The 72,089-nt window shown below is 38.5% G+C and overlaps 1 protein-coding gene and 1 non-coding gene across 2 annotated transcripts; one reads left to right on the forward strand and one right to left on the reverse strand.

The window, feature by feature from the left end:
• The first annotated feature begins 5,543 nt into the window (after positions 1-5,543).
• Positions 5,544-32,305, forward strand: OPN5 (opsin 5). Its single transcript, XM_025418040.2, has 6 exons — positions 5,544-5,673; positions 9,561-9,680; positions 13,510-13,680; positions 17,017-17,351; positions 28,862-29,103; positions 32,242-32,305. The coding sequence occupies exons 1-6, from the start codon at positions 5,544-5,546 to the stop codon at positions 32,303-32,305; spliced, it is 1,062 nt and encodes a 353-aa protein (XP_025273825.1).
• LOC112641882 (U6 spliceosomal RNA) lies at positions 27,643-27,749 on the reverse strand. The gene has a single exon (XR_003124871.1). It is a non-coding gene; the product is annotated as a U6 spliceosomal RNA (small nuclear RNA).
• Positions 32,306-72,089: the final 39,784 nt, after the last annotated feature.

Here is a 72,089-nt window from a genome sequence, read left to right on the forward strand (position 1 = left end):
ATATTTCATGACCTTCATGCTCTTTCAAGGTACCCATGGATTAATCGTTTCCAGCTCCTTTCTCTGTGCCATAATTAATAATAGCCATATCACAGCTAATTTCAGCTCCATTGGCTGCTGCAAGGTATCAAGTGACTAATTTCATAAACTCCTTCATGTTAAAGTTTTCATGGGGGTTGATAGAGTAAAATCTTTTATTCTCAGATAACATATACCTGGCAATAAATTTCTGGCAAAATTCTTTAAGGCAAAAAAGTGGTAAAAGTCTCAGAGGCCAGAGGAGGCCGAAAGCACATGGGGAAGCTTGTTTTGAGCAGAACACTCTCAGACGTCTTGCATAAATAGCCATCTGCATGCCCAAGCCTTTTGTTAATTCCTGCTTGACACCAGTGACAATTTAGCAGATCAAAGGGAAGATTTCTTGCCTAACTTTTTTTTTTTTTTTTTTTAAGATTTTACTTATTCATGAGAGACACACAGAGAGAGGCAGAGACACAAGCAGAGGGAGAAGCAGGCTCTCTGTAGGGAGCCCGATACAGGACTCTCTCAGGACCCCAGGATCACAACTTGAGTCGAAGGCAGACGCTCAACCACTGAGCCATCCAGATGCCCCTTGCCTAAACATGTTTTGCAGTTAATTTTAATACTGAATAAAGTGAACAGAATTGTGCTACCATCCTTGATAGTCATTGTTTTTATTTCCTCTTCAGAGGTGCTCCTTTGTCATTCTCTTTTCCATAGCTGCTAAATAGCTGTTTTTGTAAGTGTGTTCAGTTTAGACATGAGGATTTGGGTCTGGCTATGCTTCAAGTTACCTTTCAGTTTTTATTGTGGAATCATAAAGGATTTTTTTTCAGGTTTATTTTAGTAAAACAAAATATTTAAAATTTTTATGAGTGATGAGAGTGAGGATGTTTTCAGATTTTTCTGTAATAAGCTATTATGAGAGCAGTCTTGATAGTATAATTCATGGTCAAAAGGACCATTAATTAGCAAATGTGAGGGCAGTAGAGTATATTTTATTGCTTAAAGGCTTATGCTGATGTGAGTAATGTGAATAATCACATATAATTTACTCCAAAAGGTTACTTTATATCTTTGCAGAGAATCATAAATTCAGCAGCGATCTTGAGAGGTCATTTATTTTTTTTTTTCTCCACTGTTAGACAAGATGCTTCTCTTGCAACCTTCTCACACCTTCCCTGAAATATTAGACTCTTCAAATAAGTTCTTCTGGTGTTATGCAATCTTTCCATAGAGCCAAACACTTCTATATTTCAACTTAAGGCTACCTTTCTCTACATGCCATATACTTTTAGAAACTCTAGTCACAAATATGTTATTTTAATTCTTGATTTTTAATGCAATTTATTAAAGCAGCATTTCCCCGGGTATGCTGTCTCTCTGAGCACTAGTAACAGGAGATACTGTGACAGAAAAGAAAGTTTCCATGGTTACAAAATTTGGTAGGCTCTGAATACTATTGGACTCTCTTGGAAATGATCTTTCTGTAGCTCTCACACAGTCTCTGGAAGTTGTCCCTAGACCACAGTGTCTAGAAAACAACTAGAACACAACCAATAGCTAACATTAAAACAAGAGCAAAAATAAGTGTGCAGGTGATTCAGATGTGTAGCTGGTTGAGAACCACTGGTTTTGATTGCAGAATGTTATCCCAGGGAACGGGAAATATGGTGGTGAGGGTTCTGAGCTCATAGGAAGACGGAATGGGAAGCTATGTGCCATAGGCAGTCTTCAAATACAGGGATAAAACAGGAAAGCAAATAACCAAATAGTCTTGTGGTACTTACACAGTGAAGTAACTCAGGCCCATTCAGTACCAGAAAAAGAATTCCCTAAGATGGATCTCTGAACAAGTAGAATCATGACTTCTTTTAGCTTACTCCAGTGATGAAACAACATACCCACAGAGTAATGAGAATGATACCATTGCCAGTGATTGATTGATTTCTTTCTTTCTTCCTTCCTTTCTTTCTCTTCTTTTTTCTTTCTGCCTGTCTTTCTGTCTATCTGTCCATCTTTCAGATTTTATCTATTTATTTGAGAGGGAGGGAGAGCATGCGCGAGAGAGAGCATGAGCAGGGTAAGGGGCAGAGGGAGAAGCAGACTCCCCAATGAGCAGGGAGCCCAATTCAGGGCTTGATCCTGGGACTCCAGGATCATGACCTGAGCTGAAGGCAGATAAATGCTTAATCCACGAGCCACCCAGGTGCCCAGGATGCTCTGTTTCTATGCATTGATACCTCTGCCTTTTCCCTGTAGGACCAAGAGCTATTTTACACATGGGTAGGTAAACAAGAAGAATTAAGTAATTTAAGCATGATGAAGTACCACTCAGGAAATGTTAAGGAGTGAAGAGAAGAGAGGCTCTTTTCTCAAGTAGATATTGAAGGAGCCAGATTCACCTTCTGAAGGATATGGACTATGGATGGGGGCCTGAAGGTCAAGTGGAATAAGACTAGGAAGAAAGGGAATAGATGCTACATGTAGTGGGAACCCCAGGTGCAAAGTGTGGAGTTGAAAATGAGCTTGCAGTGTATGAGGAAGAGTCTCCAAATAACCAATACATTTAGGGTTTCCTACCTCCTTCTCTTACTCTGCTTTAGGAAACTACCTAAGTTGTATTTTTGAAAAGAATTGGAAACAGCTCCCCTTAAAGGATTTATTGCCAAACTTGAATAATATAAATTCTGATCAGTGGATCCAGAAAAGAATAAGCCCACATATGATATGTCAAAAGCAACTTCTCTGCCAGGCCCTCCAGAACAAGACCCCATTTCACCAAGCCAAGATGGCTTTCACTTCTCACCATCATGGGCCCTATTCCAGTGAAGCAGATGTCTTCCATTCCTTACATGCTTTACACTAATTTTTGCCTCCAAATACTTGCTTATGTCATCCCCCCACTGAAAATACCTGCCATTGTTCTTATTGTCCAATAAAGCTCCCTGTCTAGTAAATTTCTCATATTATTATTTTCTGATCATTAATTGTGGTTTTTTTTTCCTGTCCAAAATGATAATTATACTCCTTAAGTCTAAGCAAGTCTATGACACATACATCTTATCCTACCTTATCTTGGTTAATAGTAGATGCTCAGTAAGTACTTCAGTTGTTACTCAAGGATACATTTATTTGGCATGGAACCCCGAGGAAATTCGTCATTTAATAGTTGCATTCTCATGGATGGGCAAGTTTGGGAAAAGTGTGTCCCAGCATGTAATAACCAGACAGTACTTCCTATTTGCAATGTGCGTTCACATCCAATGTTGTATTGTTTCTACAAGAAGCCTGAGTGGTGGGTAAGAATGACATAACTCATTTTATGAATGAAATGACTGGGGTTCAGAGAATTGAAATAATAGAGGATGTATATCACAGTAGGACTCAAATCCTCATCTTATGATTTTAAATCTAAAGTGGAGGACAGGACTGGTCAGGTAGTAGGAATGGGGAATCTGTGGTGAGGAGAGAATTTACCAGAATACCAGAAGGAGATGCAATTAAAAGGAAATCAGGAGTTCTAAAGATAAATTTGGACTCAGGGCAAGACTTGAGATTTTGGGGGGTGTCTAGGATAGTGAGGTTGGGGTGGGGGGGGAGGTTGGCAGCCAGAGGTTTCTCCTTATGGCAGCTCCACTTCTTACAGCTTGTAGGAAGAAGGATTTTGAATGAACATTAACCACATGACTGTCCTAAAACTGTGTGTGGAAGGTGACAGTAGATTCAGCCACTAGGCACTAAGAGGGTCATGGATGGGTTGAGAATTCCTATGAAGCTATAAGTTGGAAGTTAGAAAAAGATTTAATCTGTGTCTTTTGGGGGTTGAATGGCTTCCTTAGACATCCACTCATTAGTCTTGTCACCAATTGTGGGGCATAGGACTCTAAGTTCTACGGGAAGGCTAATGGGTTCTGTCCTCCAAGGCTTCCTAGAGGGCTGAACAGTGACATCTATTGGTTCAATTGAAATAACAAGCTCAAAAGTGGTAGAAACATTCATGAGTCATATTTCTCTCTTGCAAAACAAACAATAATAATCATTCCAGAGGAAGTTATGACATCAGCAGTATGTTTTATCTCCAAAATAACAGCAGTCAACTTTCAGTATTAGGGGTAGTATGTGACTTTTTTTTTTTTTTTTTTTTTTTTTTAGGGATCATCAAAGACTTCTGAAAGGCTTTTATAAAATCAAAATTCAATAGAAACACTTCAAAGGCCTGTGTGTTTTGGGAGTTTCTTATCGCTCAGCTCAAGATTTCATCCTGGAACAGGGCTGAGCAAATTTAGGGAATGGATTTGAAGGGTGGTGGTGGGAAATAATGAAATTGCTTTCTGCTTTAGGAAACTATAACCCAAATCATCCTGTGCATGAGCCTTGTGAATTACAGACAAGATTGAATTCATTTCTAAAAATTTCAATATATCCTTTAAAATCTCTAGTTTTTAACTTCACTTAGTGAAGATTCTATGTTCCTTTGCATTCAATGTTCTAGTAACTGATGACTCTATTTTTTCTTTTGGAAAGCTTCTAAAGCTCATTGAACATATAACCAATAGAGATGCTCTTCTAGGCAATTTGGATAATGAAAAATATATTCATACTCTGGTAAATTAAAAAACATTTTATATATTTATATTTTAATTATTGATGGAATGTTTTCCCTCGCTCCCCTTTTACATATAGATATAGAGATCTATATAGACATATAGATATAAGTACACTCTCTATAAATCTCTTAGCTCAGACTTTTATAAAACTTGCTAAGAAACAGTAAAATGGATACGATTTGGCCTTCAGTGTTTTATTCACCTAAGGGAGAGGTGAAGTGACACAAGAGAGTAGCATGATAAAGAAATGACATAATGTAGGCTTGGATACTCTATCTGCACACTGAATAGTTAATTAAATACTGATATATTTGGGTCATTGAAGAAAAGTGTTAAGATACTCACTGTTTATTAATTAGGTAATCAATCATGATCCTAGAAACTCATTTTTATTTTAAAATAGGAGTATAAGGGTACCTGGGTGGCTCAGTTTTTTAAGCATCTGCCTTCAGCTCAGGTCATGATCCCAGAGTCCTGGGATAGAGCCCCACATTGGGCTCCTTGCTCAGCAGGGAGTCTACTTCTCCCTGCACACACCCCCCCCCCCACTCTTGCTTTCTATCTCTCTCTCTCAGGTAAATAAATAAAACCTTTTATTTTATTTTTTATTTTTTTTTTAAAGATTTAATTTATTTATTCATGAGAGACACAGAGAGAGAGGCAGAGACACAGACAGAGGGAGAAGCAGGCTCCATGCAGAGAGCCCAATGTGGGACTTGATCCCAGGACTCTAGGATCACACCCTGGGCCAAAGGCAGGCGCTCAACTGCTGAGCCACCCAGTGTCCCAAATAAAACCTTTTGAAAAGATAAAGTAGAGGGCATGGTTATGAGATGGTTCAAGTCGGCTTATTCGGGTCTGTTGCCATCTCTACTGGTTTGCCTTCCAGACTCCTGGTCGCTTGAGCACAGCATGGCGCTAAACCACACTGCCCGGCCCCAGGATGAGCGCCTGCCACACTACCTTCGAGAAGGGGACCCCTTTGCTTCCAAACTTTCCTGGGAAGCGGATCTAGTGGCTGGCTTTTACTTAACAATAATTGGTAAGCTTCCTTAATTTTTCTGTGCAAAGCCTGCATCTAGAAAATTCACAGGGTAATATGTTGATTTTGCACAAAGATAGATATTTTGACTGGAGGTGGAGAGTGGGAGAAAGGTAGAAGTTGGTGTGGCATTGCGGGGTTCAGTGAATGTTTCATGCAAATGACTATTATCTTTATAATTAGTGATGGATATCCCTCGATAATCAAAGAAGTTTTACAGCAAAATCATTTATCCTGAGACTATTTTGGTTGCCTTACAAGTAGGTTTGTCTTTTGAATAACAAAATTAATGATAATGAGATCTTATTTAAATAGAGTGCTTTTACTTTAAAAAAAAAAATGCTGTTGGTATAATTGTAAGAGGATAGGCTCAGAACGGACCTTAGAAATCACCAGATCAAATTCCTCTTATCACAACTGAGGAAACCGTCCCCAGGCTGTGGTCACAATGGACATACTAAGTTTATTGCATTTAAAGTAGAGTTGCACCATGATGGCATCACTAAGTGATTTTGGTGAGAGTTGAAAAAAATGTATTGGTAATAAGATGGGAGTCAGCCCAGGGTCAAAAAGTTTTGTACATCATCCAAAACATGGTGCACCTGTTTCCAGACTATGCTATCCAATGTGGTGGCCACTTGTGGCTGCTGAGTACTTGAATGGTGACTTGTCCAAAAGATGTGCTGTAGTGTGGATATATGTGAGACATTGAAGACTTAGCACTAGCGAAAATAATGTAAAACAGTTCATGAATAATTAAAAAAATTGACTACATGTCAAACCCATAACATTTTGTCTGTACTAGGCTAGCTATATTATTAAAATTAATTTAGTGGTATTTTTACTTTGTTTAATGTGGCTATCAGAAAAAAATTGAAATACATATATGGCTCACTTTTCTGCTTTACATTGTATTTCTATTGGACAGCACTAGTCTAGGCCATTAGAATTAGACCACAATACTTCTTAAATTTAAAACTGTTGTTTTAAATTTGGGTAACCAGTGCACAGGTGGGTTATGTCTTTAGGTGTGTCTGCCTTTAATCTTTTCAGATTTGGGTCAAGCTCTCTCTCTCTTCCTCTCTTACTTCCTCCTTCTCTCTCTCCCTCCTTCCTCCTTTCTCATCTATTTATTACGGGCTAAGAATTTCATTTAACCTCCTGAAATTAGCAAAACTCATTAGAAAAGTCTGGAGACACCTCTATGGTCAGTGCTTGAGGCAAAAGAAATCAATGAGATTGAATCAGAAATTCCACTGTAACGGGGTTCCCTGGGTCCTTGGCTTTATGATTAGCTATTATCACACTGATTTAAATTCTATTTCTTATAAATGGACCCTCATGTCCTTTCAAACACAAGTATATATTGACTGCTCATTCTTTGCCACCGTTTAAGTTTCTGGGAATATAGCAGTGAACAAAATGGGCAAATTCTCTTTGTGCACAGGGACTATCTGGTAGTAAAATCTACATTGCATTTTCATTAAACATAAGTACTTTCAATTATCAGAAAAAGCAGAAAAATTGACATCTTATAAATTGAATTTGTCTCAATCAATTGCAAGAATGGACTTAAAACATAGCACTCCAGAAAGCACAAAAGAGGGAGGGATCGCAGTCCATTCCCCGCCTTGGTATGGAGGAGCTCAGGAAGAGAGGCAACCAGGAGGGGTGGGTGGGGGTGTCAGGAAAATTTGTCACTTGTATGTGGGGATGGAAGGAAAATCCACAGTCAGATTCAAATGAGCATGCTCAGGTGGAGCTAGAAAAATGGGTCCAGTAAGAGTCCCCAAACAAAGGGAACATTAGGTGACTCAGGGAGCTAGGGGTGGAGCCAAAAATATGTTCCAGAACAGTCATTCAGAGTGAGACCAGGGTCATTTGCAGGGATTTGGACTCCTCTAGACTCAGTCTTGGATTCAGTGCTATGTCTGGTTTTCACCCCTCCTAGGATAGGTATGGAGATATGCCCCGATTCTTTTTTTAAGGGACCAGAGTGGAATGACCTTCTTGGTGAGTTTTGTTAAATACAGGAAGTCTTAGGGAAAACTGGAAGATGAGAAGAGAAATCTGAGTTTGGAATAGAGGAGAAATAAATTCGAGACCCATTTCCATCAACTCTTTTACTATAGATACTTGATTTATTAACAGTTTATATATGAGATTTCATCATTTTGTATTCCTAGGAAGATTCAGGATATTGATAATCATAAAATGTCCCTCCCCACTTCCACTCCTGCCTTTAGCCTTTAGCTTTTTTAATCTTGTTTTCCTTTAACTATCATCAAATATGTTTGCATTCTTTTGATAATCCCCTACAGATAAGGTTGCCTCTGGGAATAATCTACATGCAGCTCATAGTTGACTATTTTTTGATAATGCTTTGGGCACTGGGTAAAGCCTTATGAAACACTAGTAAAGATAATTTAAAAAAGGACAAGTAAGAAAATCAATATTCTCAAAGGAGAAGTAGCAGGACAAAGAGTGTTCAGAGGAGCTTTGTGTATCAAATGCATGCTTATTTTTTAATCTTCTTGGATACAAAGTAGAAGGCATTTGTTTAAAAGTCTTCAAGCCATGTTTTCACATTTTAATTTCCCAGTGTGCCTTGCTAGCTGGTTTCCTTTAATGAGATGCAAGTTTCATTTTAGTTGGTTTGCTTGAGAACTCCATAATCTCTTCTATTTTTTCCTCTTCTCTCTTAAGAAAGCTAAAGAGGTTTTAACAGACCATTAGGCAGCACTGACTCCAGGGATTCATAATTTCCTGAGAGCACAATGCAGTCTGTTCCTGGTGGTTTCATACCATCGGTGGAAACACACATTTCTTTCCTTGCCCCCAAAATGAATTGTGGTGGAGAAGTAGAAATTAAAATAGAAAAATCTGGGTTTCTCCTGTTAATGCTCTCCTTATTCCTTACTACTAAAGGCAGCTGTACCAGATTCTCATTTATACACAGCTACACTATGAAGCAAGAATTCCTGAAGAAATCTACTCTACATGTTAAGCTATGGAAGTAGGTGTATTCTTTTCTTAAATAAAGTCAGTAGGGATTGGGTCTTTTTGGATTTAAACTGGGTTTGTAAGAACTTTTGAACAGTATCATTGTAATGCCAAAGCCAAGTAGTCATTAATAAAAGGATATAAAAAAGTGGGAACACATTTATACCATTATTGGTAGGTTGGTGGGTTGAGGGTCACTTTCTCTCCCTTTGGCGGGAGGGGGAGAGCCCATATTATCCACTGTCACCTACTTCCCCTTCATACCTAGTCCAGTCGCAGCTGCAGACACCCAGCGTCCATGTGTCCTCAGGAGGCAAAAAGTCCTGGGATGTGTCTCCAGGAGAGACTCTCCTTGCGGGGGGTTACGCCAGCCCAACCTGGCCTCTGCCTCTCCTGAATGCTGGGGCTCCCTCAGGCGCCCACAGTGGTAGTGAGAGCACCTTGTCTGGTTGGGGTCACTTCAACTTCAGAATTTATCAAGAGCCTAGGGGCTAACCCTACTTCTTAGAGGGAGGGAGTTCTATAAAGCCGATACTTGGTAAAAAATGGCTGAGGAAATACTCCATCCTGGGGGCCAGTACAAGAACTGACCATGGGGATTCCCACACCCTCCTGAGCTTCACTGGGAAGTTAGCATTTCCTTTTTCTGGGTAAGTTCAGTCTTATAATCCCTGACTCCTCTCCCTTTGGAGGCAACCCATCCCTCACCTGTCACTTGCAACTCATGCTTTTTACTTCATCTTCTTAATTTAGATTTTTATTTAGAGTCCTCTCACTACCCTCCTAAGTCTATGGTGTCCATTTTTGAAGTTGAGAAGTGTTTCATATCTGAGTGAACTCCAAATCCTAGTGTTAACGGTGGGAATTTATATTTTTCCTTGTAGGGATTCTGTCCACATTTGGAAACGGGTATGTCCTTTATATGTCTTCTAGACGAAAGAAGAAGCTGAGACCTGCGGAAATAATGACTATCAATTTAGCAATCTGTGATCTGGGGATTTCAGGTAACACAACCGTTTCTTCTTTGGGGGTTTGAGCTCTGCCCCATTCTAAAGTCCTCAGTGGCTCAGAGGTCACCCCTCCCCCATCTCCTTTTGCTCCTCCCTTCACAAATCATCTTTACTGAGTTTGTGGTAAGTCAACTGAGTGAGTGTCATCAGGCCAAAGACATCATCCATTTAACATTTCTGTGTGCCCAGCACGTTAGATGCTAAGACTACAATTTGGAATAATGCATGATACCTTGTAATGCTACACCTCAAAGTGAACCTGCTAAATGATTTAGAAGACAGAATCTTACAGATCCCTGTGTTGAGCTCCTTCACACCTCTGCCATCCTTATGGGACACAGTTAAAATAAACATCAAGGGGCTAGGTCTTGAAGCTTAAATGATGGGTGAAGACAGTCTGAGAGGTGAGTGTAGGAAGACAGGAGAGCTGCCCCACTGGTACATTCAAATGTGGCTTTCGGACTGATTGCAAGTATAGGAAGCCTCTGGTTCAGTCGTTTCTGGAGTTGGATGCACAAAAAAGTCACATGGGGAACTTAAAAAACAAAACAGAACAACAGAAAAGAAAAAAAAACTTCATGGCTGGGTTTTATACCCAGAAATTTTTATTTGATTTGCTGAGAATGTTACCTGGGCATCAGGATATTTAAAATTAGTATTATCAGGTAAGTTAATGTGGGGCCAAAATTGGAAATCACTGGTTTATTTCTTGCTTCTTTGGCTTCTCTGATAACCCAGCCAAGGAGGAATTGGAAAACAATTTCTCTTTAACTGTAATTCATTTTTATAACTATAAATGATTTTAGATAAGTAGCCTCCCTTTGTTTTCAGTCCCAGGGTTGGCTAGATACACTCAAACCTGACTTTGGAGCCTAAATTCTGCTAAATTGGGGAAATTTGGGTATGAACAGCACACAACTCCTCTTTCTACTGGAAACTTTTTTTTTTAGCAGTTTCCCACCAAAAAGGTCCCTTTTAAAATGTTTTCTGATATTTGTTTCTCCCTTCATAAGAGGATTTTTTTCTGTCACTGCCAATCTCCAAAAACAAGGCTCAATAATAAGCCTCTACCTATCAAGCCAGTATTTATCACTAGCAGATGTGATGCTCTTTAGAGTCTTCATTACTTGGGAAAGTTTACTCAGTATGGACAGGCGTAAATATCATGAGCTCTTATCAGAAATGCTCATGCACAGAAGCATATTATGTCAGGCCTCCTCCGTGAAAATAGCTGAAATGAACCCTAGGCAATATGCGAGGCTGCAGAATGGTTGCTATTCTAGTAATGGCCACACGATGGCAGTGTCGCAACATGAATGATGGCTCTCCCGGTCCTCTCCCTGCTGAGCCCCGACAGCTCTCTCCCTGGTACTGAACGTAAAATGCTCGAATGAAACCTGCCATTTCATCCACATCCTTCACTGGCGAATAATACCAGGTTCATGTTTAGGCTGAATTAGACGAAGCTTGAATAAAAATGGCCTTAATTGGTCTGATACATTGAAATTGCTTTCCACCAAGCAAATCTGCTCTAGAGTTGCACAAATCACCTCATTACTCTGCATGTGTCTTCAGAGTAATTCAACAAGAAAGCATTTTCTTCCATGTGATAGCTTTTGCTGATGAACCTAGATCATTTTTCAACGTTGAGTATCTCTAATACATTTCCCATTCCAATAAATCTTAAACATTTCTGTTTTATTTTTTTTCTTGGTCAACTATATATATTCCATTATAAACACCTTGAAGTACATAGAAGAGACCGGGTGTTCATCTATATAACTAGTATTTGTTGTTTATATCCTGGTGGCTCACAAGTGTTTAAGTGTATTAGGATCACTGGAGAGCTAAAAAGAAAAAACAGTATATTGAAATATACTGATGCCTGAGCTTGCTCCCAATAAATTAAATCAGACTTTCTAGAGGTTAGGCTCCTGGAAATTGATATTTAAAGTAAGATAAAGCCAAGCCAAGCAAAGCAGAACAAAACAAAACAACTCCTCCAGTGATTTTAGTGTGCAGCCGGGCTCAGAACTATTAAGTGAAGAAGAGGGAGGCAATCTAGATGACATTCCAAAGGTTTACCAAAGGCTCCACTCCAGAAGGAAGCTTAAAATAGTCCCAGGCACAACAGATACTAATTTCACTGCATCCGAGTCACTTTCACTTGTCTTTTGCTGTCTTTAGCACCCACCCAGCTGACACCTAGCTCAAGCTTTGCATTCGTGTCTCCTCTGCCTACAATATTTCCCCTCTAGACATTTGCCTGAGATCTCTACCAGTGATTTAGACATCTCCCTAAATGTCACACTCTCAGAGAGGTCTTTCCTGATCCCCTTACATAAAATAACAGTTTCTATCTCCTTTGGCTTCATTTTTTTTCCCTCACAGCACTAATCACTATCATTCCATCATATCATATCTTATATTTAAAATTATGTATTTCTTTTATCTGCCCTCCTTACTATAAAATATGTTTGTTGATCTCGACCTCCACGTTGTCCTCTTTCACCTTGCTCTGTGGTTGTTACATAAGAGGCACTGAATAATGGCCTTATCCTTGCTGGATAAGGAACAGTTTTAACACTTGGTTTCCTCACTGACAATGGGGCTAGACAATGGGGCTAGACCTCTGGGATCAGGAAGTTCTAATATGGGGGTGCACAGTCCAGCAAGATGGAATGCGACACTAGCTATCCAGACAACCAGAGGAGGTGTTGCTTCTGACCTACAGAAGCACTCAAGAAATATTTTCTGACCTATAGAAGGCACTCAAGAAATATGTGTTCACTGACTACACTAACAGGAACTTGAGTGTACCTCTGCTATGGAAGAAGGGACACACCTTGGAGGGATGCGGCAGGACTGGCTCTTGTGAATATGTTTTCCTCAGGTGATACGTTTCGGGAACCTTATGATACATAGATCACAAAGAGCAAATAGAGGTCATGGAGAGCTTCCTCAGCACATTCCCTTCTGGAAGGGTGAAGATTGAATATAATAGCTGAATATGAAGGGCACGGGGTGTGAATTAAAGTAGAAAAATGCTTTCTAGAAAGCAAAACACTAATGGAAGCTGAGGAATAGTTTATTTTTAATTATTTTGAAATTTTTGCAATTTAATTTTCTTAAAATTTAAAGTCAATTAATTAACATATAATGAATTATTCATTTTGGAGGTAGAGGTCAGTGATTCATTAATCTTATGTAAGACCCAGTGCTCATTATATCCCATGCCCTCCTTTCTGTTTTTTTTTTTTTTTTTCCTGAAGATTTTATTTATTTATTTGAGAGAGAGAAAGAGAGCCTATGCAGGCACAACCCAGGGGCTGGGGGGGGGCAGAGGAGAAGCAAGCTCCTTCTGAAGCGGGGCTCAATCACAGGACCCTGGATCATGACCTGAGGAGAAGGAAGATGCTTAACCGAATGAGCCACCCAGACACCCCCTTCACATGCCCTCCTTTTTATTTTTTATTATTTATTTATTTTAATATTTTATTTAAATTCAATTTGCCAACATATAGTATGACACCCAGGGCTCATCTCATCATGTGCCCTCCTTAGTGCCTGTCACTCAGTTACCCCATGCCTCCACACCCCTCCCGGTTCCAAGAGCTCAGTTTGTTTCCTAGGATTAGCAGTCTCTTATGGTTTGTCTCTGTCTCTAATTTTGTTTTTGGGTCTGGTTGTAAACAAATTGAACCTTAAGTTGACTAAAATAGCTGTCTCTTGCCTGAGTAGATTATAACTCAACAGTGAGTTGAGGCAGGTGGGTAATTTTAACTGGAGGGAACTTCCCTTGACAAATTGCTTGGCGCTCTAGTTGTAGGCAAACCGTTCACGATCATCTCTTGCTTCTGTCACCGCTGGGTGTTTGGCTGGATTGGCTGCCGCTGGTATGGATGGGCTGGATTTTTCTTTGGCTGTGGAAGTCTTATCACCATGACGGCTGTCAGCCTGGATCGATATCTGAAAATCTGCTATTTATCTTATGGTAAGTACGAAGGTTTCTCATTCCCTGATAGTCAAAACTAGTGGATTGTCAGACTGTAAATACTGTACTGATAGGTGATGAACAAAGATTACTAATAACCTAGGACACCAAGAGTATCTCCATTTCTAGCCTATTTTGTTCTAACATAAGTTTAAAGCTTTAAACCTGTGCTGATGTAGATTTCTTTTAATACTACGTTTATAGGAATGTCTGATGTTTGACTACAATGCTTTTGGCAAGTATCATTTCCTTGTATGACGTGTATAAGCTTCTACCATATTTTGTCATGCAAACAGAGAGATAAGACGCATTGAAAGGATGTTAGGTCTGAGATGTTCTAGCTGGTTCCCCATATGGTAAGTGTAATTAGAAGAAAGATGCTTCTGATCCTCCTTTCAGACTCATGTTCCCTGTGATTTCAGAGATGAGGAATTCCAAAATGTCCAGCTCCAAGTTAGAGAGCCGTGCAGCTGTGCCGGCAAGAAAGGACACACACAGAAATATCGCTCAACATTCTTTTTGTGGGATTGTAGGTAGAAAGATGAGTGACTATAAGAATTGGTGAGGGGAGAGCCAGCTATAAAAAAGTTTTCAGAGGCTCAAGATTTTTAAAAAAATAATGTTAAAATAAATTTTTATTGTTTTTTCTTCTTGGGGTTCTGGGAACTTATTGAATCCAAAAGAGAAGCATTTGGACTCTTAAGTTTAATACTGAGAACCAGGTACAACTGGGGAATAGTATTAGCTCCTTCTGGAAAAAGCTTCTCTGTTTGTTAATCTGTCAATCAGAACAGTTGTGACCATGGAGATGGAGGATGGCCTGGAGCCTGAGATGGGAAAGATCAAGTTGACTTGACACTCTCAATGTGGTAGAATTTTCCTTTATATTTTAAAAGTTTATAGTCCCAGACTCTAAGGAAACCATGCAGGGGAGGGTAAGGTCATGGACCAACATCTTCACGAACTAGCACTAATTTTTTTTTAAATCTGCATCTCTTTTTCTAAAAAGCATAACACTTCCAATAGAAATAACTTAAATCAGAGTTTCCAATAATACAAAAAATATTCAGTTATGTATATTCTGGATGACTTCAGAGTCATATACTTTCTATAAAATTGTTTTTGGTCATATAAGTAGATTTTAAATATACTTAATAGATTTTACAAATGAGAAGTCAGAATTTCAACTTCCTGGGGATATTTGAGGAATACTATACCTTGATGTCTCTGCTTTTAAAATATTTTCTTGAATTTAGGCTTGGTGTCCATTAAAGAGGTGAGACTGCCCACTCCCCAGAATCACTGCAGGGCATCACTCCATATGGGAACTGTATATTTTTTTCCAGCTTCTTTTAAGATTGAACCTCAATAGAATGGTTTCACCATTTGATTTGACTCATGATTAAACCCTCTACACAGTGTCTTAAAATGTTGGAATTAGAAGACCGCTTGGGAACATGGAGACCTTTCTCCCATTAATGTGCTAAACTGTTTTAAGGCATCCCTGACAGACAGCCACTTGGCCTCTTCTTGAATAATTCCAGTGACCAGTGACGGGGAGCTTACTACTGCATAAGGCAGCCCATTCTCTGATTGGTCTGCTCTCATTGTTACAATGTTATTCCTTATATTGAGACAAAACTGCCTCCCAGTAATCTCCACCCATTGGTCCTAGTTCTGACTTCTGGAGCAACACAGAACCAATCTACTAATCTACTCCCTCCTGTACTTGACAGCCTTTCACCATACTCGAATGTAAGTATACAACACCTCACCAAGTAACCCTAACCATAAATGCTTATACGTATGCGTATGCACATTCCCCTAAATATATGTGGTTATCTGTGCCAATGTTTAATCCATTATAATGGATAATCAGGAGCTGACATATATTGTGGTTACATAATTGTTACCTCCCTCTGGTTGGGCTTGAGAAATTTGAATTTTATAATACAAAATGCCATATATTTTTTAAAAAAGAGGCAATAGAGTATAGACACAATCCATTATATTTCTTGTTAGTGCTGAGACAAACACAGGAGTAAAAATTCATGTTAATATAGTCCTTCATAGTATGCAAATCAGGCCTTGTATTATTTGAGTGAACCCTTAACAAAACCTGTAAGCAATGCATTCTTATTTCCTCCATCTTACTGCTAAGAACATGGGCATCTAGAAAGGGTACATGAAGAGGGTCAAATGCTAGAAATGAGAAGAATTAGGCCCTACTGACTTCCCCAACAGCATATGGCTCTAAGCGGAAGCAGGCCTTGTGTCTATGTTGAAGGGGTCATTTGGCTTTTGTTGTCTGTGTTCTGATATTTTTTTCTGTGCTACTCCAAACCCAAGGTAGTGAGGATTCACTACTCTGACCCTTTCTCTTTGAGGTGATACATGGGGGGATGGAGATAATTTTCTTAGTGGGCCACAGCAGTATATCAGGCTGCCCCATTTTGGTGGTTATGTCAAACTTTGGAAGATGATCACTAGTGTTCTACAGCTTTTCTTAGATGACTACATTATTTCTTCTTCTTGGAATGCTCTTTTGGTTGATGGAAACTAGTTCTGAAAAACCTGGAGCTCATTTTTTGTTTTTCTGAAAGTATTTTCACAGAATTACTTTTGCAGAACTTGGTAAAATCTACCTAGATTCTCTACCTCTCTTGCTATGGCCATGTGAGCATGACTGCTGTGTTAGTCATGTTTGAAGATTCAAAATTTGGTCCTGTAATGCAGGGTCGGCCAATTTAATGTCACTGCACACAGTCATGGTCGTGGCCCACCAACCCCCAACAACAAGTACTTAGGAGGATGCATGAGATGAGAGACATGAAAGCCTTTAGGGAGAAGGGTATCTAAAGGCACAAACAATGTGTTATTATTTGTCAGCCTCCCCAAAGGAGTCTACCTTGGATGAACCATTAATAAATGCTTTTGGGGGCTTGGTCCTTCTATTCTACCAGTTGGCCCCGTATTGGATAGGATCTCAAGGTCATTCTGGATGCTTTCTTAAGATCCTTCCTTCATTGTCTTTGGCATCTTCTTATCTCTCTACTGTCCCCTTTCTTCAGCTTTTGTCACTTACCCGTCCTAAGGCTCCTGCGTGCCTATGGAAACCTTCCCTGTGAAAGCACTTCTGATTTTATTCTCTTGGAAAAAGGCCCATGCTCTGGAACTTTTCTCCCTTCATTCCACTCTCCCTCAGAATTCAGTTACCTGACCACTTCTCCCAGAATCCAATGGAATAACTCTTTGGATGTGGAATTGACATATCGAGGGGAGGTATTTGGGTGTAGGGCAGATTACATCCCGGTAATGCTTTTCTTCTACCTCCAGGGGTTTGGCTGAAAAGAAAGCACGCCTACATCTGCCTGGCAGTCATCTGGGCCTATGCTTCTTTCTGGACCACCATGCCCTTGGTAGGTCTGGGGGACTACGCACCTGAGCCCTTCGGAACCTCATGCACGCTGGACTGGTGGCTGGCCCAGGCCTCCCTGGGTGGCCAGATTTTCATCCTGAACATCCTCTTCTTCTGCCTCTTGCTCCCAACGGCTGTGATCGTATTCTCCTATGTGAAGATCATTGCCAAGGTTAAGTCCTCCTCCAAAGAAGTAGCTCATTTCGACAGTCGGATACATAGCAGCCATGTGCTGGAAATGAAACTAACCAAGGTAACTACAGGAATAATTTACAGAGGGGTTTTCTGATTGATTAAAACTTCATAGGGCAAAAAGGTTAGGGAATGTTGGGGACTGAGAGAACTTAGAACCTCTATTCTTTATGGACTTCTGAACTTTGCTATTATTTACCTAAACCTTTCTAGTATTTCTTTTCCCTGTTTCTGTCTCTCTCTCATTTACACACACACACACACACACACACAGAGCATCACACATTTCTAATATCTACTAAATTTGGATCTACTGGGAGCTTTTTCTCTCTATTGAATAAGACATTCTTGGTTCTCAAAAATTATTTAAGTCATAATAATAATAACTTAATAATATTATTAAGTCATAACAATAATAACTTCTATGCATCATAAAATGCCTAATAGTACTTACTATTTTGTATGGACTTTGGTGGGTGTGATTAGGGACATCCTGCCACCCCATATTATTTAGCATAAGAGCTTACCACATCTACTATCCTATGGGAGCTTAACATAAGAGCACTTTCTTTCTTTTTTTTTAATTTTTATTTATTTATGATAGTCACAGAGAGAGAAAGAGAGAGAGAGAGAGAGAGGCAGAGACACAGGCAGAGGGAGAAGCAGGCTCCATGCACCGGGAGCCTGACGTGGGATTCGATCCCGGGTCTCCAGGATTGCGCCCTGGGCCAAAGGCAGGTGCCAAACCGCTGCGCCACCCAGGGATCCCATAAGAGCAATTTCTGCAGAGCTTCAGAGTCAACAGTTCCTTGGATATTGTAATGTAATGAAAGGAACACAGAATTTGGGAACAGATTAGGGTTCTCATTCCATCACCAATACTTGCCAGGTTTGTGACCCAGAGCTAGATACTAAACTTTAAATCTATTTTCTCACTTGTGTGACAAGAATTGTAACATCTATGTCATTGGATTATGGTGGAGATTCAATGAGATAAATCATGTTGTTCTGTCATTTGGGGCCTAGAAGGTGTTAAAGAAACTGTAGTTCCTTCATTCTCTTGCAACTTTCAGGAATTCTGGGGAAGTATAAGGTAGGGGTCCTCCCACTTTCATCCTGTCTTACTCTTTTTAAAAAAATTTTATTTATTTATTCATGAGAGACACAGAGAGAGGGAGAGAGAGGCAGAGACACAGCAGAGGGAGAAGCAGGCTCCATGCAAGGAGCCCGATGTGGGACTCAATCCTGGGATTCCAGGATCACACCCTGAGCCAAAGGCAGACGCTTTAACTGCTGAGCCACCCAGTCATCCTCTGTCTTACTCTTATAGTGAAAGAGATATTTTCCCAGCAGGTATCTCAATATAAATGACATGCAGCTAATACCATCAAACTGTATATTTAACATTAGTATGCCCTAATTTCTATTTTACTTTTAAAGATAAAAAAATTAAATGTAGATTGAAGTTCTAACCATTCCCTCTGGTATCCCAATCAGTCATATTATTGACATCCCAACTTCACGTGTCCTCACAGCCTACTTTGGAGACCACTTGTCTCAGGACCTATAGTAACAATTTCCTCCAGACCTGAGATCACTTCTAGTAAGTCAGGGCCTTCATTTTAGTAATATTCCTCTCTTTGAATTGCAGATGTTTTGAGATGGTACAAGGATCTTTTGGGTGCACAACGTGAGCTAGAGATTTTTGTTGGTTCCAGTTGACCTTTACTTCCTCAACTCCATGTGCTGAGTAACAGCTCCAGAAAGTTTTCAATACTTTAAATCTATACTCATAATCTCATAATAGAGAAGTCTTACCTGGACAAAAACACAGGATCAGGAATCATTATCTGCGTTTTACCTTATAACTGGCTATAAAATAGAAAAAAACTATTTCCATAAAATCCAAGGTCATGAACTAAGTTCTTCATTTCTAGGTCTCCTTTTAGGTCTTACCTATAACTTAAAAAAAATTAACCCAAATAAATGAATCCAAGATAAATTTGCATTACGTTTAATCCAAACCCTACTCGGAATCAACTACTGTTCTAGGAACAGGGTGAATGCAACAATAATAAAAATTTTCCTTTTTAATACTTTATGGAAGTATGTTCAGGAAAATGATGTGATATCCATCACATTAGTAAGTGGATTTGATTTTACCTTGTAGTCCTGCAGTTTGGCATACCAGAAAGCTGCTGAGATGTCATAGACTCTCTCTCTTCTTGCCACCTTCCAGTGGTGTTGGACTCAAGACATTTTGATGGTTTTGATTAGCGAGCCTGGATCCTTATTTCCATGAGGTCCTTCTCCAGTTTTTCTGAGTCTGTTGTTCATCATCTGTTCTCCTGTTAGTTAAATTGCCTAATTCCACCCACAGTTAGCTTTTATAAATACCCTAGCATCTGGTTCTTTGAGTATTCTGGACGGTGGGCAATTTGCTTAGTGAGGGATTCTGAAGCTCATTATACATATGAGGTGAAACTTGGCACACACCATTTAATTTGGTTTGTGGTTATTAGGCTCCTTGACCTGGAATGGACTATATAGATCCAATAGCCAGACTCACCCAGACCAGATTAACCAAAGAGATGTTAAATGAAAAGTGTAGGGCAGCCCGGGTGGCTCAGAGGTTTAGCGCCTGCCTTCAGGCCAGGGCATGGTCCTGGAATCCCGTGATCGAGTCCCACATCAGGCTTCCTGCATGGAGCCTGCTTCTCACTCAGCCTGTGTCTCTGCCTCTCTCTCTCTCTCTGTGTTTCTCATGAATAAATAAATAAAATCTTTAAATGAAAAGTGTAGGCATCTATATGTATGATTTTATTTTATGCATATCTTCTTTTGACATATACTAAATGACACTATTACATATAATGTCTACATTATATATTTCATATATTATACAATATGTCTGTACCTCATTTATATATATAAAACTTATATTAAAATAACCTGAATATAAAAAGCTTCTAATTATTAAAACTTATGCAAAAAACATAAATCAAAATTCAACCCACAATGATAAACATAACTTTCTATTTTGGCATCTCTGTGCTAAATTTAAAATGTTTTCAATTACCTTTTTTTTTTTTTATGATAGTCACAGAGAGAGAGAGAGAGAGAGAGAGAGAGGCAGAGACACAGGCAGAGGGAGAAGCAGGCTCCAAGCACCGGGAGCCCGACATGGGACTCGATCCCGGGTCTCCAGGATCGCGCCCTGGGCCAAAGGCAGGCGCCAAACCGCTGCGCCACCCAGGGATCCCTACCATTTAGTTTTTATCTTAACTTTTTTCTGACTAAAAATAAGTAAAAAAACAACCTTACACTGCACCTTTTCATAGTCTTAGAAAGCTTTTCCTCCAACTACCTCCCAGGATTGGTGGTTTGCTTATTCATTTGGTGCTTTTGATCTTTTAGAACAGCCTGGTCTAAAAGCTTACTACTTAAAGGTCACCTCCTTGGATTCTGGAGTCAAAATAATTTACTTTTCTGGGTACTCTAATGATTTCCAGCTGGGTTATTATCTGGGACTGCATTTTGCCAGTCTGGTCTTATCCACCTGAAAGCTGACAACCCATCTACAAATATCTCTCTGCTTTGTAATTTCCCTTGAATTAATTTTTTTAAGAACGATGGTCTTGCTAGACTTTTGTAGCAGGCTGAAATTTAACAGACTGCCAACAGAGGTCTGTAAAAAAAGCTCAAGAAATAAAAACAAACAAAGACTCTCTTTATATTTCTAGGACTCCGTACCATCTCATTTTCATGTCTGCATTTGACTTTGTAAAACAAACTTAATATTAAACTATGAAGATAAATTCAGTTGAACTGGGGATTTTCCTCCTCCTCCCAGGGCCATGTATAAATTCTAGAGAGGCTTTTATAATTCTGTGGTGTTAATGGGTGGGGGCTCCTGGTCTAGTTGTTTTAATTTATTGACCATGGTATTGCTGAGATATTTAAGTTTCTTTCCAGTCTCAATCATCAGTTGTCATGAGTCACTTCGCATTCTTTTTGTTCCAACTGGAAGTCCTCTTTAGGTTCATCAGCAATTCCAGCTATTTCTCTGTCCTTCCTTGTTTTTTGCATGCGTATGTTAGGAGTTGGCTGGGACCCTGGGAAGCAAGGCACAAGTGTTTGGCTCTGAGATCCCCAAATGTATTGAAGGTCTTTGCTCCCCTAGCACCATCCCTGGCCCTTTGTGCTAAGCTCGGTGGAGTAGCATCCGGACAGTTTCTCAAGGTCAATTACCAGCTCCTCCAAGGTCCTCCCTCACCTTCAAGCTATATTCTGTAGTTCCTTTACCCACTTTGGGGTGGGAAACCTGTAATCATGTGCATCCCTCAAAAACTGTTCCCATTTAGTAAGATTAATGCCTCTGGTCCTACAAATTTCTGGCTGTGGATACTCTGTCCTTTTTTTTTTTTTTTTTTTTTTTGCATACTCAAACCCCCTTTCTCTCAAGTATTTTTTTTTTTTTCCTGTAAGTTTCAAATTTCTATTTTAAAACTCACAAGCTGAGAAATGAATGTTTTACTTCTTTGGGTATTTCTGCTTGAAAAAAATCTTCACACAATGCAGTGAACACTCTTGCTTTTGCTTTAATGAGGGGGGCGGTGGAGTAACAGGCAGAAAATACCAGAAGCATAGACTAATTTTTCCAAATATTGTTATGCTGTGTGGATTAGTACTTAATATTTATTTATTTAGCACAAATAGATTATCTATAAGTTCTAGGTCTGTAAGTAGTATCTTGATCCTTTGGCATCTGGATTTCTCTTATTTTCCCTTATTTCCACCAGAAAGCCTTCCTGATCCTCCCTGGCTAGTTTAAGTCCCTCTGCAATTGGTCTTCAGAGCACTTCATACATTCACTTTATTGAGCCACACGCTTGTCCTTCTTTGCAAGTAGTAGGTAGGTGAACAGTAGTGTAATATCCTGTTTGCTACTGAGCCTCACTGGCACCTACTAGATGCTTAATCAAGATTGCTATAATGAATACATAATTGAATAAATTAAGTTAATCTAATTACCTTGATGAGTGTTAAGTGGTCCCTTGACCCCTGACTTGAGTTCCTCTGTCCCTTTTATTACTGACAGGCATTTTGTTTCGCTTTGTTCTTTTACGCTGATTGTGAAGTCTTTTTAAAAATCATAAATGTAAATCTCTGCTTTCCTCAAATGATTCCTCTCTTTGATTGCTCATCCAGTGTTATTTATCACTGAGGGTTCATATTCAGAGAACCTTTTAGGAGAACTCTAAGGGCAGTTTGTGGGAAAGCTGAACTGCATTGCTTTTTATTTTTTAAACCAATTAAGTTATTTTCTCTGATTCTTTGTAAGTGTTCTTATCTTAAATGCCACTTCCCAGAAAAGCATTCCCCAAATTCAATTCAGATCTTCCTATTACAATGTGTCAATGCTGTCTTTACATTTTTTTTAGAATTGGGCATAATTTATAATTAATTTATAATCACATACTTATTTTTGTGATTATTTGCTCAATGTCCGGCTTTAGCATTAGTCAGTAAGGCCTGTGGAGTAACAACCGTATCACTTTGTTCATTTTGTGTCCCTAGGGTATAGCACAATGTCTTGAACATTTTAAATTAAACATTATAACATGATATGACATAAAATCATATAACATATAATTAATTATGTTATATCAATATAAATGAAATATAAAGATATATATAAGTAAATGCATATAAAAATATGTATTTGTTGAAGGAAAGAATTTCAAATTAGGGGTGAATCTGTTTTGCCACTAGCCCATGGAGAGTCTCATATAGCTGACATTTGTTATTTTAGTTGCTAGTGGATAAATTCCTTTCTGTGCTGAGGAATTTCCAACATTTTGAATCTTGGGGAATGGAATGGTGGGGAGCAACACATCTAAGCAAAGGCTGACTCCTAAATTAAAAGATACAAAAGGACCAGTCACTGATTTTCCAAGATTCCTTTGCATTTGGAGTACAACTATGACCCTAGGCTCCAGCCAGTGTATCTCAGGAGCTAGTGACTCCAGTGGAGGGGCAGGGAGATGTCTCCTGAGGGTATGGCAGCAGCAGCAGTGGTCTCTGTATCAGAGCTGGTTTGGGCCACCATTTTGGGTATCATTTCTGTCTGCTTGGTCTCAGTTTTGAGTGTAGTGCTCCCAATGATGCTCTAACTAACCCATTCCTTTCCTGTCTCACTCAGCCAAAGTCAATTTCTGTTGTTTGGAACTCAGAATCCTGACTGATTCACCTTGGACAAACCACTTTACCTCACTGGGCCTCGTTTTTCTCATCTGTGAAAGAAGGTGGGGGAGGGGAACTAAATGCTGCCCAAGTTATCTTCTAAAACTCTTAGGTTGTATAGAAATGGCTAGATTGGTTGAATTATTTAAGGGTAGACAGCAACAGCTCTTACTGCTAAAACTACCTGGCCTCTCCACCTATGTTACCCTGTTGAGTAGCAATTTCTTCACCTTAAGGGTTTGGTTCATCTACAATGAACAGTGAAATCTCCCTCATTTGGTTGAGCCAGATAGAGATTTGTATCTCTTATTGTTTAAGCCAGCCACTGCCTCACTGGGGAATGTTGTGTTCAGTTTTAGACCCAAATCCCGCAACACAGATGTACAGAGTGACATGACCTAATTCACATCCTCTCCTTTCAATCACAGCTTTTGCTTGTTTATAGAAGAGTGGTATTTTAAGATTTGAGAAAATTGCAGTGGGGAAGTACAGACCCCTCCTTCTATGTCTTTTTTTTTTTTTTTTAAAGTACAAGTTAATATTTTCTACTTGGATCACAACCACTTCTTTCTAAGTGCATGAAGAAGGACCTAGGACAGTTGTCTTCTTTGTCATTCTATCAATAAAATAAAAGGAAGGAAGACACTCAAATTACACATGCTTAGGGTCAACAAATTATTTCTTCAAAGGTGGTGTGAAAGCTAAATATCACCCCTATTTTTATACATGTCAGGAACTGAGGGCCAAAGAAGGTGGATCATGGTTGCTAAGCAACACCCCCCCCCAGTTGGTAGTGTCTCTCAATGGCAGGCTGCCTGCATGTGGGGGTAGTGGCCTCATAACTAGCATTTATTCTTGCATTATCATCTTTTCATATCAATTTTTTGATCAGTTTGGAGCAAATCCATATGCTTGCCAGCTAGACTCAAGATAGGAAAACCAAATCTTATTATCCTCATCTTCTGGTCAATTGTATGCTCTCCCACCATTTTCTCAATGCACACATGTAGTGATCTTGCTCCTTGTGATCTTGTCTCATCCCAGCCGCTGCAATATCCTTGTTATCACTAGTTTGACTGGTTCTAGGATGTGATCAATCTTGTTATTGGTGGGGAATTTATTCCATCTTATTGCCTCTCTTTTTAAACTTCACTTCCACATCAATTCCATGTCCTCTTTTCAACCATTTTATTATTCAAGGTAGTACACAACTTCAAACATTGGCTGAGGCCCTACTCATATCCAGGCAAAGGAGCCTGATGGAAGGAACCAAAATGGTCGTTTCACTCACACTGGTCAGTGGAATTGAACCACAATTGGAATCCAAACCTGAGTATATCTATCCATGATGTTTGTGCTATTCCACACTGCTTCAGCACAGAGACAGGGCTGGACTTTGCTTCTTGGAAACCATATCTGCTGGAATGGTTCAGATGAATTAGGTCCAAGGACAGAGCCTTATATAATATTTACTTCTAATCCCATTGTTCTATTAGTACTATGTACAATATTGCCTATGTGACACTTAAGTTAATGCCTATTTGAATTGTAGCAGGAACATATAGATATTCCTTAGTCCTCTGCAGCAAGATCTATTTAAAGGGAACTGGGTTGCAGATGTGTGATTCTTTTGTAGAAGCAAAACACATATTCTGTGAATTTCCTCCCACAAAAAATTGCCTAATTTAAGAATTGAAATTTTACTGCTTTTCCAGTAAACCAAAAGGCAGTGATAAAAGTGAAGTGACTAAAAAATAAACAACTTAGAAAAAAGTTGACAGGTACAGGTGTCTGTGTTAGAACTGGTTTAAGGATATCTGGAATAGAAATTCTGGAAAATGAAAATGAGTACACACTCAGAAATGAGGAAAGAACAGACTGATGAAAGATTAAACATGTTCCACATTGAGTAGAAAGCACTGGGAAAATGAGTGTAACATGCAAGTTTTGTAAGTTTTTATAGAGTATATCTTAAAATGCCTTTAATATTTAATGTTTTAATATTTTGTGGAGTATATTTTAACAGGAAAAGATTGTAAAAAATAAATGGGCCTCATGTTAACTTTGTATTCACTTCAAATACATAAGTAGCATTCTGCAGCGCCTTTAGATCTAGGCTTTAATCCTTCTTTCTGCTTTTTAAACTTGATTTCTAGTCATTCAATTTAAGGCACTTAAATCCAATGTCCTTTTAAAAAGGATAATGTAATGCACATGTTTGAAGTCCTTCCTCTTCCCATTGCACACCCTCATAAAAGCAGAAAATATGTAAAATGTAGAAAATATTATGGACTAATTGCTAATCTATTTTTTTTTTGTCAATGACTTTGACAGCAACACAAAACAACTTTTGAGACACCGTGAAATCATCAGATGAGTCACCAAAGAGAAAGGGTGGAGCTATGTTAAGTTCCCAGACATCTGCTAAAGCAAGTTTTATTTATACAGTTATTGTTTATTTGGGAATTTAGAAAAAAGACCCTCACTTTGAGCCTTGAGGCATCCGTTCCATTTACAAATGAAAGTCACACAGACCAAACTAAACACAATTTCTCCTGGGTAACCCTCTGCAGAGAGGTGGAAAAGTAAGCAAGCAGGAGATCGCATGTATGATCTAGGCCTGCTTGATAACTGTTAAGCATAGACAAGAATTTTGGTTCAGGACCCTAAAGCAAGGCTGCAGGACCCTGGCGCAGGGCTTCAGGACTTGAAGGAGGTCTGAGCTCACTTCATTCATTTCTTTGAGATTTAGAATATTTGTAAAATGGAGTGAAATGGTTATAACTGAGGTGTGTCTCAACTGCAGTTAATTTTTAGAGATGAGCCTTGAACTTCTTGGGTAGAATTTTATGACCTGAGACGTATGGTGGATTTTCCAGGCTTCTTTCTTGACACAGCCCACAGATGTGGGATTCTCAGGACAAACACCCTACTTACAGGCTGTTCCACAGGTCAAATAGGGCTATGGATCATTCCCTGCATGCCACATCTCTGTTCTCATGGAAGCATATTGAAATGCATATGGTCGTACAAATGACTTTGTTACAAAAGAACTTAGCCAGTTGGATTACTAAAACAAAAAACAAGCATAAATATTATTGCTTTGTTATTAATAAAACATTTTGTGTCTTATTCCTTTTCATAGATCCTCTACACTAGCTTGTCATGACTCTCATGTTAGGAACACTATTTTTTTCCTTCTTAAATGAGACTGGGGAAAGAGGCAGTGGTGTCTGCCCCAGACAGCTGCATGTTTTTGTCTTCTCTGGGTTTTGGGGCACTTGGATAAAAGGATGCTCCACTCTTCCTACAAATCCCTTATAAAATCACTAAGATGAGTCTGATTATGCTCTTTCTAGTCATCTGCCCATTCCTATTCTTGCTGTTGTAGCTAGGGGGCATGAAGTCCTCTGGTCAGGCTTAGGTCATATGATGCTAGCTCCATACAATTGCCTACAGGTAGAAGGGATACTGGTGATGCTATAGTAGAAGGTTTAAGAAGAAGAGGAAAATAAATGCAAACAAAACCAGATGTCCACTACAAAGAGCACTCATTTGAATATCATCTCATTATTTATCTTATAAAAAATACTCTAGTAGATAATAGTATAAAAATACTTCAAAGTTAGTGCCCGCTCTCTTAACTAGGACCTGAAATAGCTCATGTTTAAGATAAACACCGAAGCTCAAACTTCACTCAGAGTAAGAGCCCTTTCATTTCTTGTTTAGACTGTTGCTTAAACAAACCTGTTAAAAGTGGAAATTCTATGTGGCCAAGGATTGTGTCTGCTTTGTTCTTTACTTTATCCTTGACACAAAAACATGTAAGAGATGCCAATGATGCTTGATCGAATGAATAAACAATGGTTTTTCTACCTCCAATTTCTTCCTGCACTATTTCACTAGTAAGGTTAATCTTCCTAAACAGAGCTCTCATGAAGTCTCCAACCCAAAAACCTACTAGTGCCTCAAAGCATATGGAATTTAGTGCAAGTACAGTCATATGTAATAAAAAACCCTGAATATATGGATATTATCTTTCTTTCCAGCCTCATCTCCTATGCCAAAGTGAATTGCTTGCTAGTTTTAATTCCTTTTTTTCCCTCAAAAATATGGAATGTTTCTCGAATTTGCATGATATCCTTGCACAAGGACCATGCTAATCTTCTCCGTATTGTTCCAATTTTAGTATATGTGCTGCTGAAGCAAGCACTTGCTAGTTTCTTTATAAACCTCACATACACCTGTGTCTTTGCTCATGCTGATCTCACTTCCATTCCTTTATTTCAACTTGCCATCATGCAGGATATACGTCACGTCCCTCATGAAACCATTTTGAATTTGCCCTGTACCATGTAATTTGATCCTCTTCTGCTGGTACTTAAATACTCTTCTTCCTTGTACAGTAGTTGTTTGTATTCCAGAAGGATGCAATAGGGCACGAAGGTGTACTGTTGTCCCCAACAGCACTTGGCATTGTGTCTGGCACCAAACACTTGCTAAAAAGGGATTATTGAATTCAAATGAGATAATCTGTAGGGTCAGGTATGTAGTTACAGGACACTAATTAGGGCTACATTAGTAGAGGGACTGGGTTGCAGATGGTGAGAAACTAGTGAGAGTGTTTAAAACCCTCTCTCTCTTCTTTGATCTGAAGTTAAGAGGTTCCTAAAGTAATTATAATTTTGTGAGAGAAAAAATGCTTTCTGGAAAAGTCTTGCTTTATGCCACTGTGTCACTTAAGTTAAAACTCGGTGATTCTATTTTACTTTATATCTAGTGAGTTTTCACTATCCAAGCCTCATACTTGAGAAAATGAGCCAAAAGAAGTAACACTTAATAGAAATCTCTGAAGAAGGTTCATATTAAAATTTCCAACAAGGGCAAAGTTTCTGTTTCCTGAGGCAAATAAGAGTGATTTAAAATTTCTTCAAGGTGAACATGTTTTCCATCTAGCTCCAAATATAATGGAACATATTTTCTATTAACGTGGGTTGAGAAGTCTGGAAATTTCAGGGGCACGGATGTCTTCTTAGCATGACTTCCTACCCAATGTAAAATCTGCCAACTTCTTAGGGTTAAACTTTGGGTCTTTTGGTACATTTAGATTCTGGAGTAAAGAACGAATAGGATATGGTCAATGGGATAAAGCATTATAATAACTTTCTCTGGCTGAACATCTCGAAGTCCATAGGAAATATATCCACAGGCCAGGTAAATGGAAAAATAATAGACTTTCTTAGATGTAAATCAGCTGCTGGTCTCCCCCACTCCCATCATTTCCATCAGGTGTCTTGACTCTGTTCTATTGCTTTCCCTTACCAGGTAGCAATGCTGATTTGTGCTGGCTTCCTGATTGCCTGGATTCCTTATGCAGTGGTCTCTGTGTGGTCAGCTTTTGGAAGGCCAGACTCCATCCCCATTCAACTCTCTGTGGTGCCAACCCTACTTGCAAAATCAGCAGCAATGTACAACCCCATCATTTACCAGGTCATTGATTACAAATTTGCCTGTTGCCAAACTGGTCGTTTGAAAGCAACCAAGAAGAAATCTTTGGAAGACTTCAGGTAAAATTTCAGAAGCCAGAAATGAATGATATCATTTCAAAACCCTGTGGGTTTCAAGCCACTCTGAAATATTGTCTCCTTGGGATTAGAGCTCACTTAGGAGGAGTCTAAAGAAGACTGTATTTTCTATTCATCAAAATTCCTGAAGTCATCAGATATGTTGGGTTGGATGTCATGGTAGATAACGAGAAAAGTAATTCAATTTTTGATTGTAGAGCAACTAAGATAGGAAGCTATGTCCATTCAAGCAACCACTATTGCTCACTCTTCCTTATCTGGGACCAAATCCATTTTACTCTAAGAATATGATTCCACATGGCATTGATTCAAAATGAAGTTCTCACAACAGAAAGGATTCTCCTGTTTGGGATGTTTCTATCTCTAGCTACAAGTATAGGATTTGGGCAGGCAAAGGAAGGAGAGAAGGGAGGTGACATTGTACTCTCTGTCAGGTTCTTTATGTTATTTTCACAAGAGGCCCTATTGTACCTTCTCTCTGTCAGATAAGGAAATGGAGGTACAAGTAGGTTAATGTTTAAGTGAGCTGTCTGTGCTTAACGCAGCCAGGAAGTAGCAGAGCAGAGATTTAAATTCAGATCTATTGGGTTTGGAAACACTCTAAACTACTTCTGCTATAAAATAAACAAGGGAGTTTGGGGATCCAGCATCATTTTTACTCAAGGCTCAGGGTGAGTAAAGAGTCGAGGATGATGTGTGGGCTTTGTGTTCATTCAGGACCAGTCCTAGCAGTGGAATGTGGATCAGGCACCTGAATGCATGGTCTGAGGTGAGGGGTGTTGAGAAGGTCGAGGTTTTCTGATTTCTATTAATTCTTACTCACTGGATGTCTAGTTATTTTTCGGTACTGCTTTTCTTGATTAAGTAGGAGACAGAAGAGAGAAAAAGGTAGAACTAACTAGGAGAGATTGTGGGTGTTTATCTTATTCTTTAACTATGCTTGAGCAAGTGACAAATGTTTCCTTACCATTACCATATAGGGTACAGGATCAAATGAAAAAAAAAAAAAGGCACAAAGAAAAAGTAGTATTGTCATTGTTGTGGTACAGGGGAAGAAATACACAATTTGGAGGTAGAAGACCAGTATTTGGTTGATTTACCTGTATCTTTTGGCAAAAGAACTACTTAGAGCCTAGAATTGCAATGAGCTGTTCGCAACACTCATCTTTTGAAACTGTAAGAATTACACCAAATGTGTGTTTGGAAAGGGCTAGATAACAAGTGTTAGCAGGTTTTTTTTTTCTTTCACATTGTTGATGGCTAATGCCTTTTCTATTGAATTGAATAAATTTGAATGCTCAAATGCATCTATTTTGACAGTAATAACACTTTGCCCTTATCAACTATTAATACGTTGTTATGAATCCAGGTTAGAGAGAGTATTTTTAATATTTTTAATAGAGCAATTGCAGGAGAAAATAATGGGCATTTCTTCCTCTGAAAGAGATGATGGGAATTTGACAGGAATGGCTGAAGGCAAATTTCACCTACCTTGTAATCATGCCTTGGACTGATCCTGTGTTCTGTACATTAGCTCTCAAGTGTGAACAGCACATAAATATTCAACACTCAATAATGAAAAGGGAGAAATTTATGAGGAAGGCAGTGACTTGAGGCCGCAGACCTTTGGGACAGCCAGGCAGGCAAGAATTGGTTCAGCTCGCCTGCTCCCATTAGCCATTTCTACGAAATACAATTGCTTTGCTGGAGGAAGACAAGTGCTATTTCCTTATTCTAGAGTCTTGCAGATTGCAGTGGAGAAAGCAGGTGGTAGCACTAAAGCAGGGAGAAGCCTTTGGGTTTTAAAGTTTGGAACATTTTCAGAAAAGGAATGCTGAAGAGGTGTGATGAGTTCCTGATTTTTGGAAGATTCTTGTTTCAGAGAAGAATTTTCTAAAGAAGCAAAAGAAAAAAAGTGGATAATATTGAGGCTTATAGAATGAGGTGAAGCGGTCTGAAGGCAGTCCAGAGTGGTTAATGCATCACCAGAGCAAGTCAGTCAAATTAAACTAGATTAATGGATATTCTTGTTTTTTCCTCTTCTGAGCTCTGAAATGAATTTGCTTATCAGGGGAGACTCTCTTGGGAAATATTTTGAATTCAAATAAAAAAGCTAATGTGTTGAATGTGAGACTGTGGAAATAAATTTTGAGTAATTTTTATAGTTTCATTAAAAGTTAACTAATTTTTCCCCCTAAATTGAGTCCTCTGAGATTTTGGTAAAAGCTGATGAACTACAGCAAAAAATATGGCCAAGAGCCTGTCTTGAAATGCTCTTATTCATCACATCTGGGTATCCAGATGTAGTCTTCTGTATTTCATAAACAGTGCTTCTCCACCCTGGCTGTATATTAGAGATACTGAGGGAACTTTGAAAAACTGCTGCTTATACCCTCCCTTGCAGAGATTTGGCTTCAAGTGATCTGGATTGGGCCCAAGCTTCATTAGTTTTTTTGATTGGTTAACTCTTCCAGATGGTTCTTGTACCCAGCCATTACTAAAAGCTGGTGAACCAGAGCCCAGGAAAGAAAAATATTGGCAGTGCAGCTCATGTAGTCAGAGGCCTCTCTTCCCACCTACAGAGAGACCAGTGAGTGACAGGGGAACCAGACTTCAGGTACTAGGCCAACCTTACATGCAATATAAATGTTCAAATGACACTGGGGGTACAGAGCGAAGGACTGAGGCATTTTACATTCCTCATATTTGAGTAAAAATGAACAGATAACAAAGCCCTCAATTCTGGCATTGCCCTTGTAATAAACCTCCCCTGACTCTTTTAGTTTGAATGCTGTCTTCCAAAGAACACTCTTTGTAGGTAAGTCACAGGGTGCAACTGTCTGGTTGGTCCATAGGTAGGCAATGACTTTTGTTCTGAGGATGGGAAACTCACTGGGACACAGATGTGTCATGCACAAGTGGCTTGTTTATGGAAAGCTCTACTCAAGGGACTTCTTGACTTTGACTATTTTTAAGCAAATTATTATTTTCCTTCTCTCCTAATTCAAATCTTGCACATATAATCTTCATGGTAGACATGCCTACTATGGTATACATACACAGTACGTGTTTGTGTGTTTATATACATGTTAAATCGCATTTTCTTTCTTCTGTGTCTAGGCTGCACACTGTTACCACAGTCAGGAAGTCTTCTGCTGTGCTGGAAATACATCAAGAGGTATGAAGATGGACACAGCCTCACTCATGGACACAATTATTCACTTGTTTGCCTCTTCACTGCTGTTGATGCTTGATTGTGACTACACTTTTCTCTTTATATTATATTTTTATATTTTGTACACTTTCCCTCCTTTTCCTTCAGCCAGGATTTGCTGGGAAATTCCAAAGGCCAAATGGAAATTAGATTATAGGATACTATATAATGAATATTAACTAGGATGAGCCTCCCTGGAATTTTCTTTTTATTATATTTTAAAACCTAATTGTCATGCCCAAAGTATTCTGAGATACTAAGAAAAATGTTTAATTGTTTTATTTATTAGAATGTTATTTAACTTCATTACATCATCATTATTATTTCTTAATGGAGGGCCAGGATGGCAGTTTTGGGGTCCATTTAGATGGGTGATTGTTGGGACTGTGGTTCTTTGACTGGTGGATGCTTCTGATTCTTGCAGCCATTCTACACTCATGCTAACAGTGGATCACACTCTAATGGTAGTGATTCCCACAAAGGAGTCCTCTAGGGAAATCAATTTTGCCTTAAGCCCCTAAATGGAAAACTCTCTTGTATCTCAGCATTTGAGAACAAACACAATTCCCACTGATGATAATTTTACCCACATGGATTTTCCTCATTAAGCTGCGCATACAAACATTGTGGATGTAACAGGGCATTACTAGCTATAATTACTCAAGAAACAAATGTAGTGAAAATAGCTATACATAAGTATTTTTAAAATTTGTTTGTTCTTTGTTAACTTTGTTATTTCCCTTGTTCATTGGTTGTTTTCAACAAATACCGTGTGAGATGTACAGATGAAGAAATGCACATAAGAATGGGATAGAATTATTTCAAAAGGCAGATGCTTGCTCCTTAAAAACTAATGAAAGGTGGGGGCACACATGTAAATACCAGGTCCAAATTGGCCTTCAAGACATGGCTATCTGATTTTCCTTCCTAATCCAAGGAGTAGGGCCATCTTTCTTGCAGTTATTTTCATTCCAGTTCTAGGTGGGTGTCCCCATGCTCCTTGCCCCATTTACCTCCTCCTTTTCCTATGACCCTAAGTCTTGCTCAACAATTTTTATCCCACCTTGCTGATAACAGCTGGTGAGAGAAGAGGAAGAAGGAAGGGAGAGGCCCCTCCAATGCCTTTGATAATCTCTCCACATCTTCCATCTGAGGATTTATAGAGATCAGACCATATTCCAAGGTTTAGCCCCCAGTATGTGGTACCTTGTTTTTGCTTTTTGTTTTGTTTTGTTTTTTTTTTGTTAATTAGTTTTCTCCAGAGTAGGAGTGAAGATGGAGTTGTTGTACATCAGTGGTTTATGATAAAGGCTCAGTAGATGTGTGTATAAAACACTTTTTTTTTTTAACACTTTCTGATTAAAGCCAAAGAAGTGACCACTCTGCCTGGGACTTGGGACTGCTTACCCAAGTGGGAACAAAAGAGGCAAGATTATCATTAGACTGGAGGAGCAAGGGAATTGTAGGCAGATGAGTAAAATACAGAGAGGTGGAAGAGCATGGTATCTCAGGTGGAGGGGGGTGCAGGTTCAGAGCACAGTCAGACTGCCTTGTGTCTCCAGCTCCTTGCCCTTCAGCAAACCTGTAAAATGTGGAAAGTAACAACAGCTTGCTCACAGGGTCCTTGTAAGGCTAAGATGAGAAAATATGCACATAAATCACTTAGCACAATAACTATAATGAAGAAAGCAGCCCTTACATATTAGCAATTGCTATAATTATTATGAACATGTGGGGTTGTGGTTAGAAGTGGGGTATGAAATTGTGGTCAGGCCTTGTTCTTGATGCTGTTATGTGGATCTTAACCTCGAAGGGGATCAGAGCCCTGTGGGATTTTAGGCAGGGGAAAGAAGTGATGTGGTTTATAACGCTAATGGCAGCGTGGAAGGTGGATTGTTCTTCATGGGGATGGGGTTCAAGAGTAGACTTTGGGAGACCAGGTGGGCAGCTTTATAAAGAAATGGCAGCTTACGAGGGCCTGAATTAAGGACTGGTAACAGACATGGAGATGAGAATATAGGTTTAAATTATTTTAAGTGGGAGATCTTGGCAGTTGATTGCATGGGAGGTGGAGGAACCAAGGGATGCGGAACCAAGCTGAGGAAACAGTGAAGTTAGTGGTGTCTACAAAGGGGCAACGTGCAGGAGGGGGGAAGGATGGAGGCAGACAACGAATCATATTTGAGAGGTTTGTCCACAACACAGATGAAGATATTTAAAATAACAGGTGAAAAAAATCTAAAATTGGACCTGACATATAGGGATTAGAATTTGCAAGTTAAGCAGGTAGGAAGAGAATGAACATTAAGGTAGAGATGCTGGTTTCAAAAGACCTCAAGAAAATGATGTGAAGAATTTTCCATTTTGTTTTGAAGGAATGATTATGGAAGCGAATGGTGAAGGGAAATGGAAAAGAACATTCAGATTAGTGTCTAAAAGGTAGAATTCATTCACATTGACACTGTACAGAAGCCTCTGAAGGTAGACTACATCCTGTCATTTGTTAACTGACTAGGGTGTGGTCTTTTAATCAGCTGGGAAAAAATGTATAAGAAAAGATCAGCATACTTATGGGGTCTGGAGGAAGAGGGTAAACACTAGAATCTTTGGGGGAAGATCTGAAATTTCACTTCTGCTTCCATTTGAAAAATATGATTTAAAAAGTGATTCTATATGCTCTGGGTTCCACGTTTTTTCTGGGAGCTGAGAGGCACCAGGATTGTTACTAGTATTGATAGGGAAGGAGAAAGCTGGTCCTTAGGGTAGAATGGAGAAGAAAAAAAATGAGCCCATGAGGGTTGGCTTGCATATACCAGGCTGTTGGTGGATAACTGCCCCTTCCCCTGGGGCTTCCAATGATTTGAGAAAGCTCTATGTGTCCCCAAACACTTCTACAAATTCAATTTAAGCTTACTATAGCTTAGAAAAAAGACATTACATTTTGTGCCGGTGAGGCTGTGTGTAAGAAACTGAAACTTTGAGCAGACATTATACCTGGTCTCCTTTGGGTTCTGGTGGCTGGCCTAGAGCCTGCCATGGGAAGGGCACTGGGAAATTGAATGGTCGGAAATCAAAAGAGTAGCTGTCAGGTTTGAATAAGGAGAGATGTGGAAGTGTGGAATAGAGTACCAAATTGAGAGTGTAAAATCTTAGATTTAATTTATACTTTATTTTAAATTTACTTGCTCCCATGTACCTGTTTAAGTATGACTGTCTCCTTAATAAATAATGAATAAATGAATTTGTGAAATGGAGATTAAGAATAGAAATGCCCTATTAACTTGAAATGTTGGATTTCAAGAATCATATAAAATCCAAAAGTATTTTGATTTTTTTTCTGAGTGAGGGCATAGGAATATATTATATAGCAAAACCCAATTATTTAACTCTCAGGAAGGCAATTGTTTCAAGAATCAAGCCTTATACTTCTTTATTATTTTTTTTAAAGATTTCATTTATTTATTCATGAGAGACACAGAGATACAGAGAGAGAGAGAGAGAGAGAGAGAGAGTGGCAGAGACACAGGCAGAGAGAGAAGCAGGCTCTATGCAGGGAGCCTGACATGGGACTTGATCCCAGGTCTCAGGATCAGGCCCTGGGCTGAAGGCAGCGCTAAATTGCTGAGCCACCCGGGCTGCCCCTTATAGTTCTTTAGAACTGAAATGGTAACTAGAATTTTTGTCTCATTTATATTTCCCTGGAAAAACACAGTACTATCTTTAATGATTTTTTTTAGAAATATGAACCCCAAATATGCCAATGGGAATGCTTCTCCATTAAGTTAGTGCGAAGGAAGAAAGAAAGAGTAGGAGGAGGGAGAGAGGAAGAGATGGAGAGTGAGTGGGATATTGAAGGGATTGCTGATGCCTGCAGAATAAAATGTCTGAAATTCTGCTGAAATGTCAGAGGATGATTTATCTAGAGTGAGGATATACATCATTATAAAATAAAGGTTAGTGAAGGTAGCATGAGCTTTTGATTCAATAACTAATTTTGTAGAAATTGAAGCAGGCCTCTTGCTCAGAAGGCCAAAGGATTGACTTTTTTGCACTCCTTTGGGAAAAGGAGTGAATGGCAAGAAATATAAGAGCTAAAGGAATTTGGTATGAAAACATACTGGAGAGATGTCCAGTGTCAAGGCATGAACCCACATAGCAAAACCATTGGTCACCTGTGACCTTGAATGATTTTTCAAAGATTTTACAACTTTCAACCTTCATTAGGTTGTGGAACTCTGAGGAAGATACACCTAAAATAATATTATCCAAGAGATTTAAATCAGAATAAGCACTGGCTTTTAAAGTACTGTTCTCGATTACTTTGAACCTGTTTTTTTTAAATCATGCCAGAGAGATGAGATGCAATAGTAGTAATTGTGTATATAGACCTTCTCAATTTGATCATAGACTATATATATGTGTGCATGTGTGCCCATTTTTGTGTATATGGGACTGTCACATGTACCACAGGCTCTAGAAAAGACAGACACACATTATATACATTAGATGGTATTTGAAAGCAAAAATGATTCTAAATTGTATATTTGAATTAGTATTTCTTAATTGCTTTTGCTCTAAATACTGCATTTACTTATTCAGCTTTGAATTGTGGAAGCTTTTATTAAGTGTCTACAGTACACACAATCCTGAATGTTTTGAGAGATACAAAAGAAGAAGAGAATGTGTTCTTAAAAAATGTGGAGATTTAGCAAAGTCTTGACCTCTATTTACATTGCAAAGATTTTAATAGTAACAATTTTTAGTTGGGGATCAATAGATGCCAATAGGTTTTATTTTAATGGGATACTTTGAGAAATTGCAAAATGTCAGGACAGATCCTGGGAATTGATTTGTATGTGTGCCTCTGTGCCCCAGATGAGGAGGGAAATATGGGGCTTCCACCAACTCCTCTAGAGCCAAATTCATTCATTGCTGGGGCAATGATCTCCTGTCTTCTCTAGGAATTTGAGGGAAAGTTCACAAATCCATTTTCTTTCTAGATACAACAAAATTGGGCTGGTCAGGTGATTTGGTACACTGAGAATTATACATTTTCTCTCAAAGACTAGAACATCAGAGAGACAGCATCATATAAAAGTATAGTACAGTTGCTGAGTTAGCTAGGCCTGATCTCAAACTCAGGGTCTGTCATTTACCTGCTGCATGGAAATGGGCAAATCCTTTGATCTCTTAGTCTTTTCAGTTGTCCTAGCAGTGAAGTAGGGACAGTCTTACCCTTATTAGGATTTATTGTAATTTGAATAAAGTTTGTAAGATTATTAAGACAGTTCTGGCCCATTGAAAGTATTCAATAAATGGAAGCTATTATTATCATCACTATGAGAAAAACCATAGAATTATTCCAAGTGGGTTCTATAGTGATAACTGTAAATGCTTTTCTAAAGGTAATATGAGTATGTTCTTTAAGCTGTCCAGTAACTATATATCTGGCAAATGTTCAAGCTATTTGAGGTGGTGAGAAACATGACACCAAGATTCTGTGGGAGTGGCCACTGGTATCTCTGCCACAGGGAACTACTAATGTTAAGAACTGCCATCTTGGAAAGATGCTGGCTCCTCTGAGCCATGGCTGGGGGCAGCAGGTTGTGGTTTAGAACAAGAGAGTAGAGGTTTGCTCTATTACAGTGGGAGTCATCTTGGAATAAGGCAGCCAGAGTACTTTGTCTGTTTAGCTCTAATGGAAGGATCAAGATGATCAGTCTTTCGTAGACACTTCACTGAGGTGAGAACACTAGAATTTCCCACTATGTTTCTTTGTGGGAAAGCGGCAGAGTCAGAAATTCTGGGGGTTGAGTTAGTTATAGAAATTCTTAGTTACCTGACCCCTGCTTCCTAGCTGGAGAGTGTATTTAAAGCAGAAAATGTCCCATTTTGAAGGCCTATCTAGGATTTTTAACCTACTAATGTCTATGTATGATTTGTATACAGTGTGGTCTAAATTCTTGCTGCCCAGAGTGTAGTTTTTCAGACACAGAACCTGCGTGTTTCTTTGGAGCTGGTTAGATACCCAAAACTTGGGCCAAAACCCTGATCTACTGAATCAGAATTTGCGATTTAACAAGATAGTTTGCATGTGCGATTTAACAAGATAGTTTGCATGTCCATTAAAGTCGGTGGTTATGTTAAGACTAATGTGCTTATGAGTTTTTCCCCACTGTACATGGTAACAAACAGAACTTGCCTAGTAGTAGCACCCAGCTAATGGGCAGCTGGTATGACAGGAGGGAACTGGGGTCTTGAAAGTGTCCTTGGACACTGGGGATGAGAGTCTTCTCTGAGAAGGATACGCTCTAAGCTGTATTCTATCTTCAGGACAAGGGTATAGTATGACACCAGGTGTTCTGGAGGGAGAAATCTAAGACAATAATTCCCTCTGGAATGCTGGGTACAAGGCTCCCATTCTCCTTCCCAAGAACCAAGGGAAGGGAATAAGAGGCTGTTGGGTGAGTCAGCATGTTCCTTACATACAGCAGTATTAGTAGGGTTTAGCTACCCAGAGCTAACTTGTTCACAGAGAAGGATATATATTTTTTAATACCAAGAGTTACATTTTTGTAAGTATTTTCTATTTTGAAAGAGTCATCCACTTGTAACACCCACCCTTCCCACATATACACACACCCAAATGAACAAAATCTAATTTTGTTAGAGGAAAAGAAAAGCATCTGATCCACTTGAAAAATGAGCCAAGTTTGGCAGCAAGCATGTGGGATTTATCCAAACTGCCTAGAATTATATCTGAATCTACAAATTTTGACACTCCATCCATGTAGAAGCAAAGCCATATATGAGCCCAGACTGATAAAAAGCTTTAAAGCATTGGAAGTGAGGAATAATAGTATTAAAACAGCAAGTCACTCTGAATACTCCCAGTGAGTGGAGAAACTGGCACCTTTCTCTAAATATAGGCCCAGGCCTGGAGATTATACAAGCACTTCCAAACTAGTGTTTTGCAGGAATGTGCTGCCAGAGGGGAATTGGCAGGGCATCCATCCAAAAGATAATCCAATTCTGCAGTTGAGCCTGAATGTGGGGGCATAGATGAAGCCCTTGGCTCAGGATGGGGATGAAACTGGGCACTCTCCAAAGATGATACCTTTCTGAAGAAGAAATAGTTCAGGGTAAGAGGAAAGACCCGAGCCACCTCTTTCGAGTGTTTTCCTGCTATTGTTTGCTAAGTTAGCTGGGCAGGCACCAATTAGGAGTCTGCAATGGAAGATGAGGGAACTGGTAGGATGACAATCCTGGAAGTTAGCAGTCAGGTTTACCTTGGAGCCAGAAGACCAGGTAGGCATCTGTGTAAGAAGCAACTGGCTCAAAAATGTTCGTGGCAAGGGTCAAAGGGCCTACAGTATAATGGGTTGAGCATGTGGGCATAGAGCAACAATTTCTAGGTAAACCCTATAAAAAAATTTGCTTGCAAAAGTTGATATAGAAAAGAGGCAGCTGTGGCCTCTTTAAATTCATTAAAAAATATTTATTTTTAGCTCCTAAAGAAAATACCAGAAGGATTAAATTATTGTATTCATAATTTAGTTGCACAAGCCTTCTGCCTCCCTGCATCTAGAACATCTAGCTATTGGCCTCACCCTTTGTGTACTCTACTTTTTCAAGGTAGTGGCATCAATGCTATGACTTGCTGTTTAGAAATAACTGAAGAATCCTAAAGATATATATATAATATAATATATTTATTTATATTAATTATATTTATATTAATATATTTATTTATATTTATATATTTATCTTTAGGATAATCCTAAAGATATATTATATTTATATCTTTAGGATTTTTCTATATACGTATTTTATATATATAAAATATATTATATATATAATTAGAGATACATATATAATTTTTGTTACTATAAATATAAATGTGCTATAAGGGTGGAGAAAAGAAGTTATTTATTCCATATTTAGCAGTTTAGCATCTTAATTTCATTCAGTGTTGTCTTGATTTAATTTAGGACAACTATTAATTAAACGTTTATCACTCAATATAAATGATTTTCAAACAAGCAAAATCATTCACATCAGTCAGGCCACTGCTATTGCTGCATGTTTCCTGTTACAGAGTCTTACAAGTTTTTCCAAATTAGGTTCTGTTTTTCAGGATGATTGAAATTACAGGGGGAGCTATATTCTCCCAGAAAATACTCTCCTGGTTTTGTTTCTGATGATCAATGTAAATAAGTACTGATGGGAAATCCTCTGGGCTTGTGAGTCTCAGGTGGCAGTCCATTTTGTATTGATTCCAATTAATACAAATAGATGAGATGTGCTCTCATTATAGTGGGAGTTATATGATTAAAGTTTGAATAAAAGGTCAAAACTCAAGTTACTTGCCAAGAAATAAATTTTTCCAAAGGAATATAATAACAGCCACAATATTACTAAGTTTAACATGTTGCAAGCATGCAGAGGTCAGCAAACTACAACCCTCAGGTCAAATCCAGCCCATTGCTTATTTTTGTAAATAAAGTTTTGTTGGAACACAACCACTCATTTTTTTTTACATGTTGTCTGTGGCTGACCTCCTCTTTTGAGGTGTAGAGAGAGAAATTGTCTTGAAGAGTCTAAAATACGTGTTTTCTTGTACTTCACAGAAAAGATCGGCCCAAATCTGCTCTATTATTTTACATGTCTTAAAAACTCTAGAGGATATTCTTTGTTCCCTATGAGGAAACCAAGGTGCAGAGAATTTCTGCAACCTGCTCAAAGTCACACAGTCATTGGAAGAGCTGGGATTCCAGTTCTCTTAGGCTGACTTCACAGCCTGTGCCTCTTACTGCTGTAGGGGCTGACAGAGATTTGTTCTGTATTTAAATTTTCTCTTTCCCTCTTGCTTGTTTTAAAATCCCACTCTAGGTTTTTTATAATAATTTTACTTCTTTGCTCAATTTACAAAAGTAATGGGAAATTAAGAACCAATTTCCATTCCTTTTATAGAATCAGGAGGTGAAAGTCATGTCTGTTTATTTTTCATAAGGGAATCAATTGTATGAGGGTGTGTAAAGGTGAAATAAACTCAAGTAAACGTTATTTGATGAGTACATAGGAAGCTATACAAGAAAGAAGGCATGCTCTTTTATGAAAAGATGTCATGGTCTGGTGGAAAAACAGATGAATAAAGGATGATTGTCTTATCTTGTGGGGAGTGCTATGAGAGAGGCAGCTCAATGAGCTGTATAAGTATAGGAGGGCTCTCCTAAACCAGATTAGTGTTGGAAGGAATGGGACCTGTCCTGGAAGAGGAAATTTCTAATAGGAGTTGGTCAGAAGAAATTGCTGGAAGGGTCTTCAAAACTAGAGAGAGTTTTGTGAGGAAAAGTACACTCTATGTAAAGGCATGATATGTTGCAGAGGCTCCAAGAAGTTGAATAGAGACAAGGAAGGGCTGTAAATTCATGAAGGTCTTTGAACGTTATGACATCAGGGTCAATAGCTTTTTTTTGTTTCCAGCTGACTGTGGGAGACTTGTGTTTTTAGTACATGAAGATTGTTTTCACAGTTGCACTTTGGACCATATACTTTGAGGTCAATTTGATTTACTTTCTCATCAAAACACAGCAATTGGAGCACCTGGATCAGAGTTGCCTTGGATGCTTGTTTAAAATGTAAATCACCTGGCCCTACTCCATACCTCCCACATCAGGCTCTCTGTGGAGTGGTGCCTATTTAAATCTGTGTGATATTTAAATCTAGGGGTATTTATTTAAATTTGCATTTAAATAAACACCCCAGGTGAGTTTTATACACTCCAGGGTTTGAGAACCATTGAAGGATGGTTTTAAGAAGGAGTGGGGAAAAATTTATCTAACTGAAGGCTGAAGAGGGTCTGAATAGTTGTACCTGGGTTTCAGAGGAAATGATGGATTAGAAATATTTTGGAATTCAAAAATGACAAGAGTGGCTAATTAATTGGATGTGGTTAATGGGTAGCAAAGGAAAAAGAAATGTCCTCCCTGATTAAAAAAATTCTGGCTTAAGTAATTAAAATAAGACAGAATATTTTTCTTCCACCTAAGATTGCACCTCCTTCTGCCTTCTCTCCCAAGGCAATTCAAATACTTGCTCAGTAGCTTCACTATTTTTCACTCTGAAAATGAGCCAGAAAGCCTGGAAATGAGCACCCAGTTTAGTTTCCCTAAAACACAAAACTATGTACAGAGTAGTTGGAATGCATATTTATTGAAATGGAGATCCTGATACATAATATGTTATATTTTTTTGCAGTTGTCACGCTAATGTGAAGGATGTGGAGCCTGGCAAGAAGAGCAGTTTAGTTAAATTAAGGAGTCTGATTTGTGGGCAGATTGGCCACGAGAGAACTAGTGTAGACTTGTTTATGAACCAACATCATATTAGTTATTTTTTTCTGAGGAAATGTCATTTGATTGATGGTTTTTATCATCCCACACTTCTGTTGATCAGATACTTCAAAAAAAATCCTCAAACTTCACAAATTTGTAAACTGATCTGATAATCCAGAAGTGGTGTAAAAAATCTCTTCTATGTGTGTGAGGGATACACTTTCCAGGATGTAGTTTGCTTTGGCTGTTCTGAATAGCACAAGAGATAATAGCACAAAACTCTGTTATGTTTCCAGCAAAGCGCAGGCAACATACTTATTAGAAAGAACATTATTAAGGGAGTTTGAAGAACATCGTTAAGGTCTGCCTCTGGTTAGTTGTGTGACCTTGGTCCAGCACATGACTAGGTAGTGATGTTGAATAACATATGAATTCAACCCTCAAGGAGCTTATTTCCTAACAGGAAAAGTAGGGTCAGGGGATGGATAGACAGTTTGGCTTCAAGGAGGAAGTATAGTTTGAGCATAATCTTAGGGGGTCAATTGGTTGTTCAGGCTCAGGAGGAGGTGGAGGCACTGGTCCCTGAGGCATACCTGAAGGATGGAGAACAGTTTGTATTAGTTGGATCATAGAGTGTGTAGGAGAAAATTAGGCTGTGCAGATGATTAGGGTGCACATCTTAGGGGGCCTTCTGGGTTAGTCTTGGGAGGTTGCATTTCATTCTAGGTGATGTGTAGGAGTAGAATGCAAGGAAATGAGTTGGGAGACTATGGAGGTGGATGGATAAGAAAAAGGGCCCAAACTAAAATAGAATGTCCAGGAAGGGAAAAGAATGATATGCATCCAGAAAGCTCAAACCTCCAGAACTAATTGCATCTAGGAAGAAGGTGAACAGAGTTCACTGAGTAGCTGCCCTTTATTACAATATCCATCCTAATCCTTGTCCTGGTGTGTGTGTGTGTGTGTGTGTGTGTGTGTGTGTGTGGTGGGGAAGGGAAGGTATGATTAGATTATTAAGGTCTGAATTTAGCTTTGGAATCTGTCCACTTACCAGTGGTATGTGTCTCCCTGAAACTCAATTTTTTCTTCTCTACAAGAGGAATGACACACGTATTGGACATGAAGAGTGCATCTAAAATGCTCCCATTTGGTCTGGCACATACAGAGAAGTTAGCCTACAAATGTTAGTTCTCTAGCTGCCCAATCCCACCCTATTTCCTTGTCAGGAGAAAGTAATTAATAAGGAATACCCAAGTGACAATGCACTCTATGAATATTGAAATCAAATATATTAGCTGCCTATATTAGGCAGAGTTATCAACTACAGAGTGCTGGAAATTTGAGCTTCCGACATCTGCTGATGCACATGTCAATCTAGTGTGTAAGAGACTCATTTCCTACTGAACTGGAACTTGAGAAAGCTGGTCTAGATACAGTGTGGGGTAGAGGAGGTTAATCTGAGTCTCCATCTGGGAAAACTTCACATCTGTAATTTGACTTGTTTTCTTGCAGATGAGGTGCTGGGCAGAAGTGAGTGTGGACTGGTGAAAAAAAATCTTTATAATTGAAAAAGTAATGCAAAGCGTCTTCTGCTGATAGGAAGGGTCACCAGACTAGGGAGGCAAGGTTTGGTCCTGATGCTTTCACCATAGTATCTGATCACCATAGTTGGGTTCTGGACCAACTCCATTTCCAGTGAGAATACTGTGGGCCTTCTACGATCAGAATGTGCCCAGTCATTATACTTTCTGCGTAGGTTATTGCCCTGTTCCAGCTGCAGTTTTCTAGAAGTGGATCCTGAGTAGGCAGAAATGGTCTGATTCTTATAACCGAATTACTTCCTCTTCTTTTTCTTCCTTCTTAAGGATCTTGGGAGTGCCCCTTATTAGAACTCTTTGGAGGAAAAGAAATGAAACCAGGGTAAACCTGAATCAATTTTTTTGTAAAGAGCAAAACAGAGACCCATTATTCCTATAAATTTCAATAGAATAGCTTTTGTTTTTCCTTTCCTCTCTCTCTCTCTTTTGGAATATATAAAGAAACAACATAAGAAAAGTCAAACTTAAGTTCAAAAATAACTCTTAGGTAAGGAGGAAAGTCCTTATGCCTGACCAGAGGGAGAGTGGAAGCAGGAAATTTAGAAGATGGAAACAAATTTAACCACCTTATAAATTTTGAGTGGATTGTAAATACAGAAGAGATGAATAAAAAAGCCTGCCAAGAGACTATGAAATGGTCTAGTTGGGAAATGACTAATGCATGAACACAAATCTTGGTGACAGGTGGGTCAGTTATCTGTGGACTTTCTAAAGGTTAAATTGAACAATAATAGGATTTTGTTAATACCCTCAAGCGAGTTTAAACCATTAGCTACATGATGCAAATATGAAAGTACCTTTTATTGGGCATGATTAAAAATAATGGGGTATGTTTAAAATGATGCCATTGACTACAAAAGGGCAATTAGGGAAAATTTGTTTAAAAAGCCAGAAAAGTGATAATTGCTTGGCAATTTCATTGTTATCACTGGAGATGATTCTCTTAATATAATAAACCGGGCACTTTGGCAAGCGACACAGGTTCTAGGCTAACTGTAAGTCCTTCAGGATTTCCTGGCAGCTAGGAACCTTGGTATTCCCAAAAAATAGCTTTTGTTAAAATGAGAGATGCTCATGAGTCTGAAAGTATAGCCTACTAATTATTGCACTGGGTCACTTGAATATGTTTGATATTCAATTCTCATCATCTGGGAGCTGATTCTGTTTTTCCTCCTGCCAGACCTTTGGTTGATTCTGACTATAGTAGTCCATCTAGTAGACATGCGAGAGTAAAAATTTCACTAGCTGGATTCTCCTCAGAGATGACTTCTTCAGGTTCTTTCGTCAGTATGGGAGGAGCTTCATCTCTAAGCAAGTGAGAGAAGCAAATAACTTAACCTTTGCTTGAGTTGAGTGAATCAGTAAACCTCAGCCATTCCTCTTAGACTTTGTGTATGTGTACACATATTTTTTTCTGGTTGGCTTAATATCTTTTCCAAACATTTTATTAAAGATTTTATTTATTTAATCATGAGAGACACATTGAGAGAGAGAGGCAGAAGGAGAAGCAGGCTCCATGCAGGGAGCCTGATGTAGGACTCGATCCCGGGTCTTCAGGATCATGCCCTGGGCTGAAGGCGGCAGTAAACCGCTGGGCCACCAGGGCTGTCCCTTTTCAAAACATTTTATGGAATTTTTCATATATAGATGAAAGAGAAAGAATAGTATAATAAATTAAGTATCCATCTCCCAGTTTCAATAATGATCGATATATGGCTCATCTTGTATCATGTCTACCTATATCCACTTCCTTTCCTCCCCTCTTCTCTTGGAGCAAATAACACCCTGGGATTTCACCACAGTTTTATGTATCTGATTTGTGAGAACAAAATTTCCCAAGGCATGGTCCACAAAAACCCTATCCTGCAAAGCTACTGCAAACATAAAGGGTTACTTTATGTACTTTGGGGAAATGCTAGACACCATCTCTCCTTTTTGAAAGGCCCTGTACATTAACACATTAATGGTTCTGAGAAGTTTGCATGTTAGAACTCATTTAAACCAGTATCTTCCAAACTTGATTGAATCTGGAACTCTTTATTTCCAGCAGATCCTATTTACATATATGGAAGAAATGTTAAGAGATAATATTTGCATTTCCTAGGCACTTGCCATGTGCTAAGTTTTCTGTAAAGTATTTTTTAATATGCATTCCCTTAATCATTATAATAATCTCTGAGATGAGATTTATAGCTGAATGTATTATCCCATTTTCAGATAAAGAAACTCAAGCTTAGAAATATGAAATAACTTGACAGTTGTCACACAGTAGGGAAGAGACAAGGGCAGGATTTACTTCTAGATTTGTGTGACCCTTGGAGCCTGAGCTCTCAACCCTTGTGCTATATATATATATATATATACACATACATATATATATATATATATATATTTGGAGAGAAGGTATTAGTTATAACTGATAATGGGAATATCCTCTAGTGGCATTGATATACTCCTGTTTTCTTGTGATGACATGGAAACAAAAGTACAGCAAAATACATTTGGTCAGAGTCACTAGGCTAAGGATGTTGCTTAATAATATTTTCTGTTTCCATTGTGCTTTGTACTTTTAGATTATTTGCACATCTATTGTCCTATATAAACTTCCCAATGTCTTGAAAAAAGGGTAGTATTGGTGTTATTCCTATTTAGCCCATAAAGCACAGAGAAGGTCCATGTCTTGCCCCAGGTTGCAGATTCATTACAAAGTTGGAATTAGGACCTAGATATTATGTCCAGGGCATTTTACTTTGACTGAACCATGAATATTGCATTGACACATGGAGTATGACCTGACTCTTGGTTTGTTCTAGTTAATGTGAATTGGGGAGGCAATAGGGTATTTGGAGAGACTACCTTAATCTAGAATTACTTGATGGAGAAGAGTGGTGATGCTCTTTTCAAAATATTCTACAGGTAAGGTCTGGGGCTTCCCTCAGTATATAGATCATGTTTTAGGGTAGGAAGGAGGAGTCTAAAGATTTAGTTTTCTTAGGACAACTTATGACTATCATATCCCTTTGCTCCTTTAGAACAAGGAGAACTCTGCTAGAGCTCCTCTGATACCCTCAGACCCCTGACCCCAGCTTGTTTTGGAAACTCTGGCCCAAGTCTAGTCAGTGATGGAAGAGGCTCTGTGGAACTATAATGGTTCCTTCACAGAGGTGTCCATGATATAGCTGGGAAGAGCAGCTATTTATCATCAATTTCACTTTCCTCATCAAGGTCAATGTATTACCTTCTAAAGTTCATATTTGGTATCTTTTCCCCTGACTACTAAATTATGCAAAGAAATTAAAAAACTATGCAATTGTTTTCAAATGTATCATGGGAAATAGGACAGTTGTGTAATAGCTACACAGAATTAAGCACCATCATTATTTGAGCTTTACTAGGGTAAACTAACACACCTCTGATTATCTGAGCATTTATTCTGGCTAGGACACACTTGCATGGAGATAGGGAACATTTGGATGGGTGGCTGCTAATATTGAACATTATCACTTCATTCAAATAGGTTGAGAGAAGCAAATATGATAGGTTTTTCTCCCATGCTATAATTATCAAGGACAATTCAGTACATTTAGGTACTGTCTATATCTAGGCCACAAAATTATATAACAAACTATCATTCATTGCAGGTGATTAAAATACATAATAAAGCACCATGACCTCATTACTATTATATTCCCTCTCATAATTAAAGTAGGCATAAATTTAAAATATGGAGACACCATGATACAACAAAAAGAACATTGGTCCCTGGATTAGACAATCAGCATTAAGGAATCAGTTCTTATACTTTGACAATATGGCTTTGGGAAAATAATTTCATTTCTTTGAGGCTTGGTTGCTTATTTGCAAAAATGGAGATCATAATAAACCCTTGTTTATTATGTTTTCTTGAGGATCAAACATTACAAATTTGGACCTACAAATTCCACAACATTATTATTAATAATAAAGTTTAAAAATGGAACAATAAAATTATGAGAAAGGCAGCAGAAAATGAGAAGAGAGCCCCCTGCAAAAAGTATATTGTCTGGGGGTATGCAAGCAGAACTGCTCTTCTGAAACAGGAGTCCATTTGACTGCCTCCAGTTTCATAGATGAGAGGAAGCTCAGCCAGTCCAAGAGCAATAAGTCAGAGAATAACAGAAGAGCCAATCACACAGTATCAACCTACAAGATACATGAGTATTGACTTTGAGATCTGTAGTCCTAGGAAGAAAGAAGGCAGCCTTTTTATCCTGGACATGGCCACCTAGTTCCTAGTTCCAAGTATACGTAATAGCAGTCAGTGATTATTGTGATGCGAGAGTGTAAATCTTATTTATTTTCTGTTTGGTTTAATTAGATTGCAATAATCCAGAGTGAAAACTCTCCATTCTGTGCTTCTAGGGAGTTCCTTGCTAACACCAAACTTTCAAATCAATGAATGTTTAAAGCACTCCGTTGCCCACAAAGTCAGCCATCCATCCATGTTTCACTCTCGGAGGTGTTGAGACCCAGAGAGCCGCAAAGTTTTCCTCAAAGGCACAGAAAGCTAGTGATAGAGCTAGACAAGCCTTCATGAATCCAGGATCTTCCACCTGTTTTACCTATTGGGAGTTAAGTGTGTGTTTCCTGAAATATCCTGAGCATGGCAGTTACTTCACAAAAATAATATTATTGAGGAAAAGAGACCTTAAAACATTGCAAGCATGTATACAAGTGTCTGGTATATGCTGAGGATAACTTTCAGAGGGATTTGTGGAGATCTGGTAAAAGAAATGAGAGAGTCTGCAATAACTGAATATTAGATGAGAAGGTAGTGTATATCATCTTTTGAAATTAAAAAGGAGTGGTGTCTCACTGGAAACCCCAGGGGGCACATGTGGTTATCATCAGTGGAAGAGTGCATCTTATTATCTGGTGAGGAGGTGAAAAGAGTGAGTCAGCTGGCACAATGGGGAATTTCATTTTAGGTTAGGGTGGAGGGAGGGCAGTGGATGGGAGGCCTTTCTAGTGTCAGTAACTGTGTGTTTGTTGTGATCACACTATTCAGGTTAATTTGCCATTTGAGACTCCATGCTGAAACCCCAAGGAGAAGATTTCCAGTTATTTTTCAGAGCAAGCTTGTGTGAATTACAAATATTCTCAGTGGCCACTTGAATTGTTGGGGGAAGATCATTTCCAGTGTAATTATATTTGTCTCTTCTATTGCTAATGTTAAAATGAGAGAAAATGTAGACAGATTTTAGTTTATCCCAAAGAGACTATAAGAAATACAAAGAATAGGGATCCCTGGGTGGCGCAGCAGTTTGGCGCCTGCCTTTGGCTCAGGGCGCGATCCTGGAGACCCGGGATCGAATCCCACATCGGGCTCCCGGTGCATGGAGCCTACTTCTCCCTCTGCCTGTGTCTCTGCCTCTCTCTCTCTCTCTCTCTCTCTCTGTGACTATCATAAAAAAAAAAAGAAATACAAAGAATAATTTTTAAAGTTTTTTTGATACTTAAAATCAAAATAGTAAAATGATCTCATTGAAACAATCTGAACATTATTGCACAAAGATGTATAAAAGCAAAGATAATTGATTAGCTTTCCTCCAATCCTATCTCAGTGATAACAGGGTGATATGCATATGAGAAAAAAAATGGGCAAAATCTTAGACAAATCAAGGAATCCCAAAGTGCTTGAGACTTTACCTTTAAGCAAGATTAAAAATAACTAAAAATTCTCTTAGAATTCCTGAAGAGGTTCGTGGGTAAACAGAAGAGGAACATAAAATATCTGGAATACCAGCATAGTATCAGAAGGAATTAGAAAGGCTGAATTCGAAGGAAGGCATCTCGGAACAGTTTGGTGAAGCATCAGGCAGACAGGCTTAACATCCGAAGGCAACACAGCAAGTCTTCCATCATAGTAGTTCCCAAAAGCAGCTACTTAAAAATCTGGATCTCTATTTGACAGAAGACTGCTTTACTTTTAATAGTATCCCAATCTTCATTGTCGTACATGGAAGTAAATTGGTTTTGCCTTACAAAAAAAAAAAAAAAAAGACTTTTTAAATTACCTTTTTTTGAACTGAATCTTCATATAGAAGGATCTAGACTGAAAGCTTTGGGGCTAGAGTCGGGCAGAGGTCACAAAAGGGCACCGAGAGAAGCAGACCTAGAGGAATTGATTTCTAGAAAATTAGCCTTGAGTAGAATTTTTGATGTTAAAGAATCAGACTTCTCTCAATCCTTGTTTTCTTAACCAATCATAATTTTCTTAATCAAGCTTCACAGAAAGAGGCATATGGTTACATGGCAATTAGTGACTCATGTATCCTTAGGGTGGCTCTTATCAGCACCGTGCATTTAATATACCTTTCTTGTGGGCATGGTTTCATGGTGGAAACATTCAGAAATGAGACATGATACTGAATTTCAGAGCACAGAAAGAGAAATCAGGGATCAAATAGCAGATGAACATGTCAAAAATTAGAAAAATGAACCAAAAACTTAATAGTGATACGTGTGAAATGGTGAGGGAGGAAGATCTGGCACAGGTGTATATTTCGACAAGATGGGCCTAGAGAGGAATGGCTGCTTCAATTCCAGACATGTGCTACCTCTGCCTAGTGATTTGACATAAGGAAATGCTGGAATGAAAACTAATTTCTCATGCAGAGATAAAGTTCAATCTGAATCCAATGGAGTATAATTCCATTATGCCTGAGTTATTTGTGGCTTTTGACTTACAATGTGCTATCCAAATTGTGAGATGACAAATACCATTAAAGGTACAAAATGTATCTGTCTACTCCATGGGAGAATTTGAGGAAACAACCAGTCTTTTTCTCTTTCTTTCTTCCTTCCTTCCTTTCTTCCTTCCTTCCTTCCTTCCTTCCTTCCTTCCTTCCTTCCTTCCTTCCTTTGTTTCTTTTTTTCTTCCTTCCTTCATTCTTTTGTTCCTCCCTCCCTTCCTCCCTCCCTTCCTTCATCACCTATCTATTCATCCATCTATTTATCTATTTATATAATCCTATGTATGTATGTATATCATCTTTATATACACATATGTATACCTGCATCCAATAAGCCTAGCTCTCATCCAAAAATGTTTGTAAAGAAATTGTGCTGAGTAATAATTGCATTATTTCTGGATTTCTTTGAAATGGGAAAGTTGCATATTTCTTACTCTTGTGACAATTGGTTTTATTTACAGAAAGTTAAACAGTCATTTCTTAGCTTAGAAGTTTTACACATTTCTTAGTGGGCCACAATACAATGGGCTATTCTGGCTATAAATTCAACTGGGTTCAAAGACTACTCTTGGAAATTTCTCTTTCCTGTTGAAGTTTCATCCTCAGAATCTACCTAAAGTTACCTAAGGCAAGCATTAAATGTGCTGCTTTGTAAAATATCAAACGACTCTTCATCTTTACCCCAGTGTTCATTGCTGAGATGTGTATAGATCAATAGATAAATGAGAGTCTGGCCTCAGAAAGTATGGCTCAGGGATTGTGGTGTCCATATTGTTCCATCCTCTGTGAACAGATATGAAACTCTGTTGAATTGATGATAAAATCAATGAATTCGCTGCACTTCAAAAATGTTGTCATTCTTTATACAGAGCAGGTGCATATTTACTATTACTTGTGATCTTGAGGGAAGGAGTTTGGTAATAATGGTGACCATGACAAGAAATAGGAAGCTCTCTTTTGAAACCGAGTAGCTCTATACCTGTTCACCAGAGTTTCAGAAAAAATATCAAGTTCTAGTATATTTTTTTGAAATTCTGAAAAAATATTTAGTATATTATTTGTATTTATTTTTTAAGCTTGAGATAATACATGGCTAATGCCAGCTAAAGTGTTGTTACTGAAGTTGAATCATTAATATGTACCATATATTGTTAAGTGCTCACTCTTCAATATCCAGAGATGACTTAAAAATAATGACTCAAGAGGGAAAGAACATTCTAAGCAATGGGAAAGCAATGGGTAACTTAAACTTTTCATTCATTGTAACAGCAGTTGAGCTTCTTGATGCATTTATTATTGTAAAAATGTCCTTGAAACCATCAATTATTTCTTCCTTTAGATGGTTAGTATTCTGAATATTATCTTGAAAACTTCTAGAAGCATAATCTGTCAAGTCAACTTGTACAAAGCATTTGTAAGTTCTCTCTGTGAGAATATTCAGAAGTTGTTTTAGTTTCTAATTCATTATCTTTAACCCAGTTGTATGTTGAACTGAAGGGCACACTTGACTCCTGCACTGGGAAGAAAAAATGGATTAGTCCTTCTCATCTCTGTCAGTTTCTCTTTATCCACACATTTAAAATAATTTCTCTCTCTTTTCTTTTTGAGGCACAGCTGTGTTAGTCAAGTGCATTTTTTTTTCAATAAAGAAAATATACTGCACTGACACTCTGAATCATTTTGGTTTTGTTGGTATTGTTTATTTTAAATCCAAAGGTTCAGCAGCACAGTGGGTAATAAATGAGAGAATGAGAGGCTTTGACAGAACTGAAATAAAGATACCTTACATTAAAGGGACCAGCCGAATTGTACTATTCAGTAACTCTCTATGTGCCCATTATGGTGATTTGTGTGGACTTTTCTAAAATCACAAAATTTAAGTAAAAATACTCACTGGTTAGGAATTTTTCTAAACATTTGGTAGCAATGGGAGTTATCTAAGCAACTTAGAATATCTCTGAGAGTTATGTCACTGATTCCTTTACCTAAATAAAAGCAAATCCCCCAAGATCACCCTCTAAAAATTGGAACAACCAATAAATGTATACTATTGTAACTTTTTTTTTTTTGCCTTCATCTTGGGAGGCAGCATTGTCTAGTTTAGGAGAGCTTGTTCTCCTACTGACTAGAAGTAGAGAGGTGATTGTATATTGCACCAGGAGTCCCTGAAGTTTAGAAAGACATACTATACAATAAACCCTATACTATAGCCAAAATCACAATTCTCTGTTGTGGCCATTTAAGAAACAAACAAACAAACAAAAAAAAAACATGGGAAAGAATATTGAAGAAAAGGAAAAAAGTAGATGCATGTGAGAGAGCGAGAGAGAGAGAGAGAGAGCGAGAGAGTCTGGGGGACAGAAAGAGATGTGTGCAAATAAGAGGGATTAATACAGACAGACATTAATCAGCTCTTAAGAGAGTGAAAGTCACATTTTCAAACTTTTGAAAATATTGCTGCTAAGTTTTGTTAAAACAAAGGCTATGCTAGGGAAACCTGGATAGCTCAGTGGTTGAGAGTTTGCCTTTGGCTCAGGTTGTGATCCTGGGATCCTGGGATGGAGTCCCACAGGGAGCCTGCTTCTCCCTCTGTCTATGTCTGTGTCTCTCATGAATAAATAAATAAAATCTTAAAAAACAAAACAAAACAAACCGAAGGCTATGCTATGCTGTAATGTCATGTAATGACACATGAACAATGACACACATGAACACATGAACAAACAAACTCAGGCAAAGCAAAAGAACCCCAAACAACCCCCCCATCCCAGTAGTTTAACGTAATACACATTTATTTCATGTCATAACTCAGGTCCAGTCCAGTCAGCCGAGGGACCCTGCTCCATTCAGTCCTTCAGAGTCAGGTTCCTTTCATTTGGTGATATCTCCATTTTCAATGGCAATCTCCAAGGTTACTACAAAAAGAGGAAGTTAGAGTGGAGACTCAAGGGGTGAGAGGTTATGGGTTATGCCTGCAAGTGTTATGCATCACTTCTGCCCACTTTCCTTTGATTCCAATGGAGTTGTGTAGACTCAGTGGTTTCTGAGGGCTCTGACCAGTTTAGTACTGACAGCCAGTACTTTCAAAATCCACCATGCTTAAAACAAGCAGTGTTAGAACAGTGTATTAGAAATGTGTTGGTGACATTTTCCAAAATACACAAATCCCCCACAAACTCCTCCACACACACATATACACACGATGGACCTTTGCTCTAGGTTCTGTGATTAATAACTACCTACTCCTGGTAGTGAGTCAATTTCCCTCTTTCAGAGAAGAGATTGCACTGTGGTTCCCTATCTGATTAGGATTTTTAGGAATGAAGCCCAAAGTCAGGTTAGGAGAGGAAACTGCTCTGTCTCCTAGATTGGGGTGGGGAGTGAAGAGTCCCTTGGCTGAGTGGTTGTGAGTTATAACATGAAATAAATGTATATTATGTTAAACTACTGATATGGGTTTTTTTTTGGGGGGGGGTTCTTTTGCTTTGTTTGGGTTTGTATCCAATATCTATTCTTCACCTCCAAGGTGTCATTCCAAAACACACACACACACACACACACACACACACACACACACACTACATATAGAACAGTTTGAAGCACTGCCCCAGACTAAGGAGGTTGCTAAACATTTCTACATATTGAAAACTCAAACCAAGGTGAAAATTTATTAGAAGACTCTATCTGGTTCCTACTGCTGCTGTAAATAATTACCACAACCTAATGCCTTAAAACAACACAAAGTTACTATCTTATAATTCCAGAGGTTGACGGTCTGAAACGGATTTCGTCAGGCTAAAATCAGGGTGTCACATAGGCTGCATTTCTTTCTAGAGGCTGTAGGGGAAGATTCATTTTCTTGCCTTTTCTAGCTTCTAATGCTGACCATTAGCATTAGAAGGTCCTTGGCTCTTGGACCTTGCCTTCCATCTTCAAAACCAGCAATGGATGATTGAATATATCTCATGATGCCATCTCTCTAGTTCTGACCTTCTTTTCTCTCTCTTCCCCATTTAACCCCCATATTAATATGTTGGGCTCATGTGGATAATTCAGGATAATTTCCTTAAGGTCAGCTGATTCATAAGCTTAATTCCATCTATAATGTTAATTTCCCCTTGCTGTATAACATAACATATGCATAGGTTCCAGAGATTAAGACATGGACATCTTTGGGGGCCATTATTCTGCCTACCACAGATACCAAAAGATGGGAAGAGAAAACTGGCAGGGGATAGCATTTTAAGTTAAGTATTAGATAATGAAGTTATTTAATTCATTCACGCGTTTATTTATTTAGGAAACATATATTGTGTGCCTTCTGTGCATTTAGGATTGAGTCATGCTCTAAGGATAAAAGTCTGGAAAACAAACAAACCAAAAAACAAACAAAAACAACTTTGTTTCCTTTCCTCATGGATCTTAGATTCTGTTGGAAACAGACAGTGAGCAAGTCTGTAGTAGCACAAGCCAGAGAATCCTGCTACAGGGGTACAAATGAGTAGCCTTGAGCCCAGGAGTGTGAAGAGGGAGCAACGAGCCCAGCCAGACTGGGAGTGGGAGTCTGGGGTGGAAGATGAAATGTACCAGGGAGATAAAATATAAGTGATTGGATGTTCCATAGATATGAATAATTAAAAATAACATTCAGAGTTGTAGAAGATAGGGACAGGATCTGGGGAATGGGAAAATTAGGAGATGGAGCTGAAAACAAAACTTGAGGCTGGACCAGGGGCTTTGTAAGTGATTTTGAGGCATTGGCCTTATCTTGATGGTCATGGGAAACTAGAGGTTTGGGGGCCAGAGTTCTCTTGTATAAAAGTCATTGTATTGAGCTATGCCAAGAGAAGGGTGATGGTCCTAGAAAAGGGAGAGAAGGGGTAAATATGGGATACGTGTAAAAACATAGGAGGGGACCAAGAACTGGCTTGTCTAAAGATGGCTTTAGACTCAATGACTCCGAGATGTTGCCCTCGGTGACAAAGCAAAAAAAAGGCAAGTTTGAAGCGGGGCTGATTTGTGTGAAATGAAGGGGACTCTGAAAGATAATAAAAAACATTTAGCTCTCCACAGAGGGAGTTTTGATAGACTTTGGAAAATCTCAAATGAAAATATTAGTTAAAAAAATTTAGAACTGTCTGTGGTCAATAAAATTGCCACCTTCTTGTTTTTTATTATAAAATGTAAGTAATATGGATTTCATAAAATTTGAAGATCAAGTTGAAGGTGAAATAAAATAACAAGCTTCCCTTGTAAAAAAGAACTGAGTATTTTATTTTTTTCCTTCCCTATACAATCTAAAGATTCAGTGATGGGGAAATTACTTCATCTCACTTGGCGAAGTGACAGGGGATGTCTTATGAAAATCTATTTACAGTTGTACATCTTCAGCCCCATAACAGTAAAGCAGCAGTGTACCTCTGGAGGATTTTACACTTTAGTAATTCATTATGTCACAGGTTCCTCTTGGTGTGAAATTATTCTGATTAAGAAGAGCTGACAAAGGCAGAATGAAGTGATTCTCTTCTCTTACCATCTAAACAAGTCATACTTAATATTTCTTCAAGGTCAAGTTCAATTGAAAATAGGACAGGGTGATAGCTCCTTAGATTTGTGCTAATAACTGGGTGTTCTCAGCAGAAGCCTTTTGGCAGCAAAGTTAACTTATCAAAATGCTTAAGAAAGCAAAATTGCCTGCCAGATAGGAGATCCAAAAGTTTCAGGGCCCGTCATAGCTCTAGATTTCTTTTTCTTTTCCACTAACACGAATGAGCCTGATGCTTGAATAGTAATGCCTTGGAAAGTATGATCTCAGGTGCAGAACAAAAACGTTCTTCCTAGGATTTGTAATTTCATTGTAGGTGTTACTTTCCAAATGGGTTTAGACTATATTAGAAAAAATTATGAGAGAGGCTAGTACTCTTCAGCATGATGGCAGTTGTTTGAGTGACACCTTGCAGCATATATTCAAAAGATCAAGTGGCTCCTCCATTAACTTTCCTCAACCAATTCTTCAATCATCTTAGTCACCTGTTGTGACCTGCTAGTCAAAGCCTGGAAGATCTGGAAAATTGATCTGGGCTGCCTATAGTTTCCAGAGCATTGTTCATATTTTCACTTTAACTCACAGGTATCGGATAGGGACTCACATTTTCACAATTGGTACTGATTCTCAAACAGTATAGCCTGGTTAAGAGATAGGCTTGGGCATCAGCTCTGGGTTCATGCCTCAGCTCCAACTTTTCCCAGTTGTGTGATCTTGGGAAAGTTACTTAACCTCTATGAACATCAATTTCCTAACCAGGAAAATGAGGGTAAGAGTGGTATTTACTTTGTGGTATGTTTGCGAAGATTAATTGAGATGAACTGTAGAAAACATTTCACCCAGTGGCTGGCACATAGTGAGATCTAAACAGGAGCCAGTTATTTTAACTTAATCATGAGCTACAAAGAGCGCAAGATGAAAAGAAACTCTCAAGTTTTGAAAGAAATATTTGAAGATTTTCTTCTGCTTTTATAGCCCCTGATTGTTTTAGAATTTGAAACCAAATGTCCTTTATAATAAGTACAGCACCAAACCCTATTAATGCATTAATAGAAAATGTATATCTGAAAAGAAATAAATGAAAAGAGGGGCTATAGGTAAAAAAAAAAAAAAAAAAAAAAAAAAAAGATGTGCGAGAAAGAATTTTCCTGGTAGATTTTAGAATGTTCAAAGAGAGCACAGAGAATAGCCTTTTTGGCTTTGAAGTGCTGAACTAATTAGATCCGCAGATTAGATGCAGAGAAAAGGTGGAAATCATTAAAAAAAGCATCATTCCAAGACACTCAGAGGCAAGAACCGCATGTAAGAGGGCTCAAAAGTTCAGTATTAGTCCTCAAAAAGTGAGTGGCAAAGAGAATGAAAAAATTTGCAGATTGGTTTACACAGAATGTTCTTTCTTCTCTCTGTAGTAATCTCTCCCTGTTTTCTGGACCCAGGTTAGTTTCTACGTCATGTGGAAATCATCACGCAGTAGACACCAAAGCTCTTCTTGCCTGCTCTTCCCTCTCAAAGTCCATGGCCCTTGGATAGTGTCATTGAATTTGAAACTTGATTCAATCTTAACATTTGTCTCACGTTGTTTTGATTTGGGTGAATGGGATGCCCATGTTTGATTCTATACTACCCCTTATGGGTTTGATCGTATACATGTTTCCAGGTACTTTCATTTAATTTTCACATCTCTATGTATAACGGAGTACAGGAGAAATCTTGTCAACAGAAAAGCCAGGTTAGAGAAAAGGCATGGATGTGGAGGGAGCATTCAGAGAAACACTCAAAGACCAGAGAAATCAGCAAGTCCCAGACCAGTGAAGAGAGGAGGCTGGATGCTGGAGCAGTTTCGTGGCTGGGGAGAGTAGCAGGAGATGGGCATCCAGTCAATAACTGATGACAGAGAAGGCATGAGGGCATGACATCTCCAGACCACTTAAACTGGCTGAGCCTGAATTACTTCTGTGGAAAGTGGCTTTGTCTTTGGGCCCCTCACAGGTCTTGCTTTCCACACATCTCATGGACTATCCCTTTTCATTGTCCTTTTCTGGTAACTCCTCCTTTGTCTAGTTATTTAATATTTAAAAAAGGAGTAGGTTAGCCATCAACATTAAACTCTAGGGTGGATTTCCACCATGTTTAGAATAATATGTGCATTCCTTAAGGTATCTTCTTCCCCAACATTTCTGATACCACTCTTCTGCTCACTGTGCTCCAGCAATTATGGTGTCTTCTCTAGCATTTTCCTCCCCCAGAGTCTTTGTCTCTGCCATAGTCTTTTGCTGTAACTCTCTTCCCTGATATTTTGTGGGACTGGCTCTCCCAGGGGCCAGATCTATCAATGTCTTCACAAAGAGGACTTTCCTGGTTCCTTTCCAAGTTCCTCTCTCACACCACTCAATTTTCATTATGATTATAAAGATTATTTTTTAAAAAATACATTTCCTTACTTATCGTCTCTTTCTCTCTTCTTGAGTCTAAGCTTGATGAGGGAAGGGAACTCATTTATCTTTTCACTACTGCATCCCAAGTATCTGGTACAGTGCCTGACATGTAGTAGGTACTCATTAAATATTTACTGAGAAAATGAATGTAGGAGGAGATGGTATCAGAGATGACACTAAAACTGGGTTTAGAGATTCCAACCTTCACTCTTGCTTTGAAATACAAAATTATAATAATTTTAATAATGTAATTCTTGGATCAGAGACTTTTTCTGTCTGTAGGAAAAGCAGTTACCACTTTCTGGAAAAGGGGTAGTCAAAATAATTAGATTAAAGGTCTCAAACTCAGTGTTTTTGCTTTCCAGTCCTACTGCTCTCCTACTAATTTGCAGTGGATGGCTCAGTGATTGTGTGAGAGTCACAGAGTTGAGGATTAATGAGCAGCTCCCATCTATGCAAAATAATCTATCCTTGGATGCAGGAGAAGTTTGATAAATCATTTTACCAAATGATTAAAGCTGGTATCTTGAAACATTACAAAATCAAAGCCTGGCGATTATATCTTGTACATTTAACTTGCTTCCCCCCCCTCCACATTAGAGGATAGTACCAGGTAGTTCTCTGGAGGGTGTCCCACAAGAATACTCCATCCTTCCCCTTTTCTGTGCTCTTTCCAGTCATCATGGCTTCCCAGTAGTTCTTTCTCCTATCCCTGTTCCCACCTACCTATCTAATCCACCAATAGTGAATTCTCTATGTCATTTGGGCCTAATTTCCAGGTTCCATCAGCCCACTGGCTCTCTCAATGTCTCCTTACTCTCTCCTCAAGATACTCAGGAGCTTCTCTGTCTCCACATGCCCTGGGCAGGCTTTGGGAAACAAGACATTTATTTCTCTAGTCTTTTCCCTGAGCTGCTCTGTTGTGCTATAGTGTCTTATATTGGTTTTGAGTCAATCATCCCAGCAAGCTTTTCCCAAGGTTTCAAAGTAGAACAGAGAAAACAAACAAACAAACAAACAAACAAACAAAAAACCAAACCTCCTTTGCTTTCAGTTTTCCCTAAGCCTATATAAACTGCTTTCTCCAATTAGGATTCTGGTACAAAGAAGAGAAGTTGAGATATGTATTTCTATGACCTTCCTTTACTTTTGCTTCTCTTCACACTTCAATTAGCTGAGAGAGAGAGCAGGCTTTTCCTGTTTCTCACTTTCTGGCAGGGTATTTCCCCTTTGTCATAATTCTTTCCTGGGAACATTAAGCTTCACAGCTTTGCCTTAAGGATGAAAAAGTATTGACTTGAAACTATAGGAAAATAACTTCTGCCAGTTTTGGCTTTGATATAGGTGATACAGAATAAGTTGTAACTAAGGATCATGAAGGTTAAAAAAAAAAAGCCCAAATACAAATACAAAGAATGTTAGCCCTTTTACAAGTGTTTAACTAGAATCAAAGCAAATATTGAAATATTTTAAGAAGGAGAAGATTTTAAATAAGTGAAAAACATTCCAGAAAACAAGAAGAGACATTAAAAATGGAGACAGTCAATGAAAAGGTCCTAAATCGTGGAAAGAAAATATGAATTATATATTCTAATTGTGTAATTTCTATTGTCTTGACAATAGACAAGTCACTTAATTTCTTTGAGCCTAGTAATTCCATTTATAAAAAACAAAAGCCAGAGTGTTTTTCAATACTGGTGTTCTGCTTTGTATGATTTTTAGATGTTATAGTGTAATGGTGTGCTAGTTATTTAACACTGCATAACAACCACTCCAAAACTGAGTGATTTAAAAAACCAATAGTTTATTTTTTCTCAGGAATCTATCATCTGGGCTTGCATCCATGGAGAAAGCTAATTTTTGGTACCAGCATTATCACCTGGGTTGGCTTGATAGGTCTAATGAAAAGATGAACTTGAAAGAAAGGAAAATTCAAACTAACCTTTTGGAATTACTTAAATCATTGCCCATCACAGCAGTTGATAAAATATTTTATTTCCTGATAATTGTTGGACAATAAAATCTGTCAATCTGGAATTTAATCAATGAGATATTTCAATTCCCATATTTCCACAAGACAGTGATACTTGGAGTTTGACTTATGACTTCAAGGTACTGAAGAAAAATTGTTCTATAATTAGTAGAGTATTGATATTAAATGAAGGTCATTATCTCCTAACTTTTTGAAAATATGAGAAAAGTTAACAAATTTAGAAGTCATGAAGTTCAATATACCTGGTTTTCTCAAGGTTGAGGCTGGTATGAACAGAGGAGGAAAAATAGAAGGCAAATTGATTGAATGAATACAGGTTCAGAGATCAACAAGAATAGATTTTCCAAGTAATAGAAGTTTTTATAAGCCCTATAGAAATAATGACAATAGCTTATTCAACAGTTATATGATAAACTGTATTAAAACTTTTACAGTAATTATGTAGAACAAATTTGTAAACATCAATAGGAACATATGGAACACATATTTGATGAACAAGTGAATAAACAAATAGTAGTTATTAATTTTAAAAATATATTTGTTGAAATAATGCATTCACATTTTAAGAGATTAGGAAACCAAGGCAATGAGAGATTTACTATCTCTCTCAAGGTTATGCTCAAGTGGGTGAGCAGCAGATGTAAGATTTGAAATGAACCCAGCTAGAGGTATGTCCACTTTTTGGGTGTTTGTGTCATGCCACTTGCTTTTTTCCCCCCTTTATGCCACTTTGCTTTAATGAAAGATTTAACAATAGTACCTGTTTGCACTATCTGAAAGAAATCTTAAAGAGGATTTTTGATTTTTTTTTTAATTTTTATTTATTTATGGTAGTCAGAGAGAGAGAGAGAGAGAGACAGAGACAGAGACAGAGACACAGGCAGAGGGAGAAGCAGGCTCCATGCACCGGGAGCCCGACGTGGGATTCGATCCCGGGTCTCCAGGATCGCGCCCTGGGCCAAAGGCAGGCGCTAAACCGCTGCGCCACCCAGGGATCCCGGGATTTTTGATTTTATAAAAAAGTGCAAAAAGTGAAAATAACATTCAGCATTTGTTTTGCATCAAGCCTTTGTAGAGGCAGTGTGTACCCAGAACAGTGGGAATGGCCCCACCAAGCTCCTTCCCCAGGAATTACACTGAATATCTCAGCATCAAGGCACCAGAGCTTTGAACTGTGTCTGTGAGCATCTATGCTTCATCTCCATTTATTTTGTGCAGACTTTAGCAAAATGTATCCTAAAGAATCAGAGAAGCCCAAGAGATGTTATTTTTGGGGTCTGGGAATGCTAAAACATTTTTCTAAACACATTAATGGTATTTGCTTCTTTATGCCATTTTGGCTTATGAAAGCTTTCACAGGAATGTTCTACCTTCCGATAGCAGGGGAAACCTGGATTTCAAATTCCAAGCTTCATGTACTTAATCACTAAGCTATACCTCAGAGTGACATACTGCAGTGGTGTAAGAGGATAAATATTGGAAACATGGAAATGAGAAATGCTGAAAAAAGAAACTTCTGTCAAGCAAATTTTCAGTGTTATTCAGTAGCATCCAATAAAGTAAACACATATTTCTTGCAAATGTTATTTATAAACTCCAATTGCCTTCTAAAGTGGGTAGGCCCTGGTAGCCAGAAGGTTCTTTATGGGTCTGTGCTTGAGTGAGAGCAGGTGAATTTGGAGGACATGGCAGAGAAATAAATCATTTCTCTATGAAAAGGAAGCAAAGGATTAAAAACATCTGAGAGAAGACCACAATTTGGGACTGGCTGAGAAAGGAAACTCCAGGTGAGAAGCACTAATATTGCTCAGAGCATCACAGGATTATGTGCTACGGTGGTTTGAGTATAAAATATCTTCATCTTTTCTGAATCTCCTCTCGATCCTATTACTCACTAATGTCTTGGGGTGAGCAGATTTTGTTTCTTCTGAGGAATGGAAAGATGTGCCAAGTCCTACCTACTTCAACCTTGGTCTGGAGAGAACACAGGACACATGCTGGGGCATCTGATATCTCGGTACTACTCTGCTCTACTTTGAGGGACAGATAATGGCCAATTAGATTTTGTCATAGTCTGAGGGAAATATCCCTCAGACCACAGAATTTGCTTACCTTTGAATCCAAGCTTACCAAAGAAAACTTGTTTTCTGGAGGTAACAGTTTCTTGGAGGTATCGGTTGAGGAGGGGATTCTTGTCAGTGGCTACATGAGGACCCTGACTGTAGACAAATTTCCAGATTCTTCCTGTGAGAAGAGTTACAAACGCCATGTCTTTGGATAAATCTCTCCTTCTCTTTCCTTATAACTTTGCTTGGCACTGTAACAAATTCTGTGTCTCGATCTCCTTTGGCACCTGAACTTTCTGCTGGGCTCCGGGGAGAACAATAGCAAAGGAGAATATATGGTCTAGTCCAAAAACATTTCCTATGAAGTCTTTTCCACTCCCTACCTCCAATCAGATAGAATTGAGCATTTTTCCTTAGTACTATTCTATAATTTCATGCAGACTTCAATCAAATAATATATTACTCCTTTTAGCACTTTTGGAAAGAAAGCATGTTAGATTCTTCCTGCCAACATGTATGCTACTTAGGGCAGAGTGTTTATATCTCTGGTGCTTATCCCAGAGTCTACCATGAAGTAGATGCTCAATTAATGACTGGTGAGTGTAAATGGCTGGATAAAGACTGAACAAACATTTCGGTGTGGTAGTACCATGGGCCGGAGAAAGAATGAACAGTTCTGGAAGCTGGCCTACTGGTGGCTATAATTTTTCTCCACACCATACAGTCCAGGAGAAGCTGCAGCAGGGCAGTGATAGAAATGTCTGAAATTGAAATATTGTATCTTTAGGCTATAAAAACTGTAATGACATATGTACATCACCTGGTTAAACTTCACTGAGAAAGAAAATTCTAGGTAGCAGAAAGGAAAAAAGAAGTCAAACAATACTGAGTTCTAAGGATGTAATTCTTAAAAATGTATTTTTATTTGTGAGGTACAAGAAACTCAGGGAGATTAGGCAACTTGCCAAATATCCCATGACTTGCAAATTATAAAGTCAGGACATGCCCCGAGATCTGCGGGAATGAGAAGGCCAGCTTGCCGTCCAGAAAGCTGACACCGTTATGGACTAGGTCTGTAATGAGAAGCTTTTCACATGTGAGATAGGAGATGATTTCTTTCAGTATCTCAGAACAAATACTTCAGAACCCACCTTTCATGTTTTAGATGCAGCAGCCATGATATATAATGATTATTCCCATGAGCAAGATAGCGAGGGGAGCATACAGAAGTGCTTTACAGAGAACTGGTTGAACGTACTGTGATTTTGTAAGCATATAATAGAAATAGAAGGTGGGATTTTTCTAGAAAATCATTTTATCCTATCTAGAAATTGTGAAAGTATTTGTTCAAATCAGGAATTAACCCTGAAATATGGAAGGTGTGTGTGTGTGGGGAATGTCCAGTAAACTTTGGCTGATGGAATAAATGAATGACTCACTCCTGATAGAGCTGTGGGCACTGAAACTGCTCTCAGATCAATCTTTGAAGGACGTTACATAGGATCTGAGTCAGGGAAGCTGGCAGGGAATAGCTTCTCTCTTAGGCTGGTGGTTGGCTTCTCAAGAAATTAGGAGCTCACCGCAGCATGGTCACCCAGAGCTTTTCCTATCAGTAAATCACAGAGGAGTGAGTTCCCAGAGTCTAATCAGTAAGAGGGTGACTGAGGAGCTTCTGAGAAGTAATAGTGCTCTGCTTATGTGAGGACGTACTGTGCTTGTGCCAACAGGGTGGTGTGGCTGCTGAGGCAGCTAATGTGACCTTAGGCTGTTTTCAGGAGGAAATAAATGGCCCCTCTTACCATGTAGTACATGATCCCCCACACTGCAGCTGGATTCTGTGTCTAGTCACTGACTAGCACGGACATGTCCAAATAGGGAAACCAGCATAATGAGGGGTGGGCAAATCATGTCATGTGAGCAGTACTTGGTAGGGCTGGGTATTTCATTTTGTTTTTCTGGAAGGTGAGAATCATCAGAGGCACAAATATTTGAGGATCCGTTATGTGAAAGATTGCTAGATGTATTCTGATTGGGTCAAAGGGTGGACATAGATATCAGATCAACTTAAAGAGAAGCTTTCTAACAATTATCTAAAGATAGGAGGTGTTGGCTCACAAGGGAGCCATTATAAGAGGTGTGTGGGCAGAGGTTAGCTATTTGTAGAAAGGATTGCAAGTCTGGGTAGGAAGTCAGGCAACAGACAGTGTGGAGTGGACAGTGAAGAGTGCAGGTTGACTGGAGAAAAAGGTCTCTGTTTTTGGCATAATTCAGTCAGTAAGAGCTAAGGTAGAATGTGATGGTTTTCACTTGCCAAACGTGCAGAGGCCGTACCCGGAGGGACCCAAAATGGAAGGCGCCTTAGAAATCATTAATGTAATCCACTCCTTTTATAGACAAAGCTAACTGTTGTTATTGGACTACATGAGGCAGAATTAAAGGAGATTCTCTGTGCTTTCATCTGCCCATGGCTTTGCAATTTTTCCAGGGGACTTGAGGGCTTGGAAGCAGACTGGTAAATGTGAAAGGCTCCTGGCTTCAGCGCCGTTCTACTCATCTGCTCTATGAATGTGGTGTTTGCACTGATGTTGGAAGACAGGATTCTACAACTAAAAATTCAGAAACCTTGGTTGATGCCAAATAGCATCTTCTTCTTTCTCCCGTCATTCTCACAGTAGAGTGAAATTCACTCTCTGCCTCTAGAAATGCCAATAATTGCTTTTTCAAGCAACTACTACCATGAGAACTGCCCAAGAGTGAACAAGTGGGACATATTTTAGGCTTACTGGCTCAGATCTATTATTTTCCTCCAAATTTCCATCACCACTGTGTGTCACTGCTGTATTTTTCCTGAGCCATGGCTTATTTCTGTAAGTGTTCATCTAATTGCTTCCAATCTTTTTTCTCACTACTGATCCTTCCAATTGGTCCTAAACTTTTTTGGGATTGAAACTGGCCAATTCTCCCATTTCAGTGGTATATAAAAACTATTTTCATCTCTCAATTTCATACTGTATGTCGCCTCAAATAGCACTGGCCTTTTTTTTTTTTTTTAATACTACACATGTAGTCTCAGTTTGCTTTCTTATAACTGGGTTGAACTCTGTTGGTTTATCTTTTTTTTTCTTTTTTAATGTTCCTCCCAACCCAACCTCCAAACTCAGGTTTCTGGTAAATTTCTGCATGTGTTTCTCAACAAAATTCATTTGAGTTCTTTAATGCTTGCATTCTTAACATCTTTATGCCTGTATTTCTTGGTTTTCTTCCCTCGTGAAATTCAGGAACATTGACTACTTTATTATCAGTTGCAGATTTGGTTTATCAGTTGTTCTGAATCAATAATGAAGATGTAAAACAATGCTTGACTCTTGGGGATGCAGATGATACCTCCCTTCAGCAAGATTCATTTCTGTTCATTTGTTGATGCTGTCAGGCTTCCAACCATGGGAATGTGCCGAGCCCAAGCAATTTGCAAGTAAGATTTGAGGAATATTATCTAAAATGTTTTCTGCAAGTTTGACTATAGGGGCATATTGCTTATATATTCATTTTCTCTTTCACCCTGATTTTAATCATTTCTATCAATGTGTGGGCCCCATAGCTTACCATTTTATTATTAATTAATTAATATTGAAGTGTAGTTGACACACAGTGTTATATTAACTTCAGGTATACAACATAATGATTTGACAAGTCTATATGTTATGCTATGCTCACAAGTGTAGCTACCATCAGTTACCATACATTGCTATTACAATATCATTGACTATATTCCCTATGCTGTGCCTTTTATCCCCATGATTTTTTCATTCCATAATTGGAAGCCCATACCTCTCACACTCCCTCACACCTTTTGCCTATCCCCTCACCCCTCATGGCTCTTTTTTTTTTTTTTTTGAGATGGCTCAGATGTTTATTTTAATTTTCTCTTTACTACTAGAGTTATCTTTCATAAGCTTTAATTGCTATTTTCCCAAATAGCAATTACCAAGATCTTTCTTGACCACTTTTTTTTTTTTTTAAGCCACTTTTTTTCCCCTGTCATCAACTCTCCAAGGAAAATTTCCATTGGTCCTGAATCGTAGTTTACAGTGAGCCCAGTTTAGCCTAGCTAAGCACTCACTGTTGATGATGCATGGGCTATTTAGTATATAAGGGATGATATACAGACCCAGGGGTTATAAACTGATAGAGCCCAGAAAAACAGCGCAGTTCTTATGTAAGGTAAGTAATAGTGGCTGAGAGCTTGAGTAGCGTTTTCTTTTCTTTTTTTTTTTAAGATTTTATTTATTTATGAGAAAGAGAGAGAGGGCGAGAGAGAGAGAGAGAGAGAGAAAGAGGCAGAGACACAGGCAGAGGGAGAAGCAAGCTCCAGGCAGAGAGTCCGACGTGGGACTCGATCCCGGGTCTCCAGGATCACGCCCTGGGCCGAAGGCGGCGCTAAACCGCTGAGCCACCTGGGCTGCCCTAGTGTTTTCTATATTAAAATATCTACCTCATGGCCCATCTGGCATATAATCAAGCAGATCTGATTATTTTGAGACAGATAACTTGTGTTGAAGAGACAATTCATTGACTTAAAAAAAAAAAAAAAAAGGAATTCTGGACTTTGATATACAAAGGAGGGGGGTGAAATGTAACTCTCCCTAAGCTTTTCTTCTAGTTAGAACTGTAACACATCATCCCTCAGATTAAAAAAAAAAAAAAAAAAAGGAACTCCCATTTTTGCCAACCCCTGCTACAGTGCTAATGATTTACCACTATGATCTACAATATCACTTTTTCCAGAGACTTTTGCATCTCGATGGGGAACTCCTAAAAGTGGTAAGTTTTCAAGATCAAAGGTCAAAGGTGTGAAATTATGATACCTGGTCCTGAAATTGATAATTTTGGAAATGTTTTTCTTCGTTGCCTCTCCTATGATTTATCTCATACAATTTGCTCCCAATGACTCAGTAAGACAGACTCCTTGGAGAAAGTTTCGACGAAAGCTCTATCTGATAATATTTTCCTTTTTAGTTATCTGTTTCATAGGAAATTTGGCAATGGCAGCTGATGTGTGCAATGTCGTACTTGTCTTTTCTTACAGTTTAGTTGCTCTTACTTCTTGGACTAGCAGGGATTTGAGATGCAGTGATTATATTTCCGATACCGGTAAATTTCTTCATTTAGGGTTTGAAATGGAATAATTAAGGCTTACAAATATAGAGATTTGCCCACTTTGTTTGAGGGAAGGATAATAATGTTTAAGATAACATGTTAGTCCTTTCCCCAAACTGGGAGTAGATAGGAAAAGTGACTTGTAAGTTAATGATATGATTGGCTCCAATATGATTGGTTTTGAACTGCATGGTCTTCCCGATTTTAGCTTTTTCTGATGGGATTCAGATATGCATAGGAGTATTTTGGTTTGTTTTTCCCTGTAATGAGAATTTAAAATAGCCTGAAACCGGGTGTGTTGGCTGCGTACAGTTTCATTTGCATACCACATAGAGGAGGAGAGAAACCTGGACAATATTTTTGGCATTTTAATAATATGCCTCCAAGGAAGGAAACAGCCATACAATTCATTTTCTTTGACAAAACTTTAATTAGAAAACCAGACTCCTCTGATTATAAAAATTACACAAGCTGATAAATCTTGGTAAGTTATAGAGAGAATAATTTTATGAACATTTTATACCTAATAAAAAAGTTAAAATAATTAACAGCATTCATCAGATTAATTTTGTTTTCACACGGTTTTCTAATATAAAAAAACATATAGTCATCAACCTTTATATAAATCCATATATGTTTGTAATAGTGTTTTCATAATGAGAAGGGACAATATTCATATGTAAATAATAATATTAATAATCAGTAATGAATCAAAACTGCCAAAAGCTGAAGCATGACAAAATTTATGATCAAAGTTGCTTAGGGAACTTTTGAGTTTTCTAGATCCAGCAAAAATGATCTATTGGAGAAAACCTAGACACAAGAATTCGTATCATTGTATTGCCCCACTTGAAAAAATTCTGTATGATCAGTGTTGGTTCATGTGTTTCCAGAACAATGACCTTTTCTTTTCTTTCAATAATTTTGTACCAGAGTGGTGCTAACAATGTGCTGGTGTATTGTGCTGCCTGCAGGAAACGGTGTTTGATCAACAGAAAAACTGTAAATCTTTTTTCGCCCCAGACTAGTAAGAATAGACCCATGTTGACAACACAAAGTTTCATCTGAATGTGGCGTTCCTGTGGGGGCTAACCTGTGTCCTGCAATACTACATCATTTAAAAATACCTTAGTTCTTAAAACTTCTGTCCTGGTTCAAGCATCACATTGACTTCTGATTGCCTTTTAGCAAGATAAAAGAATAGTTCAAACTATAAAGGAGGAGTCTTGGTAGTGTGAAGTAGTCACATGTAAAATCTACATTTCTTTATTGCATTCTAATTTTTTTTCAAAACTGTATTGCAATGCTGACCCAATTTCATACCATCATCAAATCACTTTAACCATGTGTCTGTGAAAAGTGCTTCTATGTCTCTGCAATACTGTCTAAATATAAGAGGTGCAAACTTTTAACGAATTACTGAATTTCATTTGGAGAATAGCAACGAAAACATGAAGTAAATCCTTTAGGAAAGATGGCACTATGCTGAGCACACAGATATTAAACACCCTAATAGTTGTCATTAAGTTTTCTTTTACAAGCTGGTATTTTAACACATCTCAAAGTTAATTTAATTATACTAATTTTGCAGCAAACTGTAATTAGGAATAATCCTCTATTGATACGTTGAGGTCCAAGGATAATACATTTAAGGATGCCATTTGTTTCACATCTCACACTCAAATTCAAGCAGGAAGATATCTGAAACATTTTAGATCATCTAGCTGGTAAGCTAAAGAGAGGCAGAACTGGACTGTCAATGAACATTTAAACTTGAGCATTGTCCATGCAATCTCTTGTTGCTCCCTAGAAAGTGTTTTGCTGGAAGTTATACCAAGTGAGAGCCCTGAATGAATGCGCCAGAAATTATAGGAGAGGAAAGATTCTCAGAAATATACTCGATTTTGTGGCAGGCAACCCCAATTTTGGATTAAGAGGCAGACATAAGAAGAAAACCTGATTTTAATTTATAATATTCATCGCCTTCCTCCATAAATAATTTCCTTTTGGAGGCCAAAGTGATGTGTAATAAAACTCGGTATATTCAGCTTACCTCAACTTCAAGTGGGTAAGAATATAAGTAGCAATTTCAGCTGAGAACAAGGCAGAGATGAAAACATTAATGGAAATAAAAAAGCTATCACATCTCACAAGCAACTTTTGTATCATTTACAAAACGTAAAGAAAACTTTGTGTATGCTGAAACCCGTGTGGGTATAATTAATAAAGCATTTTCTGGCCCAAATACTGAAATACTGCTTCACCATCATAAATTACGTTGTTTTTGATAAATTCTAATAAGGATAAACTAAGTCATAAAAAGCAATAAGAAATTTGGACAAGCAACAAGCCATCTGAGTCACAATTTCTGTGGATTGGATTACACAATAAATCTGTTGATGTTAAAAAAACTAGAACAAGTTCTATACTAACAAAATTCAGAAAATGAGAAATTTCTACCAGAAAGGAAAACAAAATGGCAAATATCACAATTGTACAGAAACTGCTTCCTCTATTTCTTCGTGACTTGATTAATTTAAACTACAAAATTTTTTCTGAATTCTTTCAAGCCATTAGAGGACTAGTTATGTTCTTACAGAACCTGTGACTTAATTACAAGCATCTGTTTTCAAGGCTAATCAATGAATCATTAATGTGAGCTTGGAAACAGCAGGTAGAACATCAATAAATTATTCATTTTGGGAGAAGGATGAAATGTTCCCAAGCATCAGAGGATATATTTTACTTATGTTCATGTCAGGCTGGCTTTGGGTGCTTGTGTAATCCTAAAGTTCCCACTGAAAATAGCTTGGGGCAGGGTCTTTAAGTTTCTTAGCCAAGAAGAAATAGCACAGAAATTGCCCCCACTCAGACTTGTAGTTGCCAGGATGGTCTTTTATGTTTTTAGCTGCCTCCCTTCCTTCCTTCCTTCTTCCTTTCTTTCCTTCCTTCCTTCCTTCCTTCCTTCCTTCCTTCCTTCCTTCCTTCCTTCCTTCCTTCCTTCCTTCCTTCCTTCTTTCCTTCCTTCCTTTCTTCTTTTCTTCCTTTCCTTCCTACCTTCCTTTCCTTCCTTCCTTCCTTCCTTCCTTCCTTCCTTCCTTCCTTCCTTCCTTCTTTCCTTCCTTCATTCCTTCTCTCTCTTGACATGTAAGGACAAGCTATGACAATCTCTGCTGAGGCAAAGGAAATCACAACTTTTCTTAAAATTTAAGCTACAGTGGTCATCAAGACAGTGTGGTACTGGCACAAAAACAGACACATAGATCAGTGGAACAGAATAGAGAATCCAGAAGTGGACCCTGAACTTTATGGGCAACTAATATTCGATAAAGGAGGAAAGACTATCCATTGGAAGAAAGACAGTCTCTTCAACAAATGGTGCTGGGAAAACTGGACATCCACATGCAGAAGAATGAAACTAGACCACTCTCTTTCACCATACACAAAGATAAACTCAAAATGGATGAAAGATCTAAATGTGAGACAAGATTCCATCCAAATCCTAGAGAAGAACACAGGCAACACCCTTTTTGAACTCGGCCATAGTAACTTCTTGCAAGATACATCCACGAAGGCCAAAGAAACAAAAGCAAAAATGAACTATTGGGACTTCATCAAGATAAGAAGCTTTTGCACAGCAAAGGATACAGTCAACAAAACTCAAAGACAACCTACAGAATGGGAGAAGATATTTGCAAATGACATATCAGATAAAGGGCTAGTTTCCAAGATCTATAAAGAACTTATTAAACTCAACACCAAAGAAACAAACAATCCAATCATGAAATGGGCAAAAGACATGAACAGAAATCTTACAGAGGAAGACATAGACATGGCCAACATGCATATGAGAAAATGCTCTGCATCACTTGCCATCAGGGAAATACAA

Source organism: Canis lupus, chromosome 12, assembly GCF_003254725.2.
Source record: "Canis lupus dingo isolate Sandy chromosome 12, ASM325472v2, whole genome shotgun sequence".
NCBI lineage: Eukaryota > Metazoa > Chordata > Mammalia > Carnivora > Canidae > Canis > Canis lupus.

What these genes read in the sequence shown, in the direction of transcription:
- OPN5 (XM_025418040.2), top strand. Translation starts at nt 5,544, where the DNA reads ATGGCGCTAAACCACACTGCCCGGCCCCAGGATGAGCGCCTGCCACAC. An exon ending in CTTTTACTTAACAATAATTG is followed by an intron (nt 5,674 to 9,560) that starts GTAAGCTTCCTT and finishes TTTTCCTTGTAG; the next exon opens with GGATTCTGTCCACATTTGGA. An exon ending in AAATCTTTGGAAGACTTCAG is followed by an intron (nt 29,104 to 32,241) that starts GTAAAATTTCAG and finishes TTCTGTGTCTAG; the next exon opens with GCTGCACACTGTTACCACAG.